The sequence below is a fragment of the Sander vitreus genome, chromosome 11 (assembly GCF_031162955.1).
Source record: "Sander vitreus isolate 19-12246 chromosome 11, sanVit1, whole genome shotgun sequence".
Lineage (NCBI taxonomy): Eukaryota > Metazoa > Chordata > Actinopteri > Perciformes > Percidae > Sander > Sander vitreus.
This window is the reverse complement of record NC_135865.1, coordinates 24,977,052-25,037,999: the sequence shown is the minus strand read 5'-3', so window position 1 is coordinate 25,037,999 and position 60,948 is coordinate 24,977,052. Positions and strand designations below refer to the sequence as shown.

The window sequence follows — 60,948 nt, the reverse complement described above, 5'->3', positions numbered from 1 at the left end:
TGGGCCTGAAGATCCTGACATTCGCCTGACGCTCAGTTTTAGGTGTAAAATACAACATCAGCAGCATCCTGTTGCTTTAAGACGATGGTAAAATTGTGCATTTACGAGAAGTTGGGTTTTTGTGATGACCATAAGCAAGAGACCAGAGTTCACCCTTTAAAGCCTCACACGAGACACTTTCCTGAAGGGAGTGACTTAGACAAAAACAAACATCAAAGCAGGAAATAAATAGTCGGATTATAGTGCCAGCCTGAGTCGGATCGTTTTCTTAAAAAAAAGACATTCTGCGCTTTTCTTTTGTTTTGTGAGGTTAAATATTTTAGCCTAAATCTTAAACGGATGTGATGAAGACGTAACTATAGAATGAAAAATATCATGCAGCTGCAGCCGATATGGGTAAACATTATATTCAAATTCTTCGACAGAAAACTTACTGAAAAAATAAATAAAATAGCATCACATGACATACATATACATATAGATATATACACATATATATATATATATATATATATATATATATATGGATCCTTGATGTGCATGTTTTTTCTTTTCTTCTTAAGTTGTGAGCTTATAAACGTGATTTAGACACTAAACATCCACGCCACTTAGGTCTAATCAATTAATATATACATATGAATACAATGTGATAAATAAAATACAATGACAAGGAGACAGATTCATCACAGCTGAAGTCCTTTAGGAATATTACAGATGATCATAGACACCTTATAGCCACACATAGTGAGATAACACCCCGACTCAAAATCCTTTATTAATCCCACAATGGGGAAATGCACATTGTTGCAGCAGCAAGGGATAAGAGGAAAAGTAGAGGATCATTAAGTGAGATGAAATTCCACCCTACACACATTGTTATGATACAGTATATGCTACTGTATATGTATAGACTGTAGCTACTTTTCATTTAGTCAATGATATAAAAAATGCGGGATTCCATTCCATCCTAAATTAAGTTCCTTGCGTCTAACTGGGCGATAAAACCCTATCACGCTATTTGTATTAACTAGTAATACTAATGTGCCTTGAGACAAAGCAACACGTTGTTGAGTAAACAGACTATAATGTCTGGAAGTTAAGTGGCTTTAGGTTTACTAGTTTCCTACACAGCTCACAAAGTACACAAAGTTCAACATGAGTCAAAAGTCTCCTTATATTTATTTGTTCTCCACTGTAGCTCTTTCCATTTGCCCCCATTTCTTTAATAAGTTACATGTATTACGACTCCATTAAAGTTTTAACTTTTGCGCATAAAACGGTTCAGTTACGGTGTCGCTTTCATATTAAAACTACTTATTACACCGCAGTGATATCACTGCAGTCTCACTTTTAACAGACACATGTATTTGTCATAATGTTGCGGGCCTAACAGGTCGCTTTGATTTACAGCCTGGTGCTGTGTGTATATGTAGTCTATATATTTTTATTTATACTCTGTCAGCTGCGCATGCCAACACGAAAAAAAGGACCAAAGGGAAATAAACCGAGCGAGGATACCGCTCTGTTCCCAGGTAAACACCGGGATGGAAAAACCAGCGCGGTCCAGCTCCAGCTCCAGCGAGAGAGAGAGAGAGAGAGAGAGAGAGTGTGTGTGTGTGTGTGTGTGTGTGTGTTGAAGGACTACAAAAGTGCATTTTCAATTAGAGAAAGTGTGATGGCTGAGAGCAGAACGTTAAAACTGTAGGCCTACACGTAGAAACAGCAGGAGGAGGAGGAGGAGGAGCTGTGGGAGAGTATGAGAGTGTACAATGAAGGAGGGAAAAATGGAGGGAAGAATAAAGGGATGAGAGGGAGAAATTATTGTCTAAAAAGCTAAGAAATTGTGTTGTTTCAATACGGTTGTGCATGTAACCGTGTGTGAACACACAGAATATACATGTCACAAGACGTCAACAAAATAAATGTTGATGAAATATCAATGAAATAACTGCTGTGCTGCAAATATACAAAAACATGTTCTCATTTTTTTTTTAATACTCAAAAAGACAAAAGCAAACAACACTAACAACCAACATGTGAGCGCACACAAGAAACAATAATGCTCAATTTTGCATTAAGAGATGCAATGGCAACACACACACACGCGCGCGCGCACACGTACACACACACAGCAACGGTAAACAACGTTTAAAATCACCCGTAAATACAGGATCTCACTATCACTGTCACATATATGAGGCGCCACAGTGATCTCCAGTACAGAAACAAATAGGAGTAACTTACCTATATTGCCATGACATGAGCAGCAGTGGAGTGTAAGTACATTTACTCAAGTACTGTTGAGTAAATGTACTGTTAAGTACAATATTGAGGTACTTGTACTTTACTTGAGTATTTTCATGTTATGGTACTTCATACTTCTACTTCACATTTATTTTACATTTATATTACTACGCAGATTTAGATTATTTATATGAATTATATATAATCTTCTAATTAATGATGACATATTGATTAAGCTACCCAGCATTAAATGAATTAAAATGAGCTCCACCAGCTGCAACATTAAAGTGATGAAAACATAATATAATTATAATCCAGTGACATACATTATTCTCAAATGGTCCATTCTGCATAAAGAGTACTTATACTTTAAGTATATTTTGATGCTCATGCTGTTGTACTAAGATCTTGAATGCAGGGCTTTTACTTGTAACAAGAGTATTTCTACACTGTAGTATTGCTACTTTTATAAGGAAAATATCTGAGTACTTCTTCCACCACTGGACTTGAGTGTGGTCTGGAGTTATTAGAACCATTAATAGTTTTCAATGATCCCCACTGTCAGATGTTGCACCACAGAGCCTCTTAAGGCATCTCTCTCAGTTTCATTGCTCATATACTGTCTGCACTGCAGGACTGAGACCAAATGTTTTCTGTTATAGGGTTGTATGGTTGTATATTGAAAAAAAACGATCCGATTAAAAACACTTTGATAAGGGATATTTCTGTAATTAAAGATGTAAAGGTATGGACATTTCAAAAAGAGTAGGACCCGAAAAGCATTTTGCTTCCTCCTACTCCCTTTGGGACAAGACTATTTATTTAAAAGTATTTATTTATTTCAATTCAATTCAATTTTATTTATAGTGTCAAATCATAACAGTAATTATCTCAGGACACTTTACAGATAGAGTAGGTCTAGACCACACTATAATTTACAAGGACCCAACAATTCCAGTGATTCTCCCAAGAGCATGCATGAATGTGTAAGTGCGACAGTGGCAAGGAAAAACTCCCTTTTAGGAAAAAACCTCGGACAGACCCAGGCTCTTGGTAGGCGGTGTCTGACGGTGCCGGTTGGGGGTATGATGAACAATGGCAATAATAGTCACAATAAAGATATTGTAATAGTTATAATAATTCATGTTGTCGTAGAGCACAGCAGGGCGTAACAGGGCGTGGCAGGGCGTTGACCGGACATAGCAAGTCGAAGCCGGGCATTGCAGTGCGTAGCAGGGTGTTATAGGGCACAGCAGGGCGTAGGGCAGGACCATGGCGACAGCTGCCACCATGATCCAAGATGATGATGCTGGGCGGAAACAGAACATAAGGACTCCGGGGAATAAGCTCCCCGGAGCTATGTTAGTAACAAGCATTTCTGTGACACAAATACACACAGATGGAAAGAGAGAGGAGAGAGAAGCTCAGTGTGTCCAAGGAGGTACCCTGGTAGTCTAGAACTATAACCGCATAACTAAGAGATGCAGAGAAGAGGAGATAGGGAGGCTGTGTTCCGGGATTGTGGCTATACACCTTCCCTCACTGATCTAGGCTAACGCTGCGACTCATTACTCCCTAAGTATATGTAAGCTTTCTATGGGGAGAAGCAGAGATAGGGTGGGGGTGCACAATGACTGTGGCTACACACCCACCCCCGCTGGTCTAGGCGAACGCTGCAACTCCTCATACCCTAAATATAGTAAGCTAAAGAGAAGCCGAGATAGGGAGGCGGTGCGTCATGACTGTGGCTATACACCTTCCCCCGCCGGTCTAGGCGAACGCTGCAGCTCCTCACTCCCTAACTATAAGCTTTATCGAAGAGGAGAGTTTTAAGTTTACTCTTAAAGGTGGTGACGGTGTCTGCCTCCCGAACCCAGACTGGGAGCTGGTTCCACAGGAGAGGAGCCTGATAGCTGAAGGCTCTGGCTCCCATTCTACTTTTAGAGACTCTAGGAACCACAAGTAACTCTGTATTCTGGGAGCGCAGTGCTCTAGTGGGACAATAAGGTACTATGAGCTCTTCAAGATATGATGGTGCTTGACCATTTAGAGCTTCGTAGGTCAGGAGAAGGATTTTAAATTCAATCCTGGATTTTACAGGAAGCCAATGCAGAGAAGCTAATATAGGAGAAATATGATCTCTTTTCTTAGTTCTTGTCAGAACACGCGCTGTGGCATTCTGAATCAGCTGGAGAGTCCTAAGAGTTTTATTTGAGCATCCTGATAATAGGGAATTACAATAGTCCAGCCTGGAAGTAACGCATGGACTAGTTTTTCAGCATCGTTTTGAGACAGGATGTTCCTAGTTTTGGCAATGTTACGAAGGTGAAAAAAGGCTGTTCTAGAGGTTTGTTTTAAGTGGGCGTTAAAGGATATATCCTGATCAAAAATGACTCCTAGATTTCTAACAGTAGTGCTGGAGGCCATGGCAATGCCATCTAGAGTAATTATATCTTGGGATAATGATGTTCGGAGGTGTTTAGGACCCAGCACAATAACTTCAGTTTTGTTTGAGTTTAACATCAGGGAATTGTAGGTCATCCATGATTTGATATCTCTAATGCATACTTGAAGTTTAGCTAACTGACTGGTTTCGTCTGGCTTGATTGATAAGAATAATTGGGTGTCATCCGCATAACAGTGAAAGTTAATTGAGTGTTTCCTAACAATATTGCCTAGAGGAAGCATATACAAGGAGAAAAGAATTGGTCCAAGCACTGAGCCTTGAGGAACGCCATGGCTAACTTTAGCGTACTTGGAGGATTTATCGTTGATACTGACAAATTGAGATTGATCAGAGAAATAGGACTTAAACCAGCTTAGTGCGATTCCTTTAATGCCAACTAAATGTTCCAGTCTCTGTAAAAGGATGGCATGGTCAATAGTGTCGAATGCAGCACTAAGATCTAATAAGACAAGTATGGAGACAAGTCCTTTGTCAGCAGCAATTAGAAGGTAGTTAGTAATTTTCACCAGTGCCGTCTCTATGTTATGATGCGTTCTAAATCCTGACTGAAAGTCCTCAAATAGACTATTCCTATGTAAAAAGTCACATAACTGATTAGCGACTACTTTCTCAAGGATCTTGGAGAGAAAGGGGAGATTAGATATAGGTCTATAGTTGGCTAAGACCTCAGGATCGAGGGTGGGTTTTTTCAGAAGAGGTTTTATCACAGCTACTTTAAATGACTGTGGTACATAACCTTCTTCATTTTTCTTTTTTCATAGCTTTTGTCTTGTATTTTGTTTTTTGTTTATTCTTTTGTATGTTGCTCAAAATAAACGATTCATTATCAAATGTTATAAACTGTATATCTGTAGTAGTCGGGGTGCATTCTGTTGAGTTTGTACTTTTATTTGTATTTTAACAATTGTCTCCATTCTTCCATTTATTTGGGATTTGTAAAGCACTTGTGAGAAACAAGTTGGTGTCAAACCACCAATGAGTCTGGTTTGAATCTGGATATTTGCACAAATTGGTTTTAATTTTTTCTGTTGTCTTTTCATCTTTGTCGGTCCCGATTTAAAGAAATCCAATCTGATTCCTGTCTAGATTTACAAACTTCTAATTGAGCTGCCAGTGTGAACAGAACCCTGGACATGTGCTACAACATCAGATCTCAACACCTGTGACCTAAATCCAACTTACATTTGATCACTCAAACCAATTAAGTATAATTTAATAAGTAAATGTGTCATTATTTTGGGGACATTAGTTTGACTGAGAACTGTTAACGCTGATGACAAGAAATCTACTCTGACAAAATATGCTGAAGAATATCAAGATTACTTGTGTGTTATTTGGGTAAACACAACCAAAACTCAAAAGATGAGTAGATAAATAAACCGCAATGTCTTCAGAACGAGTGTTTAGTACACACAAGCACAAAAGTGATGTATTTTCTTCTTGTCTGGCTGCTTCACACCAACGTTACCACCGCATCAAGAGACACAGCCTCCTCATTGATTTGAATGAGGCAAATGTAAAGGTCTAAATAACAAAAATGTCGTCCGTCAATCAGTTTAGTCAGTTTCTCTGCAGTCGAGTCTTTTTACACTGAGTCACATGACAAGTTACATCCTTGAATATCTCAGAGATGTAAACAGTCATTGGAATAAATTCTATATCAGCAGCAGTCAACTGAGCATGGCCTGCAGTATACTGTTAATGTGGCTGCCAGCTGCCTCTCAGCAGAATCCCACTCGCTGCCGGACCTCTCTGAGGACCGGTGCTGCCAGTTCCCGAGCCCTGCGAGTCCCCAGGGCCAGCACTCCCTCCAGGTGAGCATGGTCCGACTTCAGCCTCTCGAGCGCCTCCCTGATGGGCGTCAACCTCTGGATCACAGCCTCTGTGACGAGCTTCTTATAGGCACCGGTGTCCAGACCTCTGGCCTGGGCCACCGCCTCCTCCACACTGATCCTCGCCATGGCTGCGTGGATCGTAACCAGGTTGGACACGCCTGGCCGAGTCTCCGGGTCAAAGCTGACCTCAGAGGTGAAGTCGGTGACGGCACGTCGAAGCTTGAGAGCGATGTCATCGGGGGAGTCTGTGATGGTAATCGTCGCCATCGTTTGGGGGTCGGATTTGGACATTTTGGCGGAAGGGTCACGGAGGGATTTGACCTTTCGCGTGGAGCCTAAAGGGAGGAAATCAGATTGAGAAATGAATAGGTAGGATGAGAAAAATAAAATAAAAACAATATATTCACTTCATAATAAGACATCCAGCAGTATCTGACACACTGCAAAATAAGCGCCGACATCAAAAGGTTCTATCTGTTATATTTATAAAACTGAGTGAGGGACAAAGGTGTATTTTTGATTTCAGAAGCATAAAGGCAGTCCAAGACACAGTGATGTAAAAGTGCTCGTATTATACTTTTTGGCTTTTTCCCTTTCCTTTATCGTGTTATATATCTTTTTTGTACATGTAATAGGTTTACAAAGTTAAAAAGCCACATACCATCTCCAACAGAAAACACTGTTCACAAACTGCTCCAAACAGCTCTATTGTAGTCCAGCCTTTACTTCCGTGACGAACGTGCGTCACTTTGTAACACACGTTATAATGCTCGCCTAGCTGCTAGCATGGCACGCCCTCTAGGCAAAAAAAACAACCACAAAGCATTCACTGCTGAACACTGTATGGTAATAACTGAAGGAAACCTAAATGAGCTGGGAGCTTCTCCTTCTTGTCAACTGAACATCAAGAGAACGCTTAAAAGAGACTTTAGAGAGTAGATCAACCTGAAAATGTTCAAACAAATGAGAATAATTCAAAAATGAATCACATTTGTTGTCAATATGTCCATTAATGTTCCGTATATGAACTTATTATTAAATGTAGAATCCATTCAGTAGTAGTTTATTGCCTCTGTAAAGACATTTCCATGGAAAACAGTTACGTTTTTGAGTGTTTCTACTGATGGATTTCGGCTGGTAAATTTATATTCTTTTATTAAGTTTTTTAAATTCAGATGTGAACGACCGGCTGGTTTAACAGGTTAAGACATAGACAATGTACAGTATATACTGTAGGGTGCATTCAGGGTTTGAATCTAGTTTATGTCAGCGTGAATTAAATTAAATGTGTGTGTGTGTGTGAAGCAGACGTATCTAGGTGGGAAGTGATGAGCAGACTGGGACCCGGATTTTCCTTTCCTTTCTTATTTATAAACCCCCATCCTTCCGTCATCTTGCAAGCTCCAACTCTTTTTCTATCCCATACTAGAAATCCACATCCTTCCACCGTGCCACATCCTGTTTATCACCCGTGAGACGTCATTATCTCAGGCAAATTAAAACATCTCTGGTTTTGTTTCAAAGGGAAGGTGATGACTGACAACTCCGCCTTGCCAGAGACAAGAAATTAAGATGGGATCTGCCAGTCTGAACCAATTCTCACACTCTCTCACACACACACACACACACACACACACACACACACACACACACACACGTCATCTCGAGGACATCCTCTCAAATCTATTAGCACTCTATTATTCTGATAAAAGGGGAAGAAAAATATTTCTTTAATCAAAGCTGCATTGCACACATGACTGACTCCATCTTGTGCTTTTATGATACTGATAATCAAGGAGGATGAAACTGGGATGTTAGCCATGTGTGTAAAACTGGAGACCACAGGGTAATCATTTCAAAATAAAACTAATGTCATATTGTACCTTAAATCATTGCTGAATGGCCTAATATTTTAATTTTAATTTCCCTTAAGTGTAAGTTGTGTCTATTTAACCGGGAAAAATACCTCTTTTGCAAGGGAGACCTGGCCAAAATGGCAGCATAAAAAGTGCAGTCAAAACATAAAAAAAATAATCTAAGACAAAAAAGTCAAGGCCTGAAAGAATGAATTACAAATGGAATCATTTACCGTAGATATTACAATCATCTTGAATTTGGCAATATGAGTTCCCTCCTTTTTATTTCCTTTGTCTGTGTCTCAAGTGTTGAGACGCCAACCATGAACAGCCACGTCCCCAGCCGAGGACCTTCGTTGCATGCCATTCCCCATTTCTCTCCTGTGTTTCCTGTCATCTCTCTACTACTATCGCTGTCTTATAAAGGCACGAAATGCCTCCCAAAAAAGAAATACGTTTGCAAAGATAAAACAGAAGTATAACAGAATTGCTTTAAAAATACACCTCTGAAAAAAACACTAAACTTCTGACATTTGTTGCTTTGCTCTTCGATGTATTTTCTTGTTCCAATGTTACATCATCACCCAGATGTTTCTTGCAACTAAAAGAGGGTTTGATAGTAGAAATGACTGGTGTCAGTCCCTTCAAATCAAAACGGGGGGACACGGGGACTTCTCTGAAAGGTGTTGTTCTGTTCAACAATCATTCAGGAAAAAGAATTTACGGAGGGAAAGGCAAAGAGACCAATTTATACACAAACAGGAGCAAACACAATACAACACTGGAAACAAGATAAGTTGTGATCTGCTCTGCCATAAACTCATATTTTTGTGTGTAATTGAATTCTTAAAATGTTATTTTCTTAAAACAAGTGCAGTAGGTATATGTAGCCTCCTTTCCAATGCAAATTAAAGTGTTTCAAGTATTTCCTTTGTTTGGTTTTAATTCCAGATGTAGATACTCCCTGATATCTTTTAAAACAGGTTGTAATATTAGATTGCACTGGCCGGTTTTTTTCCCACTTATTTTAAGGACGCAGTTACGGACAAAAATGCTTAAAAAAAGGGTGGAGATTTTATTCAGAAATCACCAGGACAATCTCTCCATTGATTTGTACAACTCACAGCTACAGCAACAAGCTTTTTTCCTCATAAAACCTGAAATTAGTCGGGGTGATATCTCATTCAAATAGCTGCTAATACTTAAAACGTATTCAGTGCGTTGTGTGTAACCATGAAGATTTACCATAATGCTGTTAAAGAGGTTTTTCACTCTTGCAAAAAAAAGAAAACAGCAGAACACATTTTGCACATTAAAACAGAAAAACTACTGAATTCTGGCACCAATTATTGGCTACCAGAGATCTATTTAAGTATCAGCAGCTGCCTGTAAATGTGTGTGTACGAGTGTATCCTCACTGAGCAGGGCGGCGGGTTCAGGGAACAGGTCTCCGTAGCGGTTGTTGAAGATGCGAGCGAGATCCTGAGCCAGCTCCAAATGCTGGACCTGATCCTCTCCGACGGGGACGTGAGTGGACCTGAGAGTTGAACCAAGAACACAACGTGAGCTTCCTCAACAACTGACAGCACAGGAGTTAAAATACACAGAAAGATGGGAGCGCAAATTAGAGCCACTTGGAGTCTCTGCTGGAGCTTTCTTCAGAGTCAGTTTTGCAACTTTGCAACTGTCACCCGGGAGGAAGCAATCAATTTCTTCTTTAATAAAATCCAGAGCATTAGAGATGAGTTTTCACTGCTCCTTTTTACACAGGAAATTAGGTTTTGGCTGTTTGATGGTTCAAATACCAAACCACTGAAGAGATAACGTCTAAATTCTTAAAAAGAAAAAAAGAAAGTAGCTTAAGTTTAGATTTTCACTGCAGACACACCGAGCTACAAACTGATCACTTACTCAGCTCGCATAAAAATCTACGAGCACACTATGTTTCATCAGACAGTTTCTCTTCACTCAAATCTAATAAGACTTAAATGGAAAATGTTAGAACAATCAGCTTGGTTGACTGCATTTTAAATACATTAAGGAGACTTAAAGGGCTGCCTTACACAAATAATACAAAAACATATGGAGAATTATTTTTTGTGTGCGCAGGTTTTGAGATTTCTGTCTCTTTGATTTCTGCCTCCACCACCAGACAGAAGAGTGTTTTTATTTTGTGGCTCACACAATTTTTTACTGGAACTATTTAAATTCGGAAGAAAATAGCTCCTATGAGAACAGTTGTGTTGTGGGTTATCGAGAGATTCTAGAAAATGTTGCTGTGGATTTTTTAAACATGGCATGGATGGAGGCAGAAATCTTAAAACGTGGACAAATCTGCATTGTCTTCAATGGGAAAAAAACAAACTATATAGCAGGGAATACTTGTCTGGTGACTCAGTCAATCAGTAAGTAGATGACGTACTAAACAAAAGTCGCACAATTAATGGTATTTGCTTAATGACATAGCACCTCTGCTCTTACTTTCTTAAAGTTATTGTTTTATTTCATAATTTGTTTTCCAGTAGAGTTAGGCGATCCACTTCTGTTACAAACTCCATGAAAAACCCAGCCAACACTTAATGTTTAGCAAACATTATCAATACCAGCAGTAATAAACGTGAATATTAAGCAGAGCAACTCTTAAACCAGAAAGAAGAAACCGCAGTAATACAATATATTTTCCTTTTTTTTTTTTTTCAAACCCAGATTTTATTGGAATATAGTTTATATCATAATTTATAATCATGCAAGGCACAACCTCACCAACAGCTTTAGCTTTCAGAGACTGACGGCCCTGCTGCAGCTTTCTACATGAGCCAATTGTTTTGGCATTCCAATACGAAGATCAATCTGCTTTTGAACAGGATGGTCACACATGTCTGTGTTCAAACAATAAAAATGTCTGAAAACCAAGTTTTTAGTGCATTCCATTTGTACTCGGAACTTTTTCCGAGGTCAAAGTCGGAAACACACCCCCCTGACTTCGGGTTTCTGAGTTCGGAACTCGGGCAACCACCGAGTACCCCGAGCTAAAAATCCAAAATGGCTGCTCCGTGCATCAACAGTTGCTGTAGTAACAAAGTTTATTAGCACTTCTGTGTTATTTGTGTCTCACTAAATCAGTCGCACACGCAGCGCTGTCCATATTCTATCTGTGGACAATGTTGTTACGCTGTTTGTATGCACAAAAACAGCGTAGCGCGTTGTTATAAACTGGCATTGCTAACAATGGCTAACCTGGCTAGAGCTAATGAAAACAATGAAACTCCGACTTGTAAATGGAACCCATTCAACTCGGGGGTGACGTCATTCCCAGCTTCGGCTTCCGAGTTCTAAGGTAAATGGAACAGACTATTTCTACAAGGTAAATAAAACCCCACAGAAAGCACAGTGCGGGACCACTTTTGAGAGAAGAACTTACAAAAACACTTCTTAATATACGTTCGGGTTGAAAATCAATGGGGCTTTAGGGCTCTGTTTTACCGGAGTGTGGAAAATGATTGGAAAATGAAACACCCAGCAAACGTTCTATGTACAGAGAAAAGACGTAACTTGTCGACGGAGCTAAAGAAACAATAATGCTCAATTTTGCATTAATAGATGCAATGGCACCATTTATCTGATCACACACACATTTTATATACTTTAATTGATTCCACATTACAAGTCAATTTCATTAGGAATCAAATTTCCTGAAAGATCCAACCGATTAAAACAGATTAGCACATTGTTGGGTACAGGAAACATCGCCTTTTCCAAATAAACATGCCACACACACACACACAAACACACACACTTGAATGGAGATCTCACTTGTAGAGGAGAATATCGGCGGCCTGGAGGACAGGATACGTGAAGAGACCAACACTGCCTTCATTCTTTAATTTGCTCTTCGTCTGAGTAAAAGATAGAGGAAGGGAAAACTCAAAAGCAAGTTGAGATAAAAGATACAAAATTAAAGTAGAAAAAGACAAACTACACACAAGCAGTAATAAAAGCAAACAGGTGGGAAGACTGACTTTTTCCTTCCCCCAGGATGAGCTATTTTCACTTGTACGACTCATCGATTCTCAGACAAACGGGGTACGGATGAGTTCACGTGACAGTTTCCACCATGTTTGAGATCAACTCATCTGTTGGGTAAACAAAAAGTTTTTTCTATGTAGCAACAGAGACCAAGAACAGGCAGCAGCTGGCTCTCTCGCTCTGTCTCAGCATGTATTAAAACTGCATGTGGCCGGGGGAAAATAACTGGAACTAGAAGGGCACTCTGAGAGCGCAGACCTCCGCCAAGGCTATGTCCGATCTCGCGATGTTAACGAGAGTAAAAAATGATTTGTGTGTATGCCCCGTGATTCGGATTCACTCCAAAAATGTAATGGGTTCTTCCCTGGCCCATGCTACACCCTTCAATCAAAAAAATCAGGCCGTTAGTTTTTTCCGTAATCTTGCTGACAAACAATAAAATAAACCCACAAACCAAACCGAAAATAAATCCTCCTTGGCGGAGGGTATTATAAGAGTTTTCGAAATAGAGAAACAAAACCATAAAACAGACTATAGGGATGTTCAATTAATGCAAGAAATTCAGAGGGAGCGGAAAAGGGAATGATCTTAATTTGTGACTATTAAACTGAAGTTAGGCGAAGATGTGTCAATAATTAAATCAGCATGATTCTGAAACCGTGAGTGAGAGGACATCCAGCCTTTGAAAGAGGATATAATATCAATAATAATCACCACATACTATAAAAAGGAGCCATCTTCTTCTTCAGATTGCTTGAGAAACGATTTGAGAAATCTAGGCTGGATTTTAAAGCTAGTTTCTGTTTAAGTGTTCAGCTATGAAATAAATACTTTTCATCTCCAGTTGATGATACCGTGAGTTGAAAACCAAGCTGACCGCATCACGTAACAGGATATTAGCGGTGGACTCACTTTGATCTCACATCAGTCAATATAAAAAAAATGTTTTGCCATTGTTTGCATCTTTATAACGACATTCTATATACGATTTGAATATTAGAATACATTTTGTCACATAAGGTTTTTATCTGTATGTCTTTTAAACTTCCGTAAGTGATCTATAACTATCGCCGACAATCTGTAAGCGACCAGCACAAACTAGAACTCTATAATGAAAGCAGGGACATCATTAAACTGCTTTGATTTTTGCTAAGGCTCGAGAATGACACGTTTTAACCTTTTTAACCAACACTTAAATGGTTAATAGAGGCTCGTTGAAAGAAGATCATTTGATACCAATAACAGAGTCATTTTAATAGTTACATTTAAATCCGTTCAAAAATTAAGTCAGTGGGAACCGGTCATGTTGCACCACAGGAGGCACGATAATACACACGTGGATGAATTCAATTTACCATAAAACAAACTCTGAAGTGTCACACATGATTATAAATCAGAAATATGTTTTTTTGATTATATCGTAACACCCTTAACGTCACTATTTACCAAGTGCAGAGTTACTTATGAAACGTACTTAGCTGCCTCTGGAACTGCTCACTGCTCATTTGTATGTGCATGCGTGAGTGTCTGCTGCAGGAAATCTTAAGAGTCTAACCTTCCACTGCGGCAGGTGTCGGAGGCGGGGCATGCTGGTCAGACAGCCGAGGATCCAGGAGAGCTCAGCATGCTCGGACACCTGCAGGGTCCAGAGAGGGGACACCGTCAGGGAAAAACTGTTATAGTTGGCTTAAACAAACACACACACACACACACACACACACACACACACACACACCATTTGTCCTTGATAACAATAATTAAATTTAAGGTCTGGTCCTGTTTTAGTTCATTTTTGGATCTTTTATATTCTACTTTTACTCTTTTAATATGTTACGACTACCTGAGCTAAGAGTAATTAACTGACGAGCATCTGCAAATTATTTGACTCGCCAATTAGTAACCCAAAGTCGGGCAAACTCGAGAATATAAGATAAAAACATTGCACAACACTGTTTGATGCCTGTGTAGATGAACACTCTGACACAAGGAGTGTTTGTTGCTGCTTTAGTTTGTTCAATTGCGGTTTACTTTTTTCTTTCATTTTCTTTGTTGTAGTCACTTTATTTCTCTCTCTTTTTTATTTTCTATATATTATAACTGTTGGCCTGTGTGGGGCTGGATTAGGGAAAGAATGTATGTGTTAAAAAATCAATATAGAAAGTCATAATGGACAAATAATATATGTGTATCCTATGTGTGTCTGTGTGTTGTACTTTATTTAGACCAGTTTAAAAAAATATATATATATACAAAACTCGTAACCACAGAGAAGCATTCAAGAGATAAAAAGGAGATAAATTTAACAGCCAGTTTAAACAAACACAGATGAATGGATGAAAGGTCTGCTATAGGACAGGAGGAGGGTGACTCCATAGCGCCTCCAAGTGGCAGAGAAGAGTACTGCTTCTCCCCATCTGCCCATTCTTTACACAGACAGGTGCACCTGGTCACACCTGTGTTTACTGTCAGGAAAGTTAAAACTAAAAATGAGAAATGAATATGCATTTCCTGATATCAACAGAGCGGACTCATCCATTGTCTGTGCCGATATGTTGATTTCTTTGCCATTTGCTTTAGATGTTTAATTAATTATGTACATCTATGACAAATTTTAGAAAATAAGAATAATTATTTCTTTTAAACACTTTTACACATAAGTATGAATTTGTGTGGGTATCAATGACTTCGACATGAAACAATGCTGGATTTTGAATTAGCTGTGGTCACATTAGGGGTTAGTAGGGTAAGTCACTCCTGCCTATTATTTGGGGAAAGTCAGAAATCAGCTAATGAACATCGGTACCTCCATCCCTAGAGCTCAGACATCATCATCATCTGCTACTGTTGTTTCACAGATACGTGAATTTGTGTTTTGTTTTGGTGATGGTGATACATTTGTTCATTTAATGAGTTTATTGAAAAAAAAAAAAACAGTTTTGGGGGCACCTGCACAGCTCACCTGGTTGAGCGTGCACCCCATGTACGAAGGCTCAGTCCTTACCGCAGTGACCGCAGGGTTCGGTTCCGACCTGCGGCCCTTTGCTACATGTCATTCTGCCTCTCTCTCCCATTTTACGTCTCTAGCTGTCCTGGTAATAAATGCCTAAAATGCCCCAAAAATACTCCTTAAAAAAATTAAATGAACTGTTTTACATGCATACCTGCAAACTCAGAAGGGCTGAAAAAGTTGACAGATTTGTGAAAAATATTTGAGATAAATAAGCCTCAAAGAAAAAGTCTTAGATCTTTGAGTTTAGCTCATGAAAAATGGGGGCAAAAACAAAAGTGTTGCATTTATAATTGTGTTCAGTATTATAAATTTATATATATATACAGCTAACGGTAGGCTAACGTTACCTGCTGCCAAGTGTAGTGTTAACTAGCGTGACATTCGGACATTGCATTTTATTGTAAGCAAGCTAGGCTACATAGCCAGGTTACCAGAGCATTTATGAGCTAACATTTTGCCGATGGTTTGCTGCTGTGCATTTTTACCGCCCTAGCTACGATAGCAACGATAGCTTGCTAGCAAACTACCTGCTAGCTACCTATGCTACCTAGCTTCAACCCTCTCTGCTAGCTGCCTAGCAGCCAGTGTTCTGTTGCGGTCTTGCGCGTTGTTTTCACGACCAAATCTACATGAGTCACGTGGATGACATTTTCCCACTCCCGCTGAAAAGTGACTAGTTTGAAGGTATGTACATGTGGTCGAATAAATGAATAATAACATGTTGTGAAGAAATGAATGTGTGAATGTTAATGTGGTGTAGCTTGGGCATTTGGCAGTTGTAAATTAACTCCAACATATCCACTTTCATGGAGGCTGTCCTGAATGTGAAAAAAAATGTGTGTGATCAAGAGAGAGTATGTGTGTGTGTGTGTGTGTGTGTGTGTGTGTGTGTGTGTGTGTGTGTGTGTAAGGGGGGTCAGGAAATATCCTGCAAATTAAAGTTTATGGACGGCCGGCTATATTGCCTTTCCCTCTTTTTCTTGTTGCTTGAAAAGCATTCTGGTCAGCGTGACGTCAACAGCAGACAGCAGGGACATAAACCAGGATTTCGGACGAACATGTAGGGGGCCGGTATTTATTACACACTGCAGACAGACAAGAGATGGGACAGATGTCGATGTCAGCACAGAAAAGGATGGATATGGTTTGAAGTGCAATAAAACTCATGATAGTTTAAAGCTTGGGAAGAACAAGGTCTCCATTCATGCTGTACTGCAAGAATTCACTGCAACAAGAGATATGCTAATGTTAGGGATCATATGGGCATTACCCTGATGGCGATTTATCCTGCAGCCATGGCAACAACTCCTGTGAAGATGGGATTTTAGAGAACAGTAAATCCATCTCGATTCTTCAATAAAACTCAGGATTCTGCTGATTAATTCACTTCATTTTTGATTCCACTGACTTCAGCTCGTCACCAGCTCTGTTTGCCGCTTTTTTTTTTTTTTTTTTTTTTCAATGAAGTTGAGTATTGAGTATTTTCTTTGGGCAGTCGTCGTATTTTTACATGTGGAGCCGGCGTGTTCAACAGGAGGGACGCCTTGCTGCCAAGTTATGTGGCATGAAGCTAAACGAGAATAAAAATAGGGCCGTGTGTGTGTAGTGGAAGGTTGGGGGGGGGGCAGAGAAACACAGATGGACTGAACACCTTTCACACGCACACACACACACACACACCTCAACTTCTACTCAACTAGTGATTAAGAAAAGAAAACACACAGTATCATGAGAAAAACAGACAGCTGTTCTTCACTGTGAATTTAAACCTGAAATCTGCTGAAGTGCTGCAAATGTTAAGAATGTCATTATCCTTCTCACTTTCTTCATGTGGCCAAAGCCAGACTTAATGCTGCTTTATAGTTGCGTGTGTTTTTATAGCCCCTGTGAATTTCACAGAGCGTGGAGTGGCGATAAGAATCAGGAGCGATCAAATCCACTGCAGCATTGATCATTGAACGTGTGAAATAAATGTGCAGACATGAGCTACATATGTGTGCACAAGCATGACAAGAGCGCTTCATGTGTGATCGCAATAGCTTTTCTTCTCCTGACAAAGGAGCTTACATTTATAACCCACTAATGAGGGCATTGCAAAGTGAGATTATTGAAACTTCCGACGAGGGAAGATAAATGAAAGAGCCCACATGGCAATACATGGAGAACCTCTGAACTTTTCAGCCAGACATTTTAAAGAAGCAGTTATCAGACGTAACATCAACATGTTGTCTACACAGCACATATGCAGTAAATGGTAAAAGATTAACATTTGAAATGTACAGTAAATTAAAACATAAATGTAAAAGTATGTTGCTATATTAGGCTAATAATCTACTTGATTGGTTCCAGTGTAGCAGCAGTTTCATGGAAAACACAATCTCATGTCAGGCAAAGAAATCCTGTAATGGATCCACTGGAAAATGGGAATTCCAGCTTGAAATGAAACACAGCAGACATCCATCTATCCATCCTCCCTCTCCTGCCTACCTGAGACTGCTGGAAGAGTATTGCCCTCTCTGGGTCGATGCCACAGGCCAGCAGGCTGGCTGCCATGTCCAGGATGTTGCTCCTGAGTTGTGCCGGGTCCTGAGGCTGTGTGATGGAGTGCAGGTCCACTATGCTGTAGAGCACTGAAGGATACTGGTTCTGCAGGGCCACCCAGTTCTCCAGGGCACCCAGATAGTTGCCCAGGTGGGGCACCCCGGTTGGCTGGATCCCTGAGAATACGCGCCCACATCCCAGAGGCTCCTGGAGAAGAAGGGGAACATGCTCAGGGTTATTTGCACTTTGTAAATGAAATATGTTTGTCAAGATATTTTCATATGATTATCTTAACCCTTGTGTTCTCTTTCGGGTCACCGGGACCAGTCCAGTTTATTTGACGTTTTGTATTGGCCTGGCGTTGAGCTTTGGGGTCCCCCCCCTAACCCTCACATACTACGTGATGTCATTTCACATGAACCGGGGGAGGGGACCCCGAAGCTCAATGCCAGGCCAATACAAAACGTCAAATAAACGTATAGTTAACCCTTATGTTGTCCTCCGGGTCCCGGTGACCCGAAGGACAACACAAGGGTTAGGCTTAAGTGCTCATATTATGCTCATTTTCAAGTTCATAATTGTATTTAGAGGTTGTACCAGAATAGGGTCACATGGTTTAATTTTCAAAAAACATATTTTTGTACAGCACATTGCTGCAGCTCCTGTTTTCACCCTGTGTGTTGAGCTCTCTGTTTTAGCTACAGAGTGAGGCATCTCACACCTGTTCCATCTTTGTTGGGAGTCGCACATGCTCAGTACTAGGTAAGGACTACTACCCAGTCAGAAGCAGAGTATGAGGGAGTGCCATGCTAGCAGCTAGGCGAGCATTATAAAGTGTGTCACAAAGTGACGAAAGTTTGTCACGGAAATAAAGGCTGGACTACAATAGAGCAGTTTGGAGCAGTTTGTGAACAGCGTTTTCTCTGGAAGAAGGTAAGTGCCTTTGGGGTGGACTTTGGGCTTTTTCACTTTGTTAACCTATAATGTGCACACAAAAAAGATATATAAAACAATAAAGGAAAGGGAAAAAGCCAAAAAGCATAATATGAGCACTTTAAACAAACAACCTAATTCAAGATGTTCATAGCCTGTATCTAAGTACCTATGGTATCTGTCTCAAAATGATTTGTTGATTAAAACTGATCACAAGAGAAAAGACACGATAATGAACAGAAGAAAAACTGAAGTGTTCAGAGAGAGGGTGAAGGTGAAAAAGTGAGAAAGCCTGCAGAGACTGAAGTGTCAGTGTTAAAGTATTGGCAGGTTGGAGGCCAGCAGCGGTCATGCTTGTATTACTGAGATGCTAACTCCATGGCTAGCACCTCTGTTCTCTCCCAAACACATCCAGCACAAAGAATGCATCACCTCACTGGCCAACAATAATATTAACATCCGTCCAGCCAACTTCAAGGCCTCTGTTACCACAACGGGGAAAGACACTGGAAGAGGAGGGGGCAGAACCACGGAAATACCATATAACATGCAGCACACCATATCAACAACATTATAACCTTATTTTGCTGGAGCTGGAGCTATAATAGCAGCGGGCTCTTCACCCCCCTCTGAAAGAAGCAGGGAGATCACTCGTTGTGTTTGTATCCTTGGGCAAACATTGTGTTTCTCTTTCTGCAGAGTCGGGTTGGGCCAGACCACCTCATTTCTTCTGGCATCAGACCACTCCACTGAATCTTGGCTTTCAATTGGCCCTGCTGGAAGAGAGTCTTAACCACTGCTTGTGGCACTGAGCACCACATTATAAAATTACAGGGCAAGCAGAGCGGCACCTGTCATGAGACGTGAAACCGCAATGGCATCCAAAATCTAGGGGATTCTTCACCAAAGCCGTTACACAGTAGATTAGGGCTTTGACGGAGCAGAAACACACAAAGACGCAGACTGGGACTTGGTGTTTTTGTTGGGGAGTTAGTAGGACAAAGTGTTTGGTGCCTGGGTGACGCACATTTGCCTGCCCACCATGGAGGCCGGGGTTCAGTTCCCGGCAGAGGTGCAGTGCTGTGGCTTTGGCCGGGTGCGATAAGGTGGTGAGGGATCATGTCCTTGTTGGGGTGGGGAGGTGGAATATGTGGTAGAGATAACATGAATCCCCACATGAAAAAGGGTTAGAATTACTAAAAAAAAAAAAGATTATAAAAAAAATCCAGGTTTACAGAGAGTCCAACAACACCCCTGTATGTATTGAGAACAGGGCTGTGTTGTTGTAGGTGTGTGACTACAGGTACCAGTGAAAAGCAGATGCCAAATACTATTAAGATTTTACAACTCTGGAAAATGATCACAGCAGCAGTCATTTAACAATCCATCTCTAAAATTGTAAGGTCAAGTAGTATTACACCGTTTATGTTGACAAGAATCTACAGCCATGCTAGCTGCTCTGTGAAACTGTTCTTAGGCACGGCTGAGCTTTGAGCTAAATGCTAACATGCTCACAATGACAATACTAACATGCTAATGTTTAGCAAGTACAATGTTTACCATGTTTAGTTTAGCATGTTAGCATGCTAACATTTCCTAATAAGCACAGCTGAGGCTGATGAGAACACCATTAGTTCTGCAGGTATTATGTCATAAACCAAAGTACATGACCTGATGATGGCGGTAGATGACATGTCAGGTGATAACCAAAGTTATTACAAATCAACCTGAGGGGGACATGAATGTTTGTACCAAATTTCAAGGAAATCCATCCTGTTTGGATTACAACTCAAAGTTTATTTTGTAACTATTGTTTAATCAAAGAAAATGACCCACAATTCTGACGGGGTTAAGTTTGTTTCAGCTTGACGCAAGATGTGTTCATGGGTTGTAAACAGCAACAGCTGGATAGAGGAGCCCGTTTTGAAACGCTCCCCCACAAAACCCATGTGATCTCTGCGTTATCACCTCAAATCTGACTGGCAATCACATGTTTCCCGGCTGCACCCTTCAAGGTTATCATAACTAATCATTAAAACCTGAAGCTTTCAGAGGATATCCTCTTCAGTCGCTGCTGAGAAATCACTTATCTTGACAGCTAGCTAAGCTACATCACATTCAATCTGATTGAGGGACAGGCTCAGCACAGGCTCTGATATCTCTGATATCAGATAACAGCTGCTCTCTCACCAGCGTGGCCCAGAGCTTCTCCATCTCTCAGGCCTGAGGGATCAAATAACAACTGTTCTGAGGCCAGCGTAGTCCAAAAAGTCTCTATGTACTGGCCTGAGGGAGCTGGTTGCTGCCCGGCAAGAGAGAGGCAGGAAGGAACTGGGTGCTTATGTCATTACCGACGGGGTAATTGCACTGGAGTGCCATTGATGCTGAGAGCCTCTTAAGAGGTGTCAGGATTGATTTGGGTGCGGACGGGGCCCAGAGTCTGGCTCATGTGTGTTCTCACCTCAAGCTGACACGCATAACGCATGTTCCCCCTCTGCTACGGCCCCCAGGGGAGGCCATTAGCCATGCAGACATGGTAATGGTGTCATTTGAGCCAATCGAGTGTCAAATGAGAGTCAACGCAATGGCTAACTAGCCACTGGGCAATCGCGCCATCACGCATACCGCTACTTCGACGGACACCTCCGTGTTACTGTTGGTCAGAGGAAAGTGTCTTTAAACATGTGCCTCTATAGTCGTTGGAAGCTAAAGTAGGTTACATAAGGAAGTAAATCAACTACTGCATGATGACAGAAGAGACAGCAAATGTTGTAGAGCAATTAATGTTTGTCATGAATACTGCACTGCAAAGCCAGGAGTAATAAAATATTATCATCTTGCATACTTTGGCCACGGGCCATATTAAACCTGTGCAAGTGAATTAATTTCAACATGCACATACTTGAGTGTTTTACTTCGTATGTTGGAGGTTTGGCTTCAAGTAGAACAATTTGTACCAGATTTAAACATCTTGACGTCCTGAAACCATCACAAAATAAGAGGTTAAAATGTGGCATACAAAAAAGAACACTTGAAATTAATAGTAGTTTTATTTATTATATTTGTATTGTTCTCTTTTGTTTCTTTCTTTCTGTCTGCTCTGAACAACATGTTAGACTAACTGCATTGTGTTTAAAATGCCATATGAACAAAGTTGAGTTGAGGGCAGAGAACTGTTGACATTGTTCTCTGTGGGTTGAAGTATTCCAAGCATGTTGCTCTTTTGGCCACACCCCTCTCATGTGATGTCAGAGCATGTGTTTTGCCTTTGACAGCTGATGATGAACACCTGTAGAGGTGTCACACACTTGAACTTGTCGGTCCAGTACAGAAGCAGTTTTCCATCCCGTTATTCCATCTTGAATTAACCTTAATACAAAAAGAATAAGAGTCTGTAGCTATGCTAGCACTTCTGTGAGGCTGTACTAGGCACAATGGGGCTAACATACGGATGCAAATTAACATATGGATGCAAAGTAAAATGTTGACCAGATGACGGCTCTAGATGAAAAGTTTACCAACATTGTTACAGTTCATCCTGAGGGGGGGGGGATGAATGACTGTACCAAATGTCATGGCAATCCAATCCAGTACTAACCGAGGAATTTCACTTCACATCACAAAAAAAGGTCGATCCAAAAATGTTAACCTCCCAGTGTTACCAGAGGAAACATCAGGGATTGAACAAAGTCATCAAGATTCATCATCTGTGAAACATGGACATCTGTACAAACTGTCATGGCAGCCCATCCAATAGTAGTAAGTAAATTTCAGTCTGGAACAAACTGGTGGACCAACCAGCTGACAGAATGGTATTGCCATCCCTAGAGCCAGGCGGATAGCGAGGCCAGAAAAGGTACATTTTTTCTGAACTGAAGAAAAGTTTTTGAGACAAAAAGTTAAGCAACAGCAGGTAGGACTCAGTCCGCAGCTGCAAACAAAATACTATCCTTTTATTGGAAAAAATTTCAGTGAAATAAAAGAGTAAATCCCTGGTAAGCAGCTACATCTGCCTTCCTCTATTGTCTTCTTCACTTTTCTCTCCATCTCTTTTAATGACACATAGTTGTGGGAAATGCTGGTTGTTCTTTCATCATATTTAACTCGACGCTGTTGTATTATATCGTCGCGAAGGTGACGAAAGCTTTCTTTATCCACATCTGCCATATGCTAAATGCATTACGCACCATGTGTGTGTGACATTAACGCCAACAGCTAGAAGGTTACATACACTAAAAGGCCATTGTTTTCACACTTGCAGCACCTTTCCGGGAATATGAGTTAATTTGTCTGTGCGTGTACGTGTGTGGTAATCTCCATAGGGACAGAGGTCGTTTGCAAACATAGACGTATGTCCGCACGTGTCGTAGTCTTTTGCCTACATCAACATCAGTTAAGCTGTGAAGGTGTCTGTCCATGTGAATCTGACAGCTCACATCAAAGATCAACACTGGTGGAAAGAAAAAAAAGCCCATCAAACGAGTAGTAACATGACCAGATCCTTTGTACAAGCTGCATTGTTAAAACGGAAAACAATAATAATTTTATAAAAAATAAAACGGGTTTACTTAATTTAAGAACAAATCTTCTTTTGGAGTTAACGCTGACTTTCCAACAAATCCAGAGGAAATCTAATTCGAGGATTCCATGAAAACATTTCCCTTTTCTCTCCAAAGTCTTCCAGAGACCTGGAACCACTTCATTGTGGGAATTTAATGAAAAATGCTGGATTTATCATTTTAGTGGGTGCAAGATCCTTACAAAAGAATGTATAACAATGACAAAAATGTCTGGAACCACATGCATAAAACGTTGAGTTTGGTCTTGAATCATACAAATTCTTTTTGCCAGATTTATAAAGCTGTGCATTCAGATGGGTTTCAACTCCCACCGCTAAATTGGGCAGATATTTCACTAATCTTGTAAGATGAATTAACTCACACTGTGTTTTAGTCAGACAGCCTAAATAACTAACATTGAATATTAGATTCATCATATTTTTCTATTTCCAACTGACAATATCACACTTGGTTTGCCCAAGAAAACGGTGTGTACACTAAGGGTTGCACAGACTAGTCGACTTTACTGCTCCACAATGATGTTTCGAGCTTGACGTCGACTAGTCGCTGATCACATGGTTTTGTCACCAACAACATAGACCTGAAAAATATGAAGTCATGCAACCCCTAGTGTAGGACTACACCTGGTCTCAAGTATCCACAAGGTGCACACATTCTAACTACATGCTCTTCTGTTATACTTTATGTCCTGCAGGGTTTTAGTCAAACAAACCTTATGTATGTATGTATGTATGTATGTATGTATGTATGTATATATATATATATATATATATATATATATATATATATATATATATATATATGATAAGGACAGGACGTGAGTTACAGTTTAGGGGCCTGTCTGAATATCATGCTCAAATGCTGTTTTTCTTTGTTTCCTCCATTCAGTAGTTGATTTTTGTTTCTGCTTATTGGAGCCTAATCTTTAAGTTGGTGTCACTATAAGACATGGTTGCATTAAATGTATTGCTAAAGCATGCTAAGTTAGAGCAAAGTGTTAAAAACATACCTGAGATATACACATTTTACTATTACTGTACACCATAGTATTATATTGTATTCCTACATTCTAACTGCTGCACTATTTTGTCTTAGAATCTAATTTAATTTTACTTGTCATTTTATTTTTTTATACATAATTGTATGCACATTGTTGGAAGGAGCCTGCGAACTAAGAATTTCATTGCCAACGACTGTTTCACTGTAATGGTTGTGCATATGACAATGAAGAACTTGAACTTAGGATTCCACATTAATATTGTTGAGCACTTGCAGCTTCCAGCACGTCCAGGCCTACAGTCTCGCTATGCTCAATGTTATTAATCACAGCCTCAGATTTGGTCGAGCTAGAACTTGCAAAACAGTGGATTTCTCTTCTCAGATCTGTTCTGGGCTGCTTTTCAGGCCTCATACATCATATCAGAGCCTGGGAGTCCTGGAGTGGCCCACTGACATCTCTCTCACCAAGGGGCTGATGAGCGGGGCCGACAGCCACCACCATTTTACCGCGCCAGTTTCAACACATCTCAAAAACCACCTTTGGGGGCATTGCTGCTTGCCCCGCTGTGAGTTACCATCAGCTCTTTGTGGGCCGTGGAAGCGCTCTAGATCCGACCGTGGCTGCACCAAGATGGGCCGAAAGATGGAGGATTTTCACGGCTCTCCTGCTGGGCGTCCGACACACAGGATCCAGTGTTCTTCTTCTGTCCTGGGCGCCCCAAGCATCCCATTAACACCGGCACCATGCTGAAATGCACCTTGACACACCTCCGCCCACTCTGCTGTATCTTTCTTCATCTCTGTCTTTCTGTCACTTTGGGACCTGTTAACGCTGAAGACCAACAGAGCTGCACTTCAGTGAGGTATCAAATAGGAAATGGGGTTTAGTGTATTCCCCCCTTTATCCCTTAAAGCATACGTGTCTGAGTATGTGTGTGTGTGCGCGTGTGTGTGTTTAGCCAAAGGGGGTACACACCACAGCTTGAAACAAAGTGCATATGACCACAGAGAAAACATGCACACGCACTGTATATAAAATACAAAAGAGGCAACAAAACGAAGAAAACATGGAGTGGTGGATAAAGCAGGAGGAAGAAAAAAGAAGTGATGGAGGAGGCAATGTGAAAAATAAATAAGAATAAAAGTGTGACTATAGCCCAGTCAAGACTTTTTTTCTTTTTTTCCTCCTAGTGAGTGTGTTGGAGGGGAAGCAGAGGGGAAGGCCCATAAGGAGCGTTTGATTAAATCTGCGGTTGACGTGTGGGACAGGTGAGATTGATGAGGTTCCTCTGAGTTTCACACTGTGCGGAGAGCGGGGGTACAGGAACAGAACGCTGCAGTGTGGCGGGCCAGGGCTCGGGGCCCGCTCGCGCCGTGGGGTCCCTCGGCTGATTAATGGGACTGGAGGCCCTTCAAAAACAGCACTTCCCGCAGACAGGGCCCGACGGTGCTCCAAAAATAACCAGGCAGGGGAGGCAGCCCCAGCCTCCAGCCCTAACAGGCTACAGCTTCTGAAGGAACCGGACTTCAATACGGCCGGGGGGGAGATAACCAAGAGGGGCAGTGCTTACTCAAGACAGGAAGCTTTAATGACTCTTCTAGTTTATGGGAAGTGACAAACAGCGACAACTGATATTGTATTAACTATGGTGTCATATTACATGCTGATGCACATGCAACAAGGGTACAAATGTGCAAGACGTTAAACTCGAAGAGCTACAAACTTTACACAATGTGACACTAAAGGCCCATAATAAAACATCTTACCAAAACTGATGTACTTCAAGGACTTAACAATCTATGTGTTTTGTCATCCGTTTTGACAATCACAAGGTGAACACTAAAATTAAAAGCGTAGACTTTAACAAGTAAACTACAAGAAATGTGATGCATTTAGTTGTGGCAAAATTTGAGCAAGATCACATTTTTTGCAGACGACCATGTGTTTTGTTTGTCCAATCCCTGTATGCTGGGTACGCTGGTACCCCTGCTTTGCCAACAAAGTCTGCAAAAAAGTTACAAATCAGGCCTGATAAACAGCTGTATTATTTACAGCAGTTGTATTACCTTTCTCACAAAAGAACTAATCAGTTAATAAAACAAGTATCACTGACTGAAACTGTACTGTACTTTCAACCAAAGCAGTTTGCCTGAAATATGCCCATGATCACATGTAAAGCAGCTGTGTGCAGCTGGAAAAGCCAAGCTTAATTCATATGTGACTTTTTTTCCCTGTTAGATAAACACATTCATGTCAAAGCTACTTGTTTCCTTCCAAATCGTTTCATTAAACCACTTCCTCCTTCTTCTGTGTTGACAATGGACATGTTTAATTTTATTTCGCTTGCAGAAAACAAATGACTGACAGGAGAGCTAATAATACCCCCCAAAAAACACATAAAAGTCACAACGCAGCAAAAAATAAAACAGCACACACTTCATAAATGTATCAATATGTAATTATGGTAACACTCGTGGCAAACCTCTACCGGCAGCTCCTCTCTGAAGAGTCCAGTCATTTCCTCCTGCAAAGGCAGCGTCGGCGGACTTGAGAGCAGCTCAAAGGCACGACACCAGATACGTGGTACGTTTTAATTAAAGGTGTCAGACGCACAGCAAAAATGCGCTGGATCAGGCAGGGACTACAACACAGGACAACTAGTAAGATTCCCCCGTCACCACTGTCGGCAAACAGCTACAGACTGGTTCTGTAATTCAACTTAGCTAGATATTAATTTAAAAAAAAAGAAAAGAATATGTTGACATATGGGACAGTTTTAAGAAATGGGTAACGTGCAGAATGTCTGAGTGAGCACCCTGACTGGGGAATGACTACGACAGACCTAATTACACAGAGGAGACTGCTGAGAATTAGTGGGCTTTTCTGACAGTTGAAAATAAATAGGGCAGTTAATGAACATCCTCAAAGGGGAGGCCATGTTTCCTCGCTCTCGCCGGCCTCTCCCATGTGGTGCAGGAGCAGCTCTAATGGTTTTAGCTGACACCCGAGTAAGTGAATTTGGAGCCGAGGAGAACAGAGAGGCAAATTAGAAGTCACTTCCTCTTTCCTAGAGCCCGGGGCTGACATGACTGATATCAGTCAATAACTGGACCACAGGCGAGGGCCGGTTGGATGGGGAGCCTTATACTTCCAGCTGACGCGAGGCTAGAGGTTAGTGTGAGGCGGTAGGGTTGTAGAGAGTACACACCTTTTAATTCTAAGCAAACAACACAACAGCTAAACTTAGGTTGAATGAATGTATGCCGTGCCTCAAACACTAAGAAATGAGCCAAATATTTGCTTGTTTTTCAAGGATTTCTTTGTTCGCTTCTCTGCAAGCTTCGTCAGTTTAGACTTTGAGGAAAAATGTTCAGTAGAGCAACAAAATAGAAATACATCTCTTGCTATAGCAGAGAAACAGACATCTATTCATTTGTCTAACTTCAGTTAATTTAAGACGACAAACATTCAAAACCACTTCAGGCCCTGATTAGAGTTAACTGAATTTAGAAAAACATGACTTTCCCATGATTTGTATACATCAAGAGGTCACACACACATACACATATATATGTATATATACTAGGGCTGTCAATCGATTAAAAAAATGTAATCTAATTAATTACATACTCTGTGATTAATCGAAATTAATAGCATACATAATTAACGGTGCCTGAACCGATACTTTAAGAAAGTAAAAAAAGAAAAGAAAAAAAAAGAAAAAAGAAGAGTACTAAACAACAGTCGGTGACATTAAAGAACAGCTTGTTTATTGCTAAGGCCATATGGTCAAAATTAAATGATTTAATAATAATGTATGACAATAACTAATTTCACTAGTAAATTGCTGTTGAACGACAAAAACAACAACAACCAGATAGGAAAAGGACAATTACAATAACTTCAAATGCACCACGAGGCTGTAGTTTACCAGTTTCATTGAACGCACCGGCTGTGTTGTTTCTCCGACGGCAGCTGCAGATTGTTACATACCGGTGTTGAATCCTCTACACACACAGTCACACTTTACACCGTTTAGCGTTAGCTGTCAGCATTTTAACCGTGTTTAATCCAGCTACTAGCTAGCGGTAGGCTAACATTAGCTGCTGTTGAGTATTGTGTTAACTAGTGTCACATGCAGCGGGGTTTGTGTTTCCTGTAACGTCTGTTTCAGAGCATCAGAGAGAAGCGCAGACATATCAGTGGCACCAGATTTTCGTCTGTATGCAAACGTCAATATGGAATGGATTAATCTGCGTTAATTATATATATATATATAAATGCTAATCTGAGAACAAATAACGCATAAAAAAAATAAATAACGCAGATTAATCCATTCCATATTGACGTTTGACCCGACCGTTCTAGCCTCCATTGGACTGTAAAATGAAGGAGGGAGACGAGAATGTTCTGCCTGGTTTATTAATTGGAACATTTACTCGTAAAAATCTTCTTCCTGCCAACCCTGGCTACCGAAATCTGGTGCCACTGATATGTCTGCGCTTCTCTCTGATGCTCTGAAACACAAACCCCGCTGCATGTGACGCTAGTTAACACTATACTCGACAGCAGCTAACGTTAGCCTACCGCTAGCTAGTAGCTGGATTAAACACGGTTAAAATGCTGACAGCTAACGCTAAACGGTGTAAAGTTTGACTGTGTTTTACTGTAGAGGATTCAACACCGGTATGTAACAATCTGCAGCTGCCGTTGGAGAAACAACACAGACGGTGCGTTCAATGAAACTGGTAAACTACAGCCTCGTGGTGCATTTGAAGTTATTGTAAATGTCCTTTTCCCATCTGATGGTTCAACAACAATTTACTACTGAAATTAGTTATTGTTATACATTATTATTAAATCATTTCATTTTGACCATATGGCCTTATTTGTTTATATGGCAATAAACAAGCCGTTCTTTAATGCCACCAACTGTTGTTTAGTACCCTTTTTTTTTTCTTTTCTTTTCTTTACTTTCTTAAAAAGTATCGGTTCAGGCACCCTTAATTATGTATGCGATTCATTTCGATTAATTAATCACAGAGTATGTAATTAATTAGATTACATTTTTTAATCGATTGACAGCCCTAATTAATAATTATATATATATATATATATATATATATATATATATATATATATATATATATATATATATGAATATTTAAAAGGAATATGTTAAGTTTTTTAGCAGCTTGTAAATTAGGTATTTGGAGACATTGCTTTTGGCTCAGGTAGCTTGCTATGGGTATTATTTTAGGCACTTCATAAACTTAAATGAGTAACCCAGCCAATTTAGCATTGCTCTTCCCTGCCTTGGTCTGAAAAAAAAATAAAAATACATACATTTTAATCTGCTGTGAAAACAAGGTTGTGTCCCCCAGACCACACTGACAATACTGTCAAATTACTACAGGTTATCTCGCTGACATTTGCTACTATGAGCAGACACATTTTAACTACAAGTGACGAGATTTAAAGAAGCAAACACACACACACCGCTGTCTCACAAACATTTCTTTCAAAATTCAAAGCATCTGACAAAGGTCGCACTTCATCTTTGTGTCAGTCCGTTGAGGTTCAGTGACTTTTTAAAACACATTTTCCAGTGCAAAAGAACCTCCGAAAAAGCGTCTTGTTTGACGCACATCACACCTCAGGGCATTGTGAGCGCGCTGGTGTGCACTCAGCAGTCCACATTTGGAGAAAATTAAAACAAATGAAAACCAACACTTCATTTCTGATTTTATTGCTGGTAATGAAGCACTGCTGTGATGCTTTTTGAGTCCCCGCTACTTCCAACCCCTTCCTCCCCTCTCGTCGCACACCTCTCCAGCCTCTCCGGAGACTTTGTCTTAACAAAATACAGACGGGACGGCGGTGAACGTGCATACTGTATAACAGCTCATACATCAACCAGTAACAGGGCTTTCGGTAGATGGTTGAGCTTTATAACTGCACCGTAATGCAAGAACAGCTCAATAATTAGCATCGCTGTTGTACTGAAACACACTGGTTATTCTTACACATACCAGGGGACTCGTTGTTTGCCTCAACACCCCATTTGCTTCTCGTAGGCAGCCGTGCAATGATAGGAAACTCTAAGCTGAGTTATAGGCCTATTTAAACAAGTAAAAAGGTACACTCAAAAAGTGCTACTGAGGATATGATGTCACATGTCTAAGAAAGGAAACTGGACTGTATAAACTCAGGCTAGACAAGGAAAAAAGTTCTAGTCACAAATGAAAGCTGCTACAGTCAAGAATGAACCATTAATGATGTGATGTGTCACTCAGAGTTGAGAAGGAAAGGCCAAAAACAGAGTAATCCCCCCCCCCAAAAAAAAGTGTGATTTATATTTATGCAGGAACCATAAAAAAAATAAATCCTTGATAACAAATAACACAATTACGTGGTTTTGTAAAACCTCAGCAAAAATGAATAAATGCATCACACATCACATTTAATTCTTGAGATAACATCATTTTGACCACATTTTGCTTCAACTTGTTTAGTTCCATTACTTCATCTTACAATTTCATTCATTTCCCAGAATGCCCTTCCCCCAGGGATTGGAGCGTAACCATGTTTGCTTTCATCTGTACTCTAGGAAGGAAAAAAAAAAACATTCACTCTTTCATTCTGAGCAACTGACACTGAAGCTGACAGTTACTGTTTAAAGTCTCTGAAAACACTTTGTGCTTTCCAACTAAATGCAGCTGCTTTAAATACCAAAACATCCTGCTACAATTCAGCCAGTGTTCTCTACATATGTAACAGCCACAGTTTGAAGAGACTGTTACACTTAAACCCTAACATTTTTCCAAGAAGTGCTGCACTTTGGCTCCCTGTCCTGCAGTAATGAAAAAGATTTAATTTTGCACTGAGCTGCTGCTGCTGTCGTTCGACTCTACAGAATAAAAAGCACAACAGGTGAATAGTGTTCACATCCAACCCCAGCTGGGTACAGGTGCAGGACGAAAAAACTAGCTAGAAAAGGAAAAGGAGAGGCTGTCAGCACACTGAAACCTCCAAGCTCCTAAGGCTTTAATAGTGCAGAGTTTTAACCTTCAAGGTCTTCCTCTCGGACTCCACAGAATGGCCATAACCATAATACACTTAGTAGGTTTTCTGGTTACAAAAGTCAACAGAAATGACTAAACTCATCAGCAGAAGTTATCCAATCACGGATGGACTTTCTGTCAGACAGTTGTGATTGGTAATCACTCAATGCACCACTAATGACAACTGCAAGTCCAGTCACACAAAAGAACATGATATTCCTGCATTCAGGATTATGCAAACACCATAAACATGTGTACAAGTGCAAATAAGCAGGCATTATTTTAAATGTTTTGATACTGGTGCCAGTGGGAGTGTTGGTAATGACACCAAACAATACTTTTAAAATATTTTAGTTTGAGGAATGTCAAATAATGCTAAAAAAATATGCCAAACTTCCCAATGCATTAGTCAGCAATATCTGATCAAAGAAAAAAAATAAACAAGACAAAGAATCATTGACAAATGTGACACTTCGATAGCTTTCACTAAGTGATGCATGGGCACACATTTCAATAGTACTGTTTTTGTCAATGGAGTCTGGTGGCTTTGACGAGAGCATAAATAAAGGCTTCAGTCCCCCCCCGCTTAAACTTAAACAGGGCTGTGCGATGGCAAGGTAAAGTTCAAATCAATTCAATTTTATTCAGTGTCAACAGACGTTATCTCAGGAAACCTTACAGAAAAAGTAGGTCTAGACAACACTATAATTAACAGAGACCCAACAAGCAAGCATTTGGTGCGAAAAGCTATGAAAATATTCTATATGTATATTGATTTTTTTTTTAGGTGGCTCAAATGTTTAGCTGCTGCACTCGACCACAGCAGTATATTGCTTAGCTTCCGTGACTGTCCTCCTGTCTGCTTCTCCAAACTGGGGGTGTGCCGTCCGCCATCTACTGTAGCTAATACAGTGACTATGGAGGAGTACCTCATACAACCCCACTACTTCAAAAAATCCGAACTATTCCTTTCAAAGCTATAGTGCGTAGTTTCTGTCACCCCCATGAGGAATTCTAAGTAATGACAACAAAACTGTCGGCGCGTCCACATGATACAAGCCTTCCGTGATCGCACACAGCCCCCACCCCTCCTCCATGCAGTTGCTAGTAGCCAAGGAGGACACGGCGGATTAAAAAAAACATGATGGACTCTTCAGAATAGGTAATTAACTTCACTCGAGATTCTGCGGGCGAAAGTCGGACGACACAATCTGAATTCTGAACGTAGCCATACTGAGAAATCCAGAGAGAGTTGTGTGGAGCTGATAGTCTTAATTAGATTTGTAGCAACTCATTTGGCAATGGCTTGAATGTAACGGACGTTCATTAATATCAAAAAGTTACACACTAAAGCTTTAATGTGTACCGGTATGTTGCATTTTACTACTGTAGATGTTTAAGGTTGTGCTCATTTTAACTCCTTTATATACTGTTGGGTAGTTTAATCTACAGCAATGCATCATATTCTATAAGATCATCATGTTTGTAGCGTCGCTGTCCTGTGAGAACCACGTATCTCTAATAAACCTGTCATGTTGTCAGGAAAAAACTGCCCCGTTTTCAGCTTTGTGATGATGCATTTTCCATCTGATCCAATAGGCTTTTTAAAGACTTTATTTAACGTAAGAAGTAGGAGAATTTTCTCAACACAAAAAGAACACTTCATCCTTCAGTGTATCGCAAACATTCAAGATCAACACATCTGGAGATACGTGGTTTTTACTGGACAGGAAGGGGATGAAAAACCAATTAACTAAAGCTGAGACAAATGTAGTGGAGTAAAAAGTCCAACATTTCCCTCTGAGAGGTTACATAAAATGGAAATACTCAAGTAACTTGAATTGTTGTTAACATTCGACCACAGGTTACAACTGTATCCTTTGGGTATACGTGCAGTTTAGTGTCCCAAATTCCCCATACAATGTCCTTAATTAATTATGAACCTGCTCAACCACCTGTGCTACCCTAACCCTAACCTGTCTCAAACAAGACCCTCATCATTTGACACTCAGTTTTTGGAAAATAATGTGTGACACTAAACTGCACGTAAGCCATGATTTGAATATACAATTGATAATTCACATATTTAGAAACATCAGCGCCAAAGATAAGCTTCTCAGTCCTCTTGTTGCTTTGAGACTGTGTATATTATATAATTGACAGCTGACATGCTGCGTTACAAACAGCCTCAGTCACTAACTTTATTACTGATTCAAATAGTGTGTTCTCCACTCGGTTTAAATAAACACAGAAGGAGTTTAAATCATAATCAGCTACAACTGTTCTTTATTCATATCAATCCTTAACATATAAAGACTGAATTGAACTTGTTTTAGTGAGTGAACAGAGGACACAGTGAGTAAACACTCAAACCCCGGGTAACGTTTCAGTCCTCGTGTCAATGTAACGTTACAGTCACAAGCTGCAGCTGAGACACAGCGTGTCTCTGTTAACAACATATTTTCACGTACCTTGTCTCCCGCACAAGCTTCAGAGCAGAGTAATCTTTTAGGAGAATTAATCTTGTGAATCAATCTGAAGAGATGTTTGAAGTTAGTCCGCACGGGAAGCGCCATCTTGGATTGTGACCTCATACTACGGTGGCTTTGAAAGGAAAAAAAAGGGAGAGATGCGTTTCAGCCGTTTACTCTAATTAAAATGTTGGTCGAAAAAAAGGTGACAGATTTGGATTTTTTTAGGCTATTTATCTTAACTAGGCTACATGTCATTAACTGCAAACAACAAAGGTAAGCTTATAACAGGGGTCATGTTAAGGAGACCCAACATGTTCATTATTATAAATAAGACTCTAAATAAATAAATGAATAATCATATGAATAAATACTGGAAACCAATGGTGGAGTGTAACAAAGAACATTTACTTAAGTAGGCTACTGTACCTAAGTTCAATTTTGACATACTTGTACTTTACTTTCTGTATACTTCTATTCCTCAGAGGGAAATATTGTACTTTTTAATCCACTGCATTTATTTGACAGTTAAAGTACTAGTTACATAAAAACTAATTACATGCTATGTATGATTCTTGCAGACAGTTAAATTCATGTATAATATATTTTTCTTCTAGTTTCTTCCATCTAAAACCTAATCAGGACCTTCTACTCTCCTTGCTGAACTGTACACCATGCTGCCTGCACTGTATGTCCGAACCCAGTGCAGCCTATGGAACAGTAAGATTACACACTCACCCACCACCACATGTACAGTAGGCTATAGAAATTGTCAGACATGTGTGGTTTCCTCATTGTCTGAGGTCTCTATAATTGGGTGGTGTTGTGTCTAGGCCTGGCTGCTTCCTCAACAACTGAACTTTCCCAGGGAGGCAGCTGCAGAACCTTTCCATACCATACCTCATTACAAAGTGGCGATATACATACTATAAGTGATTATGCTACACGCTGGGTAGGGTTACAATATGTTTGCAGGGCACGCTGGCCACTCTCTGAGAACTCTTGGTTCTCAAACATCTGCTCCTGATTTTTTTCCCTCCACCTTTTGCATCTGGTTGCATTTGCAGCACAAAATACAGACTATCATTCCATATTCATTATTATTTCCTGAGGCGCTGCAGGCCGAGCTCTTTGGTGTTTCACATGGTAGAGACCTGAGCCGGTATGTTCTCTCACGCCTGGGTGATGGGAGATCTGGTCGGTGGAGCAGAGACCGACTGGCGGGAGATGGGTTTGTACATGCTGGTGTGTGTGTGTGTGTGTGTGTGTGTGTGTGTGTGTGTGTGTGTGTGTGTGTGTGTGTGTGTGTGTGTGTGCGTGTGTGCGTGTGAGTCTTCAGCTCCTGTTTCCTGGCCACCCAGTAGAGGTTGGTCCTCCTGCTCTTCTTTTTTCTCCTGCCTGCTCCTCTTTTCTTCTTAGTCTAAAAGAAATACCTTTCCTTAAATCAAGAAGAGTGTATTTATTTTGTGTGTGTGTGAGTTTCATGGTAAAATATGTGGGTAATATGTAGCCCTGGAGTAAGATCGGCATGGTCGAGACTCCTACTGTTATGTTTCAATTCATTCAAAAAGATGTTTTTTTTTTTACTGATATTGCGTTTTTGAAAATCAATACAGTATTGCTAATTAAAATATAGATTTTTCCTACACCCTTACTTGATAGCAGTCTTTTTCTTTCCTGCCATTGTTGGTACATTACTGTGTTTTCTGGTGCCTTACCCCCCCAGACTAGCCTAGAAATCTAGACGCACCCTAGCGGCAGCAAATGTAATTTGCAGCCAGGGTCAGTCTAGCAACTCTCCGTTGGTTTGCGAACTGGAAAAACCAAACTCTAGTCAGGCCAATCACATCGTGTATAGAGTCGGTGGGCGGGCTTATGACTGCTGCTGCTGGGATCAGCGGTCTTCTGGAAGTTTTGCCGGATACGGCAAAAGTTGAATCTATCAACTAGCTTCTCTACCTTCTTCGTTGCTCTGCATGGTTGTAGCGCTATCCTATTGCGTGCAGAGGGAATTTGACAGACAACCATTTATCCCGCCCCTCAGATTGAGCCCTGTCAATGTCAACATCTTGATGTGGGTCTGGCTTGTCAGGCTACCCCCACACCTGTTGGTCAGTGGAACAGTCTGAAACCATTGGCAGGACTGAGCATCGCTACACATGAACATCCTTGCGCATGCACGAGTCAATCAAAACACATAAAAAATTGCTCCATAGTAGTAGTACAGGTCAAAAACTCCACAGGGTACCTTTAAATAAAGGAGAAAAAAGCTTCAATTTAGATGTTTGAATATTTTAAACTACTGTGAAATGTTGTTTGTACAGTAGAACAAGGAGATAAGTAAGAATTAGTGCAGTTTTTGTGTTGTTTTTATCTCACAGATCCACTGTATCAATCAATTTTGTGAAATGTGGTGAGGTTTCTTCAGTCTTTGTTTCACTGGGAATTTATGTGTTAAAAAGTGTCCATCGCTCAGTTTGAAGCCGAACAAGAAGAAGACGAAGAAGAAGAAACACAAACTCAGCAGCGTGATCTCCAGTGGTGAGCGAGAGGCCGTCCAGGTGATGAGTGAAAACTTTGTGCTTTCATTACAAATCTGCTCTCCTTTCACCATCAGGGTAATTCATTTTTCATCCTCATCAGGCACTCTGCGCCTCCTGCTACTGCTCCTCCTCCTCCACCACAACTCCACATCTTAAATACTTTTATCACCTCCTCCATGATAATTGTCTACAATGTCTTCTACCTCTACCTCTGCCTTGTCCGACTCTCGGTTGTGGAAAGGAACATTTACTCAAGGTACAAATTTGAGGTACTTGTACTTTACTTGAGTACATTTTATGCTACTTTATACTAGCCTATAAATCTAGACGCACCCTAGCGGCAGTAAATGTAATTTGCAGCCAGGGTCGTCTAGCAACTCTCCGTTGGCTTGCAACCTGGAAAAACCAAACTCTGGTCAGGCCAATCACATCGTGTATAGACTCAGTAGGCGGGCTTAACATAAGGACAGCAGAGTTGCGGCGGTTCCGTGTGAATTCTCTGCTATTTGGAAACAAAGAAGATGGCTGCTGCTGCTGGCGAATAGCGGTCTTTTGAATCGGCTTTGGCTGCGACTCTGGAAGACTTGGAGTTAAGCACTGAAGTCATTCTTAAAAAAGCAAGATGTGTTCGGAGTTTTGCCAACCCGATACAGCAAAAGTTTAATCTATCAACTAGCGTTGGTCTGCCTGGTTGTAGCGCTATCCTATTGCGTGTAGAGGGAATTTGAAAGACAACCGTTTATCCCGCCCCTTGGATTGAGCCCTGCCAATGGTTATCCAGCAGATAAAGCAGTTGCAATCATCTCCACCTTTACCAGCTGCAACATTAAAGTGATGTACACATTAATGCATCAATATATTATAATGCAATAATATAATATACATTATTCTGAAATCAGCCAATATGCATAATGAATACTTTAACTTTTGGTACTTTAAGTATATTTTAATGCTGATACTTTTGTACCTTCATGCAAGTGAATGTGTACAGTATATATTACAGAATATGTAAATATATACACACAACATTACGTTTAACTTCTAAACACACGTATGTATACTTTCTCTATCACACACACACAGGGACACATGCTAACTCTCTGCAGCAGCCCTCCTGAGTTTAGGAGAGATGCTGGTAGGAAAGTCCGGCTGGTGACGACCGACACTCCACCTGTCATAATATAGCCAGGCAAGGCATGATGGGATGGTGGGGGGGCTGCTGAGTGAGGGGCCAAAGATGTGTGTGCTTTCTGGACTCTGGATCCTGATGCTGAAAGACAGGATCTCCCCTCTGACACTGCAGGCTTTCGGAGTCCACAGGACGTCCACCACCCAAGTGGATGGATGGATGGATGGATGGATGGATGGATGGATGGATGGATGGATGGATGGATGGATGGACAGCTAACAGAATGACACCTTGACAAACAGAAGATGTGTTGGCTGAGTAAGAAGACAAATGAATGATGGATGAATCAGATGGACTGAAGTCGAGACGGACAAACAAAAGAACAACACACAACACACATTTGGCCAGAGGGATAAGAAATAATAAAGTCAGATACTGTGCAGAGCAGAGAACGTGTCAGAGATTGAATTGTCGGGCCGACCGCACACAGCCTGCAGCGTCTCTCCCTCACCGGCCCGCTGTTCTCAGAGTGAAGCCTCGGCAAGCATAATAAACATTCAGTAAAGTATTTTGTGTAAAGCAATGTTTGCTTCCCCAGAGGAGAATCTGGATTTCATTATTAATCTATCTGACTGTGCATGTGAGAAACAATGTGTGTTTGTCATCTCAATGCATCTGTGTCTGCATACATATGCATGTGTGTCAGTGTATATAGACATGTACAGTGCATGCCCACCTACAGCATGTCTGTAGGATTGTGCAATATAACAATATATACCATGGGATAATAGAGAATTGTATTTTGCTTTAGGCGTTATGGGCAACGCTGCAAATTATTGTGCATGACTGTTTCCTTTATCAGTTTGATAAAGTTCCTTAATTCTCTGGATTTAAAGCATCAGCTTATTTGATCTAAAATGGTTTCTCAGTTGACTTTCTAGTTATCCCAATATATGTTGGGGCTGTTGGGCTGAAACAATAAGTTGTACAATCAATCATTTAAACCGAAAACATTTTCTGGCTTCTAAAATGTAGATTTGCTGCTTTTCGTTTTGTTATATTACAGTTTTTGGACTATTAATTGGACAAATCAAACCATAATAAAGAATGTAGGGCACTTTTCTGTGTGACATTTTACAGTCCTCAACAAAATAATAAAAAAATGAAAAATGATCATAAGTCATAATTCATTATCTATATATATTAATAATTCATATATATTGACCATCTCTATCTGTACTTGCACTATATAGTGAGTGTATACTGTGTGTGCTCATGCCTGGGTGTGATGACTTGTGCTTTTTGCACCCTGAACGAAAAGACTGACATGATTCAGTGCTTGTGAATTACAAACTCAGTTATTCGATAGTACATTTTCTGTTCTATAAATGTATTCATAAATTCTACACAGGTTTGTCTAGACTTAGAGAACAAGTCTCAACATTGATTTTGTTTTTCTACCAGGTTGCCCCTTATGGTCTCTTTAGGGTTCATCAGGCAAGAGACTTTGTACACTGTGATCAGACACAATCATCAGAAATCTCTGGCTTCATTTTGTCATTATTTCTCACTGACAAGCCTGAACATAAACCTTTCACTAGTTTCTAAACGCTGCTTCCAACTTGAGGCACAGGAACACACATCTGAGCGGTGCTCCTGGCAGAAACTCAGGCTGAGTAAGTTGGGTTAGGGTTAGGAATGGTGTATGTGTGTCGAAGCAGTTGATGTGATTTCACTGACATGTCAGAGGTCTCCTGACCAGCATGCAGTGACGATGACAGAACATCAACAAACACAGAGGCACAGAGAGCATCTGTTTTCTCCTCCTCTTCTCCTTTGTGATGTTCCCATATTATAAAAGCGTGGGGAGGTGCTGCAGATCAATTCGTTCATTTTTTTCTTTTTATCGTTCTTTTCTATCATACACTATTTCCAATGCTGATGATCTGATTTTTACCTTGTTTTAATGATAAAACATGACCAAAAATGTATATATCCAAACATTTTATTTCCAAAATTTGACAAAAGCGCACCACACAGCTCGGGGGGGAGCTCGGAGATACAATATCCACAGGATAAAGGTCAGCCTAACAGTGGTCACATTACAAAAATTGCAGTTGTTATCTATAGGAATAATATATTTATAAGATGAAAATATATTATGAGACAAACCTTTTGATCCCAAGTGAAATAGCAGCAGAGGTGCAACAGGACAGATGACACATAAGTAACTTTAAACTAGATTACTATATACATTATGAACATCCACTACATATACTATTGAAACATGAAAATAACTCAAATAAAAGGTAGGTTACCAAATATATATGAACATAAAGAGTCAACATAAAAAACAAAAGTGACGGACCAATGCAGTATATTTTATTTTTTCATTAGTCTTGATCTCTCTCCAGTTCTTACTGGAGACGTCTCTGTGTCCTGGTCAGGTTCAACTGTGTGTGTGTGTGTGTGTGTGTGTGTGTGTGTGTGTGTGTGTGTGTGTGTGTGTGCCTGCGTGCATGCATGTGTGCGTTTGTGCGTGCCTGCGTGAGTGTGTGTGTGTGTGTGTGTGTGTGTGTGTGTGTGTGTGTGTGTGTGTGTGTGTGTGTGTGTGTGTGTGTGTGTGTGTGTGTGTGTGTGTGTGTGTGTGTGTGTGTGTGTGTGTGTGTGTGTGTGTGTGTGTGTGTGTGTGTGTGTGTGCAGTGGGGGCTGTGGGGTCCCTCAGGGAGGCAGTCTGTTTCAGCACCTTGTCTCATTGCCTGTTGTAGTGTTGACAGGACAGAAGTCAAGAGGCAGACAGGGTGAAACAGAATTACGACGGATCAAAAGGACATTTCCTCAGCTTCAGTATGAATAGTGACAATATTATTATTCATATAGTTATTGCTGTGGTTTTATTTAATTGAGTTTTAAATAAATGCTCTGTACATACAGTTTGATAATTCACTTTTTGACTACAGTATGTAGTTAGTTATGTAGTTAGCATACAGTATGTTGATAGCAGACATAGCACAGGTGTGTAAGTACTGGTAATTAGCAGTATATATAGTAATGACCACTATATTCCATTAAGGATTCCCAGGAATCTATGCAACTAAGACAGAGATAGAGGAATGGCGACATTATTACTGTAATTGTGTTAGTTAGACCTGTATGTAATCTGAACTTGTGTGTTTACGTGTATGTGTAACCTGCATGTTCATTTATGAGTCTTATTTCTTTCTGTTCCTAAACATAAACCTTTGCTTACAGTTAGTTAGATTTTATTTGAGGTTTATTCTGCCGTCAAGTTAGAGGAAGCTAAATTAAATTGCAGTATGTTGAACATTTGAAGTATTCAAATCCTTTAAAACAGCAGTGTCTCATTTAAGAAACAGTGTTACAGTTACTCTAAGTAATATACAGTTAAAGTTAATATACTTTGAAAACACAATTTCAAAGGTTGTCATTGGAAATACTTTTACAACTACATTTATTCTCTTCCAAATAGTCCGTATGAAAGTATGCAGAGTCTTTTAATGAAAATGTTGTAGTGTTTTGAACAGCTAAAACTAAATTCTATTCACTCCAATTGTTTTAATTTGGAGCCCAAAATCTCATAACTTGTGAGTAAAAAATTTTTTTATTTTGTATTTTTGATCATTACAGTGTAACTGATGTATCCACTGATAGTTTTTATCTCACACCAGTGCTGTCTTAAAACTATAGTGCGTAGTTTCTGTCGCCCCCATGAGGAATTTTAAGTAATGACAACAAAACTGCCGGTGCGTCCACATGATACAAGCCTTCTGTGATCGCACACGCGCCCCCACCCCTCCTCCACGCAGTTGCTAGTAGCCAAGGAGGACACGGAGGATTAAAAAAACATAATGGACTCTTCAGAAGAGGTAACTATATTCACTCGAGCTTCTGCGCAGGAAAGTCTAAACATAGCCATACTGAGAAATCCAGAGAGAGTTGTGAGGAGCTGATAGTCTTAATTAGCTTTGTAGCAACTCATTTGGCAATGGCTTGAATGTAACCGACATTTATTAATATGAAAAAGTTATGCAATGAGCTTTAAATATTTCTCATAATTACAGCCACATGTCCCATAAGCCTGATGCTTCCTGTCATAAGAGAGATGTACCTCCTCCCGGAGTGATCATAGCTGAGTAATACTAAAAAAAAAGTCACAACAAAAGCATTTGCTCAGTGTGAATGAGTATTTTTGGAGGAAGAGGTATATACTGTACATGCATAGTTTATGTCATTAGAGTGAACTTCAAAGTCATTATATAAAAAATAGTGTAACTGAGAGCTTTGTGTGTAGTTTTCTGGGAACCAGACGCGCTGTGTGTTCTGAATGGTTTCCGCCACGCAGCCTCTGACTGAGCTGAGGTCTGAGGAAAATGTCAAAACTGATGAAGACTGCAGAACGGGAGCGAGTGTGTGTATCTGCATGTGTGTGAATGCTTGCATGTCTGCTGTATGTGTGTTTATTACCCGTTTCCAGAATAACAAAGGGATGGGTTGATGCCAGTGCAGCGTGTAATCAGAGCCAGACTCTACAATCCATCAGCGCCGGGGTCAATCAGACAATGACTGACATCGGTAGATGGAGACTTTCTGCTGATTCTACCGCAGCAGAGACCCGGTCATTAGTCAGCCTGACAGCCCACATTTATTCTCTGCAACATGAAAAATAATGACTGTCTCTTTGGGTATGAACCACTCTCTCTCTCCCCCCTCCTTCTCCCACTGTCCTCCCCTCAACAGCCCACCAAAGAAACTAGAAGTCACGCAGACAAACTCAATTTGGATGACAGTTTTTTCCTTGTTTTCCCTGCAGTGTAATTCCTCTAGACTGAACCATTCCTTAAAGTAAGATGCCTCTGGATTTGGTCATCTTATTCTTTCATTCTACTTTACTCTCTCTGCAGTCATGCAGAGGAAATCAATTTCAATTAATCTGTTTCACTTGTTTTAGGCATGTTTCTCTGGTTTCATTTAGGAATTCTATCAGTGCAAAAACATTACAATTATTTTATTATAAAAACTCTACAGGACACTTACACACACACACACACACACACACACACACACAAATGAACTTGCTGGTTAGTTCAAAACATGAGGGATAAGTGTTGCCTTTCCTAAAAACACAAGAGCCCAACTGTAAGGACTGTGTGTGTGTGTGTGTGTGTGTGTGTGTGTGTGTGTGTGTGTGTGTGTGTGTGTGTGTTCTCAGCAGCCACTAAAAACAGCTGCAACATTATAACACCTAATTTACTCTCATTTAAAGGCAGGAAAGAGTGAAGGAGAGGTCAATGGTATTTGCCTAGAGTGAAACAGGAAGCTGCTTTAGATGAACACATCTGAGTAAATTACACATGCGCAGCAAAAACTGGCTCCAATATTGAGGCATTTTATATCTTTGACATTGGATGTTTTACAGTTTTTTTTACACGCAATTTTGAAAACCGGGTTCTTTTTTACGAAATATAATCACAATTATCCAAACACCATACTCAATTTGCATAATTCCTAGATCGTTTGCAAAATGACACACTTCAGTCAAAACATATACACATATTTGTGAAAATGCTATTAGTTTTCATTTAACCAACACAGTCCTCAATGATCAGACACTATTGCAGCCAGTTTCACACTGCTGTGATAAAACACATTTGTAAAAAAAAAAAAAAAACTCATTTTAGGAAATAGCATGTGCTAGATTTTTGGCCAGACATTGTTATGTAAGGGATAATTTAGATGACAAAAAAAAAATAAAAAATATTGACAAACCCACAACATTCTTCATGATTAGTTTGAGATATAGGGAGAATGTACACAAATAGGCCTACTATAAACTTACCAAGCACTGCACAACACTGATGCTGCAGACTGAATATTTCAAGTATTTTTCAATACTTACAGTATTTCTTACCATAATCAGTAAACAGTAATCAACCAACAATGAAATAAAAAATCTGTAGACAAATAAAAATGACTGCATGAAGTACATACACTTTGACTCTGAAGAAAAACTACTGTAAAAGCAACAAGAATACTCTAACTATTCATCATCTCTCCGTCTGGCTGGATCAGGCCATAAGATTTCATTCACATCACAGGCCATGTCTTCATTGGCAAGGCACCGTTGGAAGAATCGCCTCGTGTGACGAATCCACCCCTGCACAGAAGCTGCTTCGATATGATCACAGGCCTGCTCCATGGCCTGAATGAGGGGCAAACGGTCATAGGGCCGCAGGTATACCTTCCACCGCCATGCTGAAAAAAATTCTTCTATTGGATTCAGGAAGGAGGAGTATGGGGGTAGGTATAAGACTTCAAATTCAGGGTGCTCATGGATCCAATTCTGGACCAGAGCAGCCCGATGGAATGAGACATTGTCCCAAACGACAATGTACCGCATCTGGTCCACTTGGTTTAATGCTGTGACAATCTCGTGCAATCTGTCAAGAAATGCAAGTATTAGATTTGCATTATAGGGTCCCAGATTTGCATGGTGGTGGAGGACCCCATTTTGTGTAATAGCAGCGCAAAGGGTGAGGTTACCCCCTCGCTGCCCTGGCACATTGGTGATTGCCCTGTGTGCAATCACATTTCTCCCTCTTCTTCAGTTGGTTTCGGCAGGGTCCATTTCCAGGCTCCTCCACATATACTGATGTTGAATTTCTGCAGCATCCATTTGCTAGACTCTCTGACATCACAGTAAAAGACAATAGCATGCTATGCACATCTATCTGCACAGCATCATTTTGCTGAGACTCGGAACATCATGGTTAGAGCACAATACGATGCTATATCAGATAGTTCATCACATGCTCCAGTATTACTCTTGTGCTAGAACATCTTGCACGATTGAACATCCAGGTGTTCACATATCCATACGTTGCATGTACTCACTCTCTGAGATTCTCTGTACAAATAGTACACCAAAGACAGATACGCATGCAGCTACTGATCATAATGTCACAGTAAAACATGATATTATTGATAGTGACATCAAGCTTGCAGTTTCTACAATGTACAATGCCATGGTAAGCATGTACACGGCCTTTCCCGCATGAAATGCTCCCACATTAGTGACTGCATCAGATCTCTGCTAAAACTCTATCGACTTCCATCAAATGTCAGCGTATAGTTGAGATATCACGAGTCAATAATGTTGCACGGATATCGTTGAGTCAAATGTGATCATTGTACTTGTAGTTTCACATCCTGATCATACATCAATGTTTCAAAGTCCTGTCACTACCTCTGTGCTGTAACTAGGGCCTCTGCTCTACCTGTCCTCTCCCTCAACCTAGACAGTGTCCTCATGTCCTACTGTCTGCCACAGTACTATCTGCTAAGTATGCATCTTCAGCTTCACTGTCTGTGAGTCAGCGGTTTGGACCTGTCTTTCTGTGTTGCAGATGTCTGAGTCAAATATTCAACGTCCTTTCTGCTGACCTCTTTCGTTCCACCTGTTCTATCCATGCTTTACACGGTCCTTCATCTCTCTTCCTCTACCCAGGCCTCTTCCTTTATCTCCTTCTCCTCCTCACTCCTCAAGTCCTCCTCTCCTCCTCTCTTCCTGCCCTCTTCCTCTCCTCCTTCTCCTTCCTCCTCCTCTCCCTTCTCCCTCCTCTCTCTCCTCTCTCCTTTCTCCTCTTTGAGCTCCCCCCTCTCATTCTCACTCTTCTTCTTCTTCTTTGCTGCCTTTTATAGCACACCTGAGTGCTGCGTTTTCAAATTAGCACATGTGTGCTTCCACACCTGGTGGATGTGATTATCCAATTCGTTCATTAGTGTGGTCATTGGTAATCCGGGGCTTTGTAATGACAAGGAAGTAACCTCACAATCCTTATCTGTGTCTAAGGTGTGAAAACGTGTGTAGAGTTTTACAAATCACTGTGTGTAATGTTTTGCAAAAAAGGGTGAAGCAGACTGTGTGTAATGTTGTGCAAATCTGTGGAGGTGTTTTGCTCATTGGAGTAGAATTTTGCAAATTGTGTGGAAATTTTTATTTTAGTGTGTAAACAATCGTAAAAAACTGTAATCCAGAGCATCTTGCAGGGAGGTGACAGGCAGAAGCTGTGATGGTGATGGTTATGAGACAGGCTTCCTGCTCGATTTTCCCACAGCAATCACAGAAGTTTCATCTGGTTTATTAACCACAATGCCCACACAGCCCAGAGAGCTGAACGGGTATCCCCTTTTTGAGTGGAGAAAAAAGGCTTCATGTCATGATTTTCTAATACTTCACTGGGAATCAAACCCCAATCCTCCCAGTATCAGAGGGGACAGTAACCAGTAAGATGTAACAGAAATTACCATATAACAGTTATTACTCACTCAAGCAGCTCACACCATGTGGGCGTCATGCTTCCATATGCTTCTGTAAAATATGTGTATATGATTTTGTGTAGAGATGACCAGAAGGGATTTTTTTGGGTGGTGTATGATCAGGATTTAAAGGATGAGGATTATATTATTTTGGAGCAAAAGCCCAAACACCTCTACAATGTTGGGCAATGATGACTATTTTGAAATAAAATGGACTAAATGATTGAGACATGTCAATTGACATCATGGAGGTAATGGAAGAAGTGAGAGAGTTTAAGACACACGTAGATGGATGCATGTGTACATGTATGTATGTATAGCCAACAGTCTGTATGTCTGTATATGTATATGTGTGCAAAGGTATGCATGTAATAAGCATATCTTTATTTCTATGTTTCAATGTGAAAAGCTAATTGGGCTTCTCTGTATTAAAACACACACTCTTATTTCATCATTGTTTCATTTTGTTATAGCTGTTTTCTATGTAAGTTTACAAATTGCACTGTTACACCCACAATTGTTAACGTATGATGAATTTAAGCGAATCCAACTAGCAATTCTGTGAATCATGTAGTAAACTGATACTAAAAAAACAAATAATGAGGTTCTCAAGAAAGCTAAATTTAAATGCATCCAAGAAGCATTCAAGATGGATTGTTGGATTGTTTTTTTTCGATTGGTGTTAAGCCAAGTTGACCTGTTGAGCCACTGGAAGGCTTTTAATGTGAAACATCTGTGCAGGAAGTGTGCGTTTCATTGCCGCTGTCTTAACACTGGACATAAAAACTGCAAAGTAGAATGGACTGCCATTAATTAGTGAGGGAGAACAGTATTTCTGTCAAAAACAGATGATGAATTATTGCTGTGGAAATGGAACAAAATGGAGGAAGTAAATTAAAAGCAAATTGAAACAGGAGCAGATAGAAAACAGGGAGACACCAAACAACAACCTGTCTCCAATATCATGCGGTTTCAACTAAAGATTCTCTCTGCAGTTAAAGTAAATAAATGATCGTTTACAGTCATTTTAGAATAAGCCACATTTTATTACAAAACTTTCAGAAACATTTCCCATGTATGCTGCCTTGTGTGTTTTTTGTGTGTGATGTTTTCCCTTTATTTCCCATTTTCCATTTAACCCAAAACCTCAGCCATGTATACTCTTTTCCCATGTGTGTGTGGGCATATGTGAGGAAGAGACATGCACAGTGATAGCACATAGGCTATGTAAGTGTGTGTTTTAATGCATGTGTATGGGTCTGCTCACATGTGTAATAGATGTGTAATATCTGCTCCAAGGCCTCATCACTGCTGTCAGCACGTCAGATCTTCAGCGTGTGACGGAGGATTGTTTTACTGAAGTCATGCAGCTGGAATTGCCCGCCGTCTCCCCACCAGAACCCGCCGCTCATTTTCATTTTCATTTCAGCCGAACCACCCTCGCATTCACTGTTGAAAACTGAGAAACTACAGATAGACTACAGTTACACCAATTGTTTATCTGTGAGCGTGTTTGTGAATGAGAGGGAGAACATGTCTGAATGTCTTCTGGAGTCTGTTTGTGTGCATATGAGTGTGTTTGTATGTAAGTATCTGACTATCCCAGGGGTGCTGTTGGATTCCTATGGGGCAGGAGAAGATTTGGGGAAAAACTAGTCTATATCATTGACGTTCCACTTCCGGGATTGCTCCATTGCCGCCGGAAAATCCGCCGGATTTCACTCATTTAGGCCAGACATCCGTTGCCTTGGGCTTCCTTTGTGTTGGCATTTTAAACTCCAGTCAATTTCTGAGGACTATGGTTAACCTTCTCAGATCTCTGCAGGGTAAATCCAGACAGCTAGCTAGACTATCTGTCCAATCTGAGTTTTCTGTTGCACGACTAAAACAACTTTTAAACGTTCCACCAAAACAAGTTCCTTCCGAGCCTATTTTGCAGCGGCACAGTGGCTTTTCAGCAGTGCTTAGCACCGCCCAAGACAATTGTGATTGGTTTAAAGAAATGCCAATAAACCAGAGCACATTTTCCTCCCATTCCCGAATGCTGTGTGGACTCGCCAGACTCTCCTCCAGCGTGCTTTGGAGGAGGGTCTGGCAAAGCGAGACTAGGGAAAACCAGACCTGCAGATACAGGAGTGTTTTTTTTATGCCACAATGCATATGAAACATTACATCACGTTAAAGGGCCACTCCATACATTTTACATGTTAAAGTAATTTTATTCATAAAGAGAAGCATACAGAGCCTGTGAAAACAGTAAATGTGTCTTTCAACAGTAGTTGCGTGTGTCCACACTATATGTGTGCCTGTGCCTGTGTCTGTGTCTTGATGTGTGCGTGTGATCCCCAGCTGCAGCCCAGGCCGAGAGGATCTCGCCCAGATGGATTTTGGGTTAAGTTCTGCTGCAGAAACAGTAACAAGCATGACGAGCCACAGTCAGGATCAGGTTCACCGAGCAGCCACGCACAGGAGAAGGCAGAGCAGGGTGACTCCTGTTTACATACTGCAAACAACATGGAGGCCTGTAACGGTACGTGCAATGTGTTGGTTTTGCAGTAATTTTGCTCACAGCTTTTGAGCCCATTTCAATGGAGAGTGAAATGTGTTACAATCTGCCTATTCAAAGTTAAAATAAAAACCTAAACACCTCAACCTCAAAACTCTATCTTACAATTTTTGCTCTGTTTATTCTGACCTGGCAAGGCTTAACGAGAAACTGGTAGGGTGCGTGGTGGAGGACGGAACAAAACCGGAACGCAGCCGGGAAGCAGCACAGACGCGCCCAGTAGATAATCGGAGAATGGAGACTGTGGCTCTTCATGCTTGTTAGTGTGTTTGATTCTGCAGCTAACTGATCAACAGATAACTGACAGGTCGGTTCTTCATGCAGATGTCAACCCTGATTCACTATGTGCGTTTGAATTTGATCAAGTTTGTAAAAGGAAGGAAGGAAGGAAGGATATTCAATACACTGAAATAGTTATCTTATGCATCTACTTAAGAAGTGCTGAGATGTGTACAAAGAGTGTGGCTCAAAAGGGCCAACAAGCTATCAAAGATGTAAAATTAAGAAGTTATTTTTGAGTCCAACAGTGTGGCATTTCCCGCTGTGGTTCCATCTGGAAACAACAACCGAAGACACAAAAAGAGTAATGCTTCGCTGCCATGAAATGAGACGGAAGTGCTTCAAGCTGAATATGAGCAGATTAAGATTAAGAAGAGATGGTGTGACACAAAGATGTGCCTCCTCTGTAAAATTATAGATCATAAACTGGGAACTTCCTCTCATTTGTGTCCCTCTTCCCCCGTCAAGCTGCCGAACTCTGACTTGGTGACACACACTTCTTGAATTTCCCTGAATGATTGTTGTATGGCAACTATTTTAGGATGTAGCCAAAAACCAATAATTAAATGACAAATGTCTACAGAGTGAGAACAACTGTGTATATAACGACGCACAGAACAACACTTCAACACAATTTTGCATAAAGTACATTTTCATCAAGAACTGAGCAGAGCTTTTCTTGTTTAATTCTTCTTCCTCTGCCTCACCCACACCTGACTTCCTCCTTAAAATTGTGCTAAAGTTACTATTAACCTACAGCTGTTCTCATTCTTTATCATCTCGGGGGCCAAATTAGAAGCTCCTCCACTCAGACATAGACAGTCGGAGCAAAAACAGAATCCAACATCAGCACATAATTAGTGGCAGAACTACAGCACACACAATGGACAACTCTGGGTCTGTCAACACCTGCTTTTTGGGTTGATGTTGGATCTCTTTTCTCTTATGGTCACTTTTAACTCTCCACCTCTTGATTGCAAAACTGTCTTTCCTACTTTGCCATGAAAAATAATACATATTTATTTTATATAAAGTATTTGCTTCCATTTTATTTAAAATTTCAATTTAGTCATTTTACTCTTATTTTTATTTTAGTGTTTATTGACAGCATATTACATAATTTTCTAAATGACTGCATATTTGTTATCAAATTTGTGACAAATCATCCTTAAGCTAAATGAAAAAAACATTTTTTTTTCAATAAAATGTCCAATTGCCATAAAACAATCTTTTTAAATTAGTTACGATATTACATTTACGTAACTAACATAAACTAACATTTACGTAATAACTGTTTTATTAATATATATTTTATGTATATATACATAATAATATGCTGATATATAATGCAATATAGTTTTTAATTCAGGGGTATTTTATTATTGATAGATACTTAAAATGTGATTAATAACACTATTGTTTTACAGAATCAGTCATGGCAACTGTAAATTTAAAAGGTTTATGAATATTTGTAAAACTATGTACATATAATATAACAAGAAGGTGCTGTAGGCGGGTGGTCGATCCCTTATATCTGTCCAACCTTCCAAAACGCTTGTCGCACCTAATCCCACATCCTCAAAATTACAGCGCTTTCTTCTAATGAGTTTCTCTGCAGCCTGTCTGAAGCCTCTACATTCCTCTGCTGGGTTTATTCAGCTGCCTTCACTGGCCTCAGCAACAAGGGATTCGCACCCGCAACCGTCCAGGGGCAGACTGACAAGCCTCTGCTTACTGTCCGAACTCAGCGGCCTTTAACCCACCCACATTAATTATAATTACATTTCCAGCTTCCTCCTCTGCTTTTTCTTCTTCAGCTTACATCTGTTCAAAACAGTTCACTGTCACTTCATATATTTGTCTGAATCATGCACTAATCTGTCATTAAACAGGATGATTTATCCCTGTCAGGAAGCTACGGGATGAATAATGTGCAGTTACTGCTCATTGTTTTGTTTTAATTGAGTTTTTTGGAAGGGGGACGGTGGGCAGCCACTTCTCGGCAATGTTTTATTAGTTTATATCGCCCTAAAGACAGGAACGTGTGGAGTGAGAGAAATATGGCAGCACAGGTCAAGCCAGGAATCGAACACACGCAGTCACAGAGTATATTTTTCCAGGCTGGAGCTGGGGTATAGCGACACTTGTGCGGTCGATTTTTGGACTAACTGGAGACCGGGGAGTTCAACACTGGCTCATCAGTGTGTTCTTTGTCAAAGGTTGCACAATTCCAGCTGAAAGGTCGCCAGTGATGCACATTTGGTCTTGCACTGGACTGTAAATTTGTACATCTGAAAACTGCCAGCACATAGCAACACAGTGAGACTGTTCTGAGCCTACAGGAGATGTACTGTATGTATATTTGCATGAGGAAGACAAATTATCCTTAAGTTTCACTTTAACTATTTCCTTTTTAGAGATTTCCATATCTTATGCTGATTATGCTCGTGTCTCACTATTGGCTTTTATTAAATACTGAAGGTTGTCTAGTCATTGCCTCGTGATACATACATCTCTACAACAGCTTATGTTGTTTACACTTCATTAAATCAAGTTGCTTCCCTTATCCCCTGCACATATCCATTATTCCGTTTTTAGGGGGGACTCAAGCCTGTCGGTTAGTGACAGAGGACAAACAATTACAGGTTCAATGGGCTAGAAACTGGTTTAATATCCTGTGTCGCTGTGGCCAATGCAATCCACCTGTAACCCAGTCAAGGAAAGGGTTAACAGAAACGTAGTGTTGGCCAGTCGGAGGTGGTGGTGCCAGACTCCCGCCTTTCTTTCAGAGGGAGAGCAGGTGTGCGGTTGTGAAGTTTAATGTTTGTAGTCCCCAGAGAAGAAGAAGTTGGTAATTTTATGGCGCAGATTAGAACCCAAATTGAAACGTAAGCAACTAAAATTGATAAATGTTAGAACATTGTCTGAAATTGGTATTATTGTTAGCTGACGTAGTTGTTCAGTAGCTAGCTCAGAGATTATCAGATAATGAAATTACTGATTTAGCCATGTTGGTGTTTTGCATGCACTATATCCGTGTCAAATTCGCATTGGGGGCTGAGCCCCCCTAAAGGTCTGATCCTACAATCGCCCCTGCATTATTGTACGTTTTTTACCACTAAATATTTTATTTCACATTTTCATTTCATTATTTATGTTGTTAAAACTGCAAAGGTTGATGTTTTCACCACTTGGAAGCAGACGAAACAAGCTTTACACACGTCTTTTAAGTTGATATGGTGAACTTGTGAGCAAACAGTTGACTATTTACACATCCAGCAAACACGGGGAAACATTAGTATTTATTTGGAGTCATGTTTCTGACCACCTGGCAAATGTAAGCCCAGTATTTGCTCTCTTTTAGCTGTGTATCTGCCCCTCACTAACTCCTGAGGGGAATATCTGGCTCTTCATCTGTTAAATGCTCCACTATGTTCACCATCTAGCTGCTATATGTGTCTCTGCTGTTTTGGTGCTTAGCAGGTAGCATACAGTGAGTTTTTAGAGTGAAAACAGCTGTGACTGAAAACTACAAGAGGGGTGAGATTGAACCAAAACAATTAAGTTGCAGGCCAGAAAATTAAAACAATGAGCTGAAAGATGCTATAAATGTCTTTAGAGCTGAGGGGAACTGCACAGTCACATTCTTTTAATATGCACATAGTCATGTAATATATTATTAATATTAAAATATTGATACAGTAATAGCGGTTACAATTCACATGTGAAACCTATAAATTAGCTATCTTGAGAAAGCCTGGGAGAAGAGGAAAAAAGCTCTTTATCGAGATGATCTGTAGATGAGGATTTGTTTGTATAGTGTGTGTGTATATATATATATATGTGTATGTATATACATGAATGAGAATGAGAATGATTTGTATATGCGACCGGAAGACGTTTGCTAAATAGGTTTGTAGTGTTTTATAATCCCATGTGGGATGGGCCAAATGTTTGGCATGACACAGAAATAAAATGTAACTAACTAACTAACTACTAACTATCTATAAGTGAATGTTGTTAGTTGATGATGATTTGCAGATTTTTTGTACGTTTGTTTCGCAAACTCTGTTACAATTGACATCTTCAGGGGATTTGTAAGGTGTCTTCCTCGAGAACTGCAGGTGAAAATTTTTATTATAGACTTCTGGCTCATTTACAGTTTTTCTGTTGATTAATGGGCATTATCTCTGACAAATAAATTGAATTATAATCATAATTACATGGACTACGATATTTTTAAGAGTCTAAAAAAAAATCCTTATTCAGGAATTTTAATGCCCCAAATTGGTATGAATTCCACAGGATTGTACATATCCTCTGATAAGAAACATTTTAGATTTTTAAAGATTTAAAACTTGTGGAGTACTGCTACAAAAAAATGGCAATTGGCACCAAAGTTCAAAAGCATTGGGATCTTGGCCTTCGTAAACCAGTATCAGTCAAATCCTGTTTTACACACACACACACACACACACACAGCAACAAACTCAGAAAACACAGACTTTCTGAAGAACTATCAGGTCTTAACATCCTCCGACCTCTGTTTTTTTTTCCTGCTCTCCTCCATCATGTCAGAAAACAACGCCAGCCTCGTCCGTCTCCCTTGCCGATAGAAGTGGAAAGACGCATGAGGCAAAGCCTGAAGGGTTTGACTCCCAGCCAGGAAGAAGAAGAAAAAGAAGAAGACAGTGAGAGCTGGCAGAAGATTACTACCTACCAGTTCGGATGGAAGGGGAAAATACGACAGCTTTGAAAAATTCTCATGAGGCCGAACAACCTTCATGCTGTTTTTAAGGTTTCAGAGATGCTGCATTGCGTCCAGACTCCACAGCTGACTGACCTTTGATAAACAAGCAAGAGATACTTCTAGCAGCTGAAATCCTCACAGGAATCCCCTCCCTGCTAACAGCAATGAAAACTTATCTGTCCGTCGTATGTCCTTTGACCTCTTGCTCTCAATGTGATATCCTCCTGTCCCTGCAGCATGTGTCAGCAGTATGTCCCTGATCTCTTGAAACACTGTTACTGTGATTAAAAAGGTTAAAGCTTTAATGCGTAACGTTTTGATATAATTGACCGTCCATTACATTCAAGCCATTGCCAAATGAGTTGCTACAAAGCTAATTAAGACTATCAGCTCCACACAACTCTCTCCGTATTTCTCAGTATGGCTATGTTCAGAAGATTGTTGTTGTCATTACTTAGAATTCCTCATGGGGGAAACTACGCACTTTAGCTTTAACAGGCAGGCAAAGTGGATGTTAACCCACAAACACCAACTGGTGTACAGCCAGCAGATTTGTTTCTCATGTGGAGGTCTCCGCCTGCCGGAGAGATTTTGCAGCGTACATCCTCATCCACCCGTCTGCTCATCTCTGAGCAGAAAAGACAAGGAGAAACAATTAAGGGCCATGAACGAAGCTAACTATCCGTAACCGCACTGAGAGCAGAGGGGTAATGAGTCCCAAGGATCGTACCGCAGTTCACGGGTGAACGAAGGGGAGCGAGCTACGCTAATGGAAACGATGCGCCACTGATCAGTGCATAATGGACGCCCAGCTTGGGGATTGAATATCATAAGGAAACCCATAAGGGGGGAGGTGGGAGACTGGAGGTTTATCTCCTTGAGAAGGTGCATTGGAGTGACACCACATCTGTGCATCAGTAGCGTACTGTTCCACGAAGGAGAACCATCTTCTTTGGATTCTGCGCTAATCAAGGCCCGGGTAAGAAAGAACAGAAAAGATTCGGGTCATTGAACCAACGATTGAACAACCGAGCAGCGTTGCCTTGGGAACCTGAACACAGCCGATGTAAATAATGTGATCTATTGGTGCCATCTGGAAAAGATTGAGCTGAAGGGTGCCTCATTCTTTGCCTCTTCTCTTTGCTGTATGTGAGGGGATCCATTACCGTGTTTATTTGTGCAGCTAAGCCTTGGTCGGCGAATAGGATTATATAGTGGGGGACTTAGAGTAGATCCTACACAAACAGTGCTGTTAAAGCTGCATTTCTGATATATCCTGAACAATAATGGATTTACAAGGCAGGAGTTTTTCCTCTCTCCTTCTCACAACCTCTTCATTTTCCAGAAATTGAAACCAGACCCACAGAGAGGAGCGCAGCTCTTCTGCTATGTGTGCAGTAAGAGAGAGAGAAAGCAGGCCAGATCAGTATTTATCATAGCTTTAAAACACTTAGACACTGGACTGAGAGAGGAAGAGGGAGAATCCGCACTTTTCACTGTTTGATAGCTCTTAAACATCCTACAGGATGCTGAGAGAAATGGACTGAGAAAACAGATAATTATGTGTTTTTCAAATTGTCAACAAATCCCGTGTTAGTCCGTCTCTCAATACTTTCCAACTTCCCAATCCTGTCTGGGGCTCTCAGCCCAAAGCCCACTTAACCTGGTCACAAACATTTAGTTTCACGTTCAGTAATTTCATGAGTGTTGTTTTTAACAAATGCCACTTAAACTCAATGTCCCTAGTTTGATTCCAGTTTGTCCAACGCATTAACCTGTTGGTGGCCACAGGGCAGCTCACTAAACATATTTTGCAGAAAGGGCCAGACACCAATCAGTACTCCCTTAATACAATACTACCTAGCGCCTAGCTACCTAGTTTTGTGGTAATTTGATCAGCAGTCGAGCCTGTCTCTACTCTCTCTCTTCTCTGCTGACTGACCACAACAACAAAATGCTTCATTCTTTTGGCTCACCGCTGTTTTTCTTATGCTAGCTGTTGGATTGTAAGCTATTTTTAAGGCATCTCTCTCTTTGCCATCTTTAAACAAACGTTTGCGATGGAAATTAAGATGACATTTTCTAAGCACTTAGTAGGCTATTACTTTGTATACGTAAATATATATTCAAAATGTCACCAAACCACAAATTTGGTGATTTATAGGACCTTCATCTGAAACATGCACTTCTTCTGCAAGGAACGTTCGGCCTGGAAAATGTTAGCATGTTTCAGTGGAGTAGCCCTGTAACACACTGCCATCCATTACCTCCCTATCGTTGGATACTAATTTAAAAAATAAAAGAGCAAAGAAGAAAATCATTAGTTTTTCACAATTTGATCACCTGATTTTAATTTCGGTTTAGCTTTTGTTTCAAAAGCATTGGTTTCATTTAGAGTAAATAGAAATTGGATTATGTTGAAAAAATGATTGGATTAAGAAGAGAAGACCAAAATAAATTTCCATTTGGCCAAGAAAGAGAATGTTACTTAATCTGTCTTGATTGTACATGATTACTTTTTTAATTATTATTTTTTTTTATCATTTTATTCTCTCCTTTTTCGCATCTTGCTTCCATTTTGTTTGCTGTTGTCCTAACCAGCATGTTTATCGTCAACATGACACCGCTGTGACACAAACAGTGATATTAAAATCAAAGGCAGTTACTGTAATCAGCTCCCCATTTAACAACAAATGAAACACCATCAGTTAGAAAACCGACCTCAAAAAGAGTCTCAACGAGTTGTCTTGGCTAAAACAGCCGAAAGTATAATGTAACTCGATGGCTTGTGTTGATTTCTGATTAAAACTGCAGACCTCAAAGCCGTCATCCAGATGTGTGTGTGTCAACACCAGGAAGGACCGGTCATCAAGAAATGGAGTAGAGAGAGGTGACCTGTCAGCATCACACGCACACACACGCACACACACACACACACACACACACACACACACACACACACACACACACACACACGAGACATGAGATAAGAGATAAGAGAGAAATACAGCACTGTGTGAAGTTGCTGTCGATGTGAAGAAAGCAAGACATAGATAGAAGGAAACTGACTGTTGACAGAGAAAGAAAATGTTCACGTTACAATGAGGGAAAGTGTAACATTGTTGAAAAATATAACACAACTGTGGTTTTATCAACCTGAGGAAAACATTTCCACTCTAGAAATGATGTTTCCGGTTTATTTGAAATACGTTAAATCCAACTGCTGAGCAACTTGCACAAGCTGAAACTGTTTTTGCATGGTTTTAATATGTAGTCAGATATCGACATATCTGATATATATTATGGCCAAGCGTTAGTCGTAATTTGATATTGTGACTGTGTGATGATGCTCATGGAATTGAACGGTTACAAACTTTAGGTTTGCAGGTTTGAAGTGAAATGAATTGAACTGAAATTAGTTTTTAGTTGTTCAAATGGGGAAATGGATAATTTTAGAAGTAAAACATGCTTTAATGTTCAACAACTAACCTTATCAAATCTTTGTCAAGAACAGGTGTAAGTAGTAGCATGCACTCTATTTAGGTGTACCTTATCCAGATGGTAAAACCAGTTATAAAGGATGTACATTACACCAAAATCTGACAACAAAACCAGTAGTTTGGTTTAATAGCAGTAATAATGCAATGAAGGTGAGTTGGCTGTGAAGAAGTAACAATAAGCAGAGGAAAACCCTTTATGGAACTTCTTTGGGAACTTCGAGGAGACTCTCTGAAATCTAGATACTTTGGCTGGGCTGATATTATCATCTGACTTTGATTTATCACAGATATATTGGTATCAATACAAAAGGCAAAGATATGAAAGAGTGTACTTGTGTTGTGGTTATGTAAAAAAAAAAAAATATACATATATAACCCAATATATCATTATCTGATATTGATTTTAGTATCAGTGTCCAACATCTAGTGTGAGTAGTAGTGTAGTATTAAAGACATTTAAATTTAGAAACAAATATAGTTTACTAAATGGATGCAAACTTGATAAAGGAAACAACGACAAGGAGAAAAGAAATGCAACTGAGCTGAATCAGTAGAAATGGTTCAAGAGAGCCGGGAGACGAGATGGAGAAATAATTTTAAGAGAGTGCGATTAGGATTACACCAAAAGAGGAAAAGAAGCAACTAAAGGAAACACAAATAGAGAAAGTGAGGGAGAAAACAAAATCCTCACTCCACAAATCAGTGCAGAGGTTCAAGCTGTCAGCAGCACCATCAGCCCTCCAACCAAAGTGAGCTGCTCTATGAACATCCACCCAAACGTAATCAACACACACACACACACACACACACACACACACACACACACACACACACACACACACACACACACACACACACACACAATTAGGCCTGGTGATTTCTGGTTGTTGCTCCCTCTGCTCTCCAGTGATCTGTGGTTAGCCATCATCTGGATGATATTTCTGTACTGGAAACCAGTAGAAGGAGAGCTGGAGGAAGGAGGTTGAGTGTGGCTGATGCGGTGGGGGCGGGGGGGAGGGGGTTCGAAGAGATAGAGAGAAGGAGACAAAAAGAGTGAGAGATGAGTATGACAGATGAGGCAAAGACTGATTTTTCTCTCTAATTGGGCTTCCACCGTCGAGCCAAGAGGAAGTGGGGCTGCCATGTCTCCTTTCCCCAACAATCCCTCACCTCGGCTGGCAGCGGAGCGCCCGGGGCTGGGCCTCCTCCCCCCCTGGAGCTCCCTCTGGGAGTGAGACGTCAGTTTCAATCTCAACCATTTCTCCTCACATCACTGGGGATTCTCACAGTGGTTATCCTTGCTTAGCAGTGTAAATGAGTTAGGAGTGACCTCCCTCCTGGTCTGCATTATACGCCAACTTGTTAATTTGACTCTTTTGTGCTGACAGAGAGAGAGAGATGATGCTAAGACACAGTGTTTTTTACCAGTACGTGCAGAGAGACCAGTGGAGACCACAGCTTTTCTAATGGTATACACAAACGTCACATGATGTTTTGACCCAATTAGTAACTTTCCTGACTGTATGAATTATGGCTGTATTTACTCTCGTCATAATTAAAAATTGAGCCTATAGAATCATAAAACTGGGTTGGAAATGTGTCTTTAATGTGGCTTACAAGTACAAAACACACAGTCGGTACATATAGAGTAAATCATGTACAAAGAAATGTACAAGAATTTGCAAAGCAGAAAAATAAATGAAATTCACGGTTTGTTTGTAATGTCGATGGCATTTTGAATTAATGCTTTTTGAAGGCCATGGGGACTTTACTGTATATTACAGTAACATGTTTGAGTGGAAGGGGGTGTGAGTGGGCCTGCATGATGAAAATGATTTTCAGTCAAACTGACTCGGATTGGAGATCTGAGGTTTTTTTTTTTTTTTTTTTTGAGGCCATGTATAAAAAATGTCCATCACTCAAGAGGGGGGTTTGGACCTCTTTCTCGTCCCTCGGTTGTGCTAGTTATAAAAAAATATATATAATTTTCTGATTCTGACAATCTGTTGGCCAGCAGAGAAGGCCTTGCTGGCCGTGACGGCCCACCTCTGTTATAGAGTGTGGTCTAGACCTACTCTATCTGTAAAGTGTCCTGAGATAATGTCTGTTATGATTTGACACTAAATACAATTGAATTGAATTCATATTATTCACACGCACACGTAACACCACCCAATACATCCATGACACATGTGGAGCAGACTTCTAAGGCAGATTGATGTTGCACATGGAGCACCCTGATACTCAACCTGCTGTACAGATGTATGGATGCTGGTGTCTCTGCGCAGCTGAAATACTGGATAAGTGTAAAAAAGCGTGAGTGTTTCAGAAAAACAGTACCAAAAGTCGAAATGTAATATTTTTTGGGCTTTGCTGCAGCGTGTGACACTTCTGTGAACTTCGCTATAAAGCCTCGAACTGAGATACAAAAAAACGGATAAAGAGAAGATGTGAAAAGATCTGGGATAACATCAGATGGCTTGCTCATAAACTCAGCTATAAGCCTGTAAAGCAGCAATATCCCATACAAACTGCAGTCATTCATGCAACTATTTAGCATTGTTTTGTAGCCCATAGTACAGTACCACCTGGTTTTCTTTTGTTTTTAGTCAACATATCAGGCAGAGCATTCTGTATTCATGCAGGATTAAAAACAGGGAAAATATCTAGCCTGGCTATGTCCAAAAGTAAAAAAAAGTATGCATACATCTCTAATGTTTATCCTGTTATTTAAATCTGTACACAAACAGAAACATGAAAATCATAATTAGTGGTTTCATGGGGAGTTATGTGCACCATTTCTTGACAAACAACAGCCGGTTTCTCAAAGTCTTGTTGTGACAGTGAGGTTGCCAAGTTTGGTACAATGGTGCTTACAGCAACCTAAACCAAATCTGTGCTCACCAACTGTTTCTGGCAACCCACACTTTAGCCAGAGATGCTGCACAGAAGTGATGGGGACGAAGGGAGAAAATGTTTGTCAAGAAATAATAATGACACACAACTCTATCTTTAACCTTAATCTACATGTTAAATAAGTCAAATTTCAAGTTTTTAGCTTCTTGACATTTGACAGAGCCAGGCTAGCTGTTTTTTCCCTCGTCTTTAAAACCAAGATATGTTAACTTAACCACATCCTGAGTCTGTACCTAAAGCACAGACATTAAACTGAAATCATGTCACTCTTAGACAGAACAAGCAAATACGTTTAATTCCCTAAATAAACTGGTGTGCAAATGACAGTGATTATGAGCTAATTAAATGCCATTTAGTTAGCATGCTGACTTCTTTTCAAAATGAAATCCATTATAGTTTGATAAAATAATCTTAACTCAAGGCCCACTTACTTACTTACTAGTTTTTTCCAAGCTTTCAAATCGGAAGGTCGGTGGTTCGATCCCTGGCCCTGCAGTCCCATGTCGGAGTGTCCTTGGGCAATACACTGAACCCCGAATTGCTCCCAATGCTACACAGTGTAACTGTGTGTGAATGTGTATCTGATGAGCAGGTGGCACTTTGTATGGCAACCTTCGGCCACAGTGTGTGAGTGGTGAATGGTTCCTGTACTGTAAAAGTGCTTTGATTAGCCGTTAAGACTAGAAAAGCCTAAACCATTTACATTTACAAATGGATCTCATGTCAATGGATGTAGTTTACTGAAACACAGAACCCACGTGTATAGATCTCTTTCACAGCGGACATTTTGGCATGCCATAGCAGGAAAAGCACAGGTATAATTAATAATCAGTAATGAGTGCAGCATTTAGTTGATTTCCACAGCCTGATATTTTCTCATGCTGGCTCAGTGGCATAGCTT

The 60,948-nt window shown here is 40.3% G+C and overlaps 1 protein-coding gene across 1 annotated transcript; it reads right to left on the bottom strand.

The window, feature by feature from the left end:
* Positions 1-2,138: 2,138 nt before the first annotated feature.
* Positions 2,139-34,132, bottom strand: wars2 (tryptophanyl tRNA synthetase 2, mitochondrial). The gene is made up of 6 exons (XM_078262518.1): positions 34,028-34,132; positions 17,926-18,186; positions 13,984-14,064; positions 12,216-12,298; positions 9,821-9,939; positions 2,139-6,881 (listed from the first exon to the last, which is right to left on the bottom strand). Exons 1-6 carry the CDS (start codon positions 34,130-34,132, stop codon positions 6,433-6,435), a joined length of 1,098 nt encoding a protein of 365 aa, XP_078118644.1. The 3' UTR covers positions 2,139-6,432.
* Between the last annotated feature and the right edge of the window lie 26,816 nt (positions 34,133-60,948).

Excerpts from the sequence above, each read along its gene's own strand:
- wars2 (XM_078262518.1), bottom strand. The coding sequence starts at position 34,132 with ATGGCGCTTCCCGTGCGGACTAACTTCAAACATCTCTTCAGATTGATT. Across the intron at positions 18,187-34,027 it reads AAGCTTGTGCGGGAGACAAG|GAGCCTCTGGGATGTGGGCG; the intron begins GTACGTGAAAAT and ends CTTCTTCTCCAG. Across the intron at positions 14,065-17,925 it reads TACTCTTCCAGCAGTCTCAG|GTGTCCGAGCATGCTGAGCT; the intron begins GTAGGCAGGAGA and ends TGGACCCTGCAG.